A 72089-nucleotide genomic window follows, 5' to 3' on the forward strand; every position below is an offset into this window, starting at 1 on the left:
TCAGTGGTATATCAGAGCAAGGCCATAGCACCATGCACCAGGCAAAGGGCTGCCCATGGACCTCATTCAGAACGCGTCCACATCCCCAGCACCTGCTTTCTAATGTTAAAGAAAAAGGTCAGGAGACCTGATTGTAGATTTTCTACTTAATGTGTCGTTTGGGCTTTATCCACACGGGGCTTGCAAAACCAGTTTTCATAGAGGAAAAGGTATGTTTGTACTGAATATGACAGGAATACTTCAACATCATCACCCATGCTCCAACAATGTTAAGTGTCTTCACCCACACAACGCTTGCCAAACACACTTCTTCAACAGATTTATGGCTCCATCTGTGGTCCTTTCATTCAGTCACTGAAAGGAAGAAACACAGATCACCTGCAGCAACAGACTGGATTTGCCTCCAGCAGAATGGAAGATAGACAGTTCAGATGTCTGTACAGCAACATCTCCAAGTCAGTTAAGTGAAAATAGATGGATTTTTTTTTGGGGGGGGGCGGCGGCTTGCAGTTTCAGGTAAAGCATGAATGAATGAAGAAAAATATATTGAATGAATTTTACCCTTAAGGCCATGGTGTCTGGGCTTCTGTTGTACTTGCAACAAATTATGAGGGCACTTCAGTGTACATTACCATTCCCCTTCCATGTTCCTTAAAGTGCTGTAGCTAGGCTGAAAGTAGTTTGTTACAGATATTTGGTAGTACTGCCTTGCATAACTGGGGCAAGGCATCTTCTCACAGAAGAAGCAAGATGCAGAGGGTTTCTGAACCTGAGGTAGATAACCCACTCGGCTATTTTCTCTGTAAATGGTAATTGAAGCACTCAGCCTCCCAACTCTTTTTCAAGGCCACTTTACATGTTATGTATTTCTGACATGGAGAGAACTATCCATGTCATGAAAAAACAGCATTAACAGGTATCATGTTTCTACCTCACTCTGAGGTTGAAAACCAGTGAGAGATGGATCAGGATCTGGGAGATGCTCGCCATAGATTCAGTGTGCAGCTGTAGCAAATTATAAGTGAGGTAAATGGTTAGTAGTACTAATATAAGACCATCAGGAAGCCATCACATGTATGGGCTTCCTGGCTTCCTAACACATGCATCAGGAGCAAAAAAAGACCATTCACATTTTTATAGCAGCTTTGTACTTTAATTTTTTATTCAGTTGCTTGTCCCTTGGCAAGTACACAAATGGCCAAGTGTCCCTGAAAGCATGCCCTGCACATTGCTGCATTTGACACATGGTTGTGCTACAGGAGCTGAATGTGGTTCTTTCCTACCACTCATAGTCCTTCAACTCTGGAGAGAGCATACGACCTCTTCAGCCTCTGTACCACAAGCTTTGTGCTTAGCAGAGAGGTAAGCCAGAAGTTGCATGTGGTTTACGATGGGGAAAGAAGGGGGAATATAGGCATTCAGCTCCCATTGCTGGCTTGCCCTTCTTTTGTTGAGAAGTCAGTACCCTTTCAATGCTAGACTAGTACATTACTGCCCTACAATAATTTATACAGGGAAAGTGTGTTAAATAGCTAACGCTCTATATTAACCTTGGTTGGAAAAAATGCTTGAAGTGGCCCTTAGATTTTTGCCCTCGGAATCCTTGAATTATTTTCTCAGCATTACTGTGCTAGCTGCATTCAGTATTTCTGAATGTCGTTCTTATCTGAACACTAACGCCCCAATCTAGTGATTCTGTTTTGGCAGAGAAGCTGCCTCATACAGATGGAGTTCCTCTGCAAGTAGTCCTTCCATTTTGCCTCATGGGAGAAGCCAAACCCTGTTTAAAGCATCCCCCAGACCTGGAGTGAGGAGCACCTGTTTCTAAGTCCAAAACAAAACTAACTTCAGAGGCTCCTCTAGTTGTAAGAATAAGAGTATAAAAACTGCTTTCTTGCATTATCGGATGAAGGTCTATATACCACAGCATTCTCTTTCCAGATGTTTCTGGAAGCTTACAAGCAGGGCATGATGGGGAACAATTTCCCCAGGTTTTCACTAGCATTTGTTATATGAAGGCACCTTGTCTATGAACAAAGAAGCACCATTAGGTAGCACGGGTAAATGGCATTAACAGACCTATTCTCCATTAATTTCGTTCACTTAAAAAAATCTCCAGGCTAGTGAGTTATCTTTTTCTATTTTAAAATTTTAAAGATATATAGGGGCCCCAGAAATATACTTATCCCTGAATCTTATCCCTGAGTAGTTCGTTTCAACTGTCTTCATGTCAGAGATCTCTGGAATGTGTACCTTAGCACAGTCCTAGGCTATTTTCTCAATAATTACCACAAAGCAAGAAGGGTAGGTGACCATTTGGGGGAGTTTGTTTTTGATTTTTAAAGAGAAAAAATGGTCTCAGTCTGTAGGAGTGGGAGTGGATTACTTACCTGCCTGATGTTTCATGTATTGATTTTAAAGAACCTAGTAGGAAGTTTGGGGTCATTCTAGCTGACAAAGGTATCCCAGTACTCATGTTACAGTAAACATATGCATAACAAAAAGCCAAAGCCTGTTAACTTTACATATGAAATTGAGGACCAGGATCTGGATAAATGCAAGATCTGGATAAATGCAGGATTTGAATCATATGTTTAATTAAGACATGTTTAATTAAGTGCCATATCTTAGTAAGAGCCCAAGTGCTTTACAGGAGAAGGGCCCATGTTTCAGTCTCCAAATAAAAAGCTGCTTTGGGTAGAAGGGCTTGAGATCTTGGAAAGCTTCTGGAAGTCCATGTGAAAAGTTATTGAGTTAGATGGACCAACTATCTGATTCAGCATAAAAAACATCCATATGGCTTTGAGGAAACAGGTGAAGAAAACATTTTATAAAATGTCTAGAAAGAGAACAAAAAAAGTAACAGAGGATGAGGGCCTGCAAAGTTTTAGCATTCTGAAAACTTACTCTAAGTAGGCGGCTGCCTTGGTTCTCGACAGGAGATGTTAACAAATGCAAGGCAACTGAGAAGGCTTTAGGCTGCTAATTGGGCATTCACCATGGAACAGAGTTTCTGAACAGCTCTACTTAAATTTAGAGAGTGTAACTGTACATAAAATGGCTGTGTCCGAGAACAAAATGAGAACCACTTTAGGGAGGGAGGTGCAGTTATCTTGATGTTCCCACAGACATAAAAACCAAGAATAGACTACAGCTCTACAGGACTGCAAAACAGGAAGTTCCTCGAAAATGCACCTGCAGAGATTCAAGTTTCTGAACCCTAGCAGCTTAACTGTCAGATAGCCTCAGCAAAATCCTACTAAGCATGCAAATTGGTGAGAAATTGAGACAGCCATCCAAACTCCCATCCAAACCTTGGGAGTAACTGAACAAAGATGCAAGAAGACAGGAAAGATTAGTTGAGCCATTTTAAGGATTGCTCAATGAAGTTCTGGAAGGCTCACCACATGACACAGCCACAAGTTGTTATATAAAATGGGATGATGAACAGTATCACAGAAATTAGCCAAACGGCTTGTTTACCCTAGACACAGATTTTAAGAGAGCAGAACCTAGATTACAGTATGCAACAAAACTTGGACCATATTTTAGATGCTACACGACCTTCATCCTCCATCTCATTCTACCTTGGGAAGACAGGTGTAAGGTAATTTCTACTGTTGCTCCACAGCTAATAGGAGGCATTGACTTAACAAGCCTTGTCTACTTCTAATGATAAAAGTACTTCCTGTAGCTGAAGTGGTCTATGGTCATACTGCATTTGAAATACTAGCTAAGAAGAAGGCACACCCTACATCATTTCAAAAGAGTCTGAGGCTACACATTACATTTGACACGTGATCACCATGTGGACTTGCAGCCATATACCAGCTGCAAGTTCCTCCCGGGACTCAGTTATAAAATATGTGGGAGGTGATTTGGATTGAGGTAACAAGGTGTGTGGGATGAGGGGCTCCAACCTTCCACCCTCACTGCATTTTCCCAACCTGAAACAGCCCTGGGTGGTGTTATCTGCCCCACTGGGGGGCTGCATGTACAAGGAATGCTTGTGTTTGCAGCCACCCCCTACCTATAGCCATTTTGGGTTGAAAAAATGGTGTGGAGTGGAAGGTTGGAGCCACTCCTTCCCTGCACCTGGTCTCAATCCAAATTGCACCTGAGGCACTTCAGAATTGAGTTCCCATAGGGAACTAGCAACTGCCAGTCCTCATAGGGATCACGCGTTAAATGTAAAGTGTAGTTTTGGCTTCAGTGGGTTGAGATCAGTTGTACCATTCACTTGTGAGATATTCTGCTGGAAATGAAGGAACAAACAAGGCTGCTAACTTGGCTTCTCTTATTAGCATTAAAAACCATCATCATAGAAATCATACTGACAGCCTCCTAAAAGCATACTGAGAGCCTCTGTCCACACAAGGCAGACATAAAATCCTATCAGTTTACAAGGTACAGATTGAGTATGTCTAAATTTCTTCAAACAAAATAAGAGGCTCAGACCAATATAGACCACCAGAAAAGTAGTACTTATTCAAAATACTGCTTTCAACCAACGCAAATTTTACAATAGTAGGTACATACTATCCGTCTCTTCTTACCTATATGAGGGTTTATGTATAAACAACAAGGAAAGAGAGAAAGAAAGAGCGAGAGAAAGAGAGAGAGCAGGAGAAAGAGAGAAAGAGAAAGATCTGTAATCTGAACTTTTAAATTATTTTCTCCATGTTATGTCAATCTGGTTTGTGAAAGAATAGTCTTTCATCTTACAATCTGACAGAGAAGTACATTACAGCTGGCCATGCAGCACAATAATTGTTTGAGTGCTAAGTCACATGGCCAAATTGCTGTCAGTGCATGTTAAATATACCTTTAGCCATTCATCTCACAACAACCTCAACAGTCACCTGGGCAAAAGTGCTGAACCATTACGTTAAGCAGACAAATGTCCAGTTTGACTGTACTAACTGAATGTTTGTCTCCTTAACCAATAGGGAACTGCCACTCAAATTTCAAATGTGGACAAACTCCCCAATACCCCAAAAAATGTGTGTGTGTGTTAAGTGCCGCCAAATCGCTTCCGACTCATGGTGACCCAAAAAAATAGGAAACTAGCAGCTTTAGGCAGATGTTCTGTTTTGTGACATCTCCAGTTAATGCAAATGGAGCTATCCTGGAAATGGTTTCAATACATTACCAGTAAGGGTTTAGCTTTTCCTCATTGTTTGCTGTGATCATACACAAATCAATAGTTGGGGGGGGGGGGAGTGTGAGAAGATGCTAATCCTAGTAGGAGGAGAAGGAAATAGGAAGAAACAGGAGTTGCATTTTAACAGAACAAAAATGGACAGAACAATGAAAGTCAGAATATGTTAACTCCCCTTTGCAAACTACAAATATAGAGTAAAATAATTAAAATTGTTTAAAAACTTAGCAATGTTGTCCCCAGGGAAGTAGAATGCCATAGACTATAATGGAGCTATAGCAATATGCTGGGAATATGTTCCATGTTCCATCACAAATCAGTAAACTTACTGGCCCAAGAAAATTAGCAATGCATAAGCCCCATTAAAAGCAAAAGGGCAAGTTAACTGCAACTACCTTAATTCCATTTGCTTTACTACAGAGGAATTTACAGAGTGATCCTAAACAGACACACCCTTCTAAGTCCACTGAAGACAATGGGCTTAGAAACGCATAACTCTGCTCAGGATGGCACTGTCAGTGACTAGCTTTCTCCAGATGGGGTTCATCATGTATTTCAATATTGTTAGAGTTAACATAGATTGTACAACTATACCTTCAGTAAAAGTCCATTGGTTTGAGAGGAAAACATTTTTAAAAGCCATTTTATAGAATTCAGAATGGACCCCCTTGCTCTCCAAAAAATAAAAAAATGTGGCACAACTTCAGAGAAAAAAACCTCATCCAAGATCCCAACAAGAATTTAAAATGCATACCCCAAAATGAGCAAGAATTTAAAGACCAAATTATAAACTTCCTTCCTTAACATATTTAATGTGGTAGGAAAATGCACAGCTGTATTGTCAGAACTAATAATTTATTGAAAGAAATGTTCTTGTATCCCAATCAAAGATATTGAAGTATTTCAGGAAAGGCATCCAAATGCCCTTTAGAAAGGGCTAAACACGGTGTTCATCAATTTGCCCCAGGTTAGCACAACAGATCCACTGATATCCTTATTCCCTTCCAGTGAGGGGGAGGGAAAGAGGACACCTAATTCAAACTAGGTGTCTACCTCTCCCCCCAAAAATCTCTTTTGGCCAATGGAAGAGTAGGGAGAGAAGAAACACTCATGCACACCAGTTGGCATGTACGGTACTGCAGTGCAGAAACATCACACGGCCAAGGTTGTCTCCAGCAAGCAATCAGTTAAGAATAAAAAAATACAATATGGACTGAGCTTCCCAAGAAACCAGTTTGTGATACAAAATCCCACCTGAAATCCAAATAAAAGAGATAAAGATAAAGAGATCCTAGGAGTCTGGCTTTCAAGTCCATAAAACTTTTCCAACTTGGTTCTAGTAATGCTAGAGCGATGCCTTGTGGTGATAGCACTTTGTGGATTTTTTTTTTAAAGACATAACGTACAATCCATGTGGTGCGACTACAGTACAACCAATTGAAATGCCAAAATGATACAGCAGGCAGTTCCTATATGCTAACTCATTTTATAGAGCCCTGGTCACTGCCTGAAGAGCTGATGCAAACTGAAGTGAGTTCTATTGAGCTGTCGCAGTAAAAAACAAAAACAAAAAAAACTTCTAGAGCCAAGAGCCATTGTGTTTGTTTGTTTAAACCATTTGTTCCACTTGGAGTGGTCCCACACTGTCCCTCTACTCACATTCCACTGGTGAGCATGCTCAGCAGTGATAAATGATTTGATAGTTTCTTGTGAAGCTGCTGGATAGGCTTTTTGCTTCCACAATAACGCCTACTGTAACAAGCTTTACAATAAACACTGTTGCATTCTGAGTTCTTCAGAAACCTGTTTGGGTGCAGGCTGAGTTCAGAAGGATTGTCTTTCTGCTGTGCAGTCATACATGGCCCTCTGATTCTTTGTCTTCAGTCACTGTCTTCTCTAGGCCAATTTCAGAAGTTGCCAGGTGCCCCTTCTCTCCTGTGGTTTTACTGGCCTCTTCCTGTAATCAACAGTAAATATACTTTGTGGGATTAAAAGAGGGGAATAAGCAGACATTCATAAAGCACAAAAATCTGAAAACCCTTAAAACATTCAGCCCCAAAAGGATAATGTAAAAACAACAACAACTTGCTAGCATTGTTTTGAAAATTCCATTACATAGCTGTTAGTAGTAAAAGTTGGGCACAAGAGACTCAAAAACAGGAAATGCAAGTTAGCAGGAAAATTCATACAACCTCTCAACTTTCTGTATGGGAGGGACTGGAAGGATAGGAGGTGAATGTGTAAGCTTTCAAGTTATTCACTTTGAATAAAAGGGGAGCTCAGATTCTAGAAGAAGCATGTGTACTCTCAATGGTCAGATGTTTATCTGAAGCCTTCTCTCATACATAAGAGTGAACAAAACTCCACCCAGAAGAGTCAATTCTACAACTATAGCCAATAAGTTACATAATAGCTGCATTAGTTTCATTACTACTCTTGAACAACAGATGAAAGGCCATACCAAGGTTTTAGTATACTACCAAATTTCCTACACTAAACCACAAGATGAATATGTTCAGGTCTAGAGCCCCACAAACTCACAAGATGAATATGTTCAGGTCTAGAGCCCCACAAACTCAAACTTATAGGTTTTACTGTGACTGAAATATGTTTAACGTCCTTTGGATTGTATCATTTTGTGCTAAAAAGGAGACAGCTCCAATAATGCAATGCTTCTCCTAGATGCAGCCTGAACACACCACAAATTGCATTGAAAATACTTTAACACTAAAAAGCATGGGTGGGGGAGATGAGGGTGATTTGGTGATTTGGATTGAGATTATGGCCATTTATGCACGGCTGTTTCCTTCGTAGTCACCCCTCCGACTGCTTCAGGGCTTCCTTTTGATTATACATGCCTTTCCCAACCGTCAGAGGTCGCCTCACACTCCCCGTGCTAAAACAGCATCCAGAAAACACAGACAAAATGTGCAGAAACACATGGGGAGAGTGAGGCGATCTCTGAAAGTTGGGAAAGGCATGTACAATCAAAAGGAAGCCCTGAAGCAGTCCCACCGACTACGAGGGAAACAGCCCTGCATAAATGGCCTACGGCACTGGGGAAGGGATTAACCATTCCCCCCCCCCCAAGGTATTTTTGGCTCTAGGTGGAGAAAAGGCAGGCATAAAATGGGTGTTTATCTCCCCGCCCCCCCATCAGGGCTAACAGTAGTTCAGGAAATCTGATTCCCATTGAATGGATAATGGTTAATCCCCTCCAGGCCCAGAACTGCGCCCTTAGTCTAACACCCTCCCATTGATGTATTTTAAGACTGAAAAGCATATTGGGAGATCTGATCATGATCCCCAATGTCACATGTACTTTGGATGACAAGTGGTTGATCCCAAATGTTTACTACCTCAGTGAGAACCTGAATTGTAAGAACATCAGCATGCATCTATTACAAGACACATACCTGCAGAATTCCACCACTAGATTTCATCATCAACCTTGCCAGAAAGTGAAGGATGTTTTATAGAGTTCTCCAATCACTAAGTTATGGGAAACAGTCTACATAGTTTTCACATAAAAATGTAAATTATTCAACTCCTAGTTGAAAGGATCCATATTGAAACTGCTCTTTAGATTATTGTTTGATGAACATAGTAGTGATTTAAAAGGTAAAGGTAAAGGTCCCCTGTGCAAGCACCGGGTCATTCCTGACCCATGGGGTGACGTCACATCCTGACGTTTACTAGGAAGACTGTGTTTACAGGGTGGTTTGCCAGTGCCTTCCCCAGTCATTTTCCCTTTACCCCCAGCAAGCTGGGTACTCATTTCACCGACCTCGAAAGGATGGAAGGCTGAGTCAACCTTGAGCCAGCTACCTGAAACTGACCTCCGTCGGGATTGAACTCAGGTCGTGAGCAGAGCTTGGACTGCAGTAATGTAGCTTTCCACTCTGCGCTACGGGGCTCTTAGTAGTTATTACTGCAACTAAAAAGCAAGGAAAAACTGGACAGTAGAAATTTTTTAGCCAGATTTGGAAGCTCCTGATCTATTTCTACACAGATGTTTTGCTCTGCTTTGGCTTCCTTAACAGCAATATTATTTTGGAGAACATCCACATGATGTTGCTATCTATTCAGCATGCTTCTATGTTTACCCTTAAATTCAGTATGACCTTTTTTGGAAAGATCACAGTCAAAGCACCTTTGGACACTGCGTAGATGGGAAGGTTTAAATTTTTGCAGGTCAGTGACAACATCAGCACCATTCCCCTTACTATAGCCCCCATGTTTGCCACCATTCCCCCCACTGGTGGCGTTCTTCAATCTTTTTAAAAATTAGTAATTGGCAGATTGCTATAGCATAATAACATTATAAAAATTCTATTGCAACAATCAATTGCCAGCTTTCTTTTTTAAAAAGTTTTTAGCCCTTTTTCTTGTGGTTACAAAAGAAAGTATGAAGCCTGAACATTTCCCCGTATAACTTCACAACAAAAAGGGATTGAGTTATTTTAAAAAATGAAATCTGTGTATATTATTGCAATAGCTCATTATACTGTTACTGAGGCATAATTACTGGTTAAAAAGAATGCCTAAAGTATGAGAAACAACGGCCCCAGCAGGGGGCAGGGGTAAGGTAAGGAAAGATCTGAAAAAACTGCTGTGTGGACACTCCATTGCCACTGTGCATGCCTTTGCATTCTCAGCAGCAATGAGAGCTACACTGAGAATCCTCTCCCTGTGGAAGCAACTCTAGAACAGAAAAAAAACATGCAGAAACTTCTGCTCCATTGCTCAGCAAGAAAGACTTCAGTTCTGCTTCACAACAGATCCAAGAAGGTTGCAGATAAGTGGATTGATGTTAACAGTGGGTCAGGAATCACCATTCCCATGTTACATCTTATTACTCCAGACCTGTTAAAGCAAGAGGAAATGTCTTTGGGTTAGGAGTTGGGAAATCCTACCGCTGACTCTACAGGTTTCTCCCTCGTGTAAAGGACTAGGCACTCTTGGTAAAATACATTCCTTGCTTTTACAGGAAGTTTTGGCTCTGTGCTCTAGAGAATAGCATCTCCAGAAATACTAACAAAGCACTCCAATTTCATTTCATAATATAATTTCAGTAATTTAGTAGAGCTAGAGGTTGTCAGTGGGTGGAAGAAAGCTTTACTGGCATGGTGCAAACCTTTGCATCTCTCTCTGCAAATTTCTTGAACATGTTGGCATATATCTTTCGGTCACGATCATTGTGTTCCTTCGTCTTCTTCTGACACACTGTTATCTGTGACTTTGCAGCCCTGTTTTGCGGATTCACGTCTAGAACGCTTTGAAAGTCACATCTTGCCAACTCAAATTCATTCATGAGTAGTCGCGCTTCACCTCTTCTGTACAAGCCCTTTTCGTTAGCCTGGTCCAGTGCCAATGCCTGCAAACAGATGTTCCCACACTTAGCATTGCTTGAATAACACTGGCTTGGTTCTCCCCCTTTCTTTCACTCCAATTCAAAAGGAAATTTTGGACAGAAAATAGAACTTTTCACTGCAACTTTCTGAAACCAACAGCCTATGCTGGTGTGTGTATCCATTGTTTTTAATGGTAACAATGATTTTAGATGTCTACTCTACATTATGTTATAGGTACACTAAAACAGAGAACAAATTAAACCATAAATAATTATTCAGTCTTGGCTGTGTGTGTGTGTGTTAAGTGCCATCAAGTCGCTTCCAACTCATGGCTACAGCAGTATAACAGAAAGCAAAAGAGTTAACAGAGTATCCTAAACTTTCCAACTTTCATTTGAGGAAAATAAAAGGCACATTTACAAATAAGTGGCTCCCAAGAAAAAACCCTGAAAATATATGAGCAAAATATATGTGTAAGTGTGTAGCGACAGAAAGAAGAGTTAGTTTTTATACCCCGCCTTTCTCTACTTTTAAGGAGTCTCAAACTTGCTTACAATCACCTTCTCTTCCTCTCCCCACAACAGACACCTTGAGAGGTAGGTGAGGCCAAGGTGGGGCTAAGAGAGTTTGGAGAGAACTGTGACTTGCCCTAGGTCACCCAGAAGGCTTCATGTGGAAACAAACCCGGTTCACCAGGTTAGAGTCCGCTGCTCTTAACCACTACACCACGCTGGTTCTATGACTATGTGATGGGCTTTTAGTACACAGCAGTTGGTATATCCATCACAGGTGTTGGACACTATGCTACAGAACCACTTCTCCAAAACTCCATTAAAAATACAATCAAGAAAGTACATGCATCTTAAAATAAAACAAATATTTCAAACAATAAACTGTAACTAAAGAATGGAAAATACAAAGCAATTCCATGCCTATACAGGGAAGGAGGACAATGCTGATTCCCACCCTCCAGTTTAACTATTTGTTAGTGTGTCCACCCACCAAAGCCAATGCAGAGGATCAGGAGACACTTTAAAATAGAATGTAGTACACAAGACTGCAGTGGTGTGTCTGGGGAAATCAGCATCCCTCCCTGCTGTGCACATGTGGAAGTGTTTTCAGTTCATGCAGAGTGACTTTGCATCTCAGCGAGTATTCAAAGCACAAAGGAGAATTTCTAAACATGCTGTGTATTTGTTAACATCAGTAAAAGTACCCTCAGTTTAAAATATCATTTCCGACTGAAAAAACACTTAAATCTCCTACACAATGTACATCTTCTGACCATGAAATTTACATGGCATAGTGGCATTTGATCATCGTTACCCATCATAATCATGTTTTTATCATTTGAATGGTAAGGTTGCAGAATCCAGCAGAGAATTTAAAACTAACAATATGAATGTGTGTTGCATAATGGTTAGCGCCAGACAAGGCAGGGCAAGAACCATGTTCAAATTCCCAATTAGCCTCAAAACTTTACTGAGTGGCTACCATTTCTCAGCCTAATCTACCTCTCAAGATAGTTGTAAGGAAAAAGAGGGACATCGCACACATATTTCTAAACTGATCTAGTTTTCCCTATAAAAATGAATTTTGTACCCCAAACTAACTGGAAATGTATGATATAGATGAAAAGTCATCTATAGCTCCAAACAGAACATTCCAGAAAGAAATATGATACAGAGACTGAATGCAAACGGATATTATGGTTAAAGCTTCCAAACAGAGGCCCCAAAGAGTACTTACAGGCAATGTTTAGAGTATGACTCACAAACCCCAGATATTTATAGTTTCTTCTGTAAGTACATGCCTTACTTTTTACATATTTCATCTCACCAATTTAAATGTTCTCATTTTAACACTTTATCAGCTGTGCTGCGTTCAGACACTCACGTCTTGAACATATAACAGCATCCACATGCTGTTTTTCTATATTTCTGTCCAAAACCAAGAATGTGGACAATTTGAGATATATGCATAACTGTTGTTAACCAAGAGAAAATACTATACAATGTAGAAAAATTCATTCCATACTCCTCTGAGGAAACACAGAATTGCTTGCAAAAATTATCGCAAGAAGAATTTATATTGTTTTCATATGAACGTAACAGGATTTCGATAGGACAACCACACTGTTCACATGTTTTAAAAGAATATATAACTTAACCCCCCCCATAAATATGTGTTCAGTAAACTCATGCTAGCATGTCCCAGGAGTCTTGCAGCCTTAATTTTTCATAGTGTAAGAACATATACTTTCTGAAGACGAGAGGGGAACTCTAGCAAAAGCTGCTCCTACTCCAGTAATGTGCATACAAATGAACAGAGCAGGAGTCAGGCTATCTAATGAGGAATTCTGATACTCACTTCAATAATTTTTACCTCCTGTATGGGTGGAGAGAATTAAAAGATTCAGAATAGGTCTGGGAGGGAAGGCAGCATGGTATATAGCCCAATCTCATCAGATCCCAGAAGCTAAGCAGGGTTGGTACTTGGAAGAGAGACCAGCAAGGATGACTCTGCAGAGGAAGGCAGTGGCAAACCACCTCTGCTGCTCACTTGCCGTGAAAGCCCCTTGCTGGGGTCACCATAAGTCGGCTGTGACTTGATGGCTCTTTACACACAAATAGGTCTGTTCATCTGGGGCAACTATGAAAGCTTGTTCTTATTCCAAAATGCAGTCATTTTAGTAAGCATATATTTGCATGGCAATATTAATTAATTATTATTTATTTCTAAACCCATCACTTTTATTTATTGATTATTTATTAAAACATTTATATCCCCCCTTTCCTCTTGGTTCAAGTCGGATTATAATAATAGTTAAAACATGTTCAGACAAAACTAGCAAGGTATGTCTCTAATAGGTAGAACAACTCTGACCATAAGGGGGGGGGGGAAGAAAAACATAGCAGGACCAAACTACTACCAGTCCTCCCCCACTCCTAATGCCCAGATGTACCCATTTACCTTATTGCAATACTCAATAGCCTTAGCATAGTCCCGTAACTTCAAATAGCACATGGCAAGGTTGAGGAAGGCTGCCAGCAACAAGGATTCTGAAGCTTTAGATTCTCTTTCTGATAAGCCATATTCCATTTCTAGCCAGGACACAATCTTCCCATACTGAATCACTGCCTGAGGGTACTTGCCTTCCTAATAGGGAGTAAAGAAGGTCATGTCTATTAAAGATATTTTGCAAAATGTAGCACATTAGCATCTGAAGCACAGGTTACAATTTGAACAATCAATGACATCAGAAGAGGGAGGAAGAGGATTTTCAGAGAGGCTGGGCTGCAGCATGAGTGAGAGACAAAAACTGATGCAGCTTTGTAGAGCCCACACTCATAAGGAGACAAAAGATGTCTGGAGTGACAAATAGCCTGATATTGCCTCACTTTGTCATAACACCACTTCCCTGGTAAAAGCCACTCAAAACCCTTCCAACTCAACCCTTACTATACCCTCATATCTCCCTTTATCTTAACTTCCCCTTAGTTTACAAGAAATTGTAAGCATAGAAGAACACATTAAAAGGGAAGACAAGGCAAAAGACAAGTAGCATTGGGACTACTGGAAAACACTTAACATCACTTACACGTGGGTTGTTTGCCCCAGCTTAGATACTAGTGGAAAGTGGGGTTTTTTTCCTGCTTCCCCACAACTTTGTGGTACTTCCAGGTATCTCCTGGGTTTCTCCCCTCTTTCCTGTAATCTTTCCCAACCTGCTTTGTTGAAATGTTTTGGGGGAAATCATGGCAAAACTAGGGTGGCACCCATATAGACAAAGAAGTGAAGTCTGGATACTCCTGGTCCCACTCACATTGGTGCCATTTTCCCTGCCTCATTCCCCCATGGTGACCATTTCCCCTGCCACTGGAGGGCTTTTTTTTAAAAAATCAGCAATTGACACATCTTACCAGCATTATAACAATATATCTGCTAGTTGCTCTGAATTCCAATTTTTTGAAGAGTCTCTAGCCCAGGGGTGGGGAACGTCAGGCCCAGGGGCCGTATAAGGCCCATGAAATCATTTGGTCTGGCCCTTCATGGGTCCTGGCAGATCTCTAGCTCAGAAGGATCTAAGACTGGTAATCCGCCCCCTCCCGCGGACAGGAATAGCCTCTATTCAAGGCGGATGTGAGTTTGCTTTGCCGAGAAAAGGAACCTTCTTTCCCCCTTGCAGAAGAGTCATTAGCTATGGAGCTGCTAGGACCGCCTAAGAAACTGTGTTAACCCTTTCCCACCCGGGCTGTGGAGAAACATATTCCCTCTGTACTACAAGAGGGCTGGGGGGCAAAGTGGAGACAATGGAGGGGTTAAAGGGGGCAGGGCCAGAATGTGTGGGGGTGAGTTCTTAGCCAGTATGTCCTCATTTCATCCATGCAGGCGGAGGCAGCAGGAGCCGGCTGTAGAATCTGGCCCCAACCATGCGGAGCAGGAGCAACTCTAGCATGCAGCTGGATGGCTATGCCCAGCTGGTGCAACAGACCATCCCGTATCACCAGGTGGGCGAGTGCGCCATCGGTTGGATGCCTGCTTGCACGGGGGGGAGGGGGGGTCATCTGGGGCAGCTGCCTGTTTGGGGCTTGGTACCCACTCTCCCTTCTGGTTCTTTTCCCTCTAAGACCTGCAAAAGACGCTTAGGGCGGGAAAGTGCCGGATCGGAGCTTTACTGGACTGGGCTCCTTCACCTATGAGCCACAAGTGGCTTGTCGCTCAATCTGTCTTGTGTTTGCTGCCCTGCCTGAATCTCTTGGGCTCAGCCGGGGATGTCAGAGCTCAAAAGCGAGTTGCTCTACGTGGCAGACACTCAGAGCCATCTCCGGTCGTGCCTCTTGGCTAAATGTTTGACCAAATATAGCAGGGTAATTTTTAAGTTGATAATTTTGTATGGCCCATGAATGATGTTATAAATATCCAAATGGCCCTTGGCAGAAAAAAGGTTCCCCACCCCTGCTCTAGCCCCTTTCATTGCAGAGATATAAGGGGGAAAGTATATCTCCACAAAGAGAAGAGATACAGATTTACTTTTTAAAGATCAAAGATGGGAATTCAGAGATGGACATATTATATTGTTATAATGCTACAGTGATACATCAATTGCTAATTTTAAAAAATGAAGCCCGCCAGTGGCGTGGTGTTGGCGGCAGCCCTGGGCACTGGCGCAGGGGAAATGTTGGGAAACTTGCCATGTAGCAGCTCCATTGCCACTGCACTCTATTGGCAGTGGCAGCAACAATAGAGAAACCACATCCTCATGTGGTAAATATCTTAAGCATTATGCCTCTGAAAAGGTCATTTATAGCAATTAACAGAAATAACACTCATTAGAAGTCACATTTGCTGATATTACTGTATCTAGATATCTGCACACAGACCTTAAAGTACACAGTTCCTTTCTCTTTAACAATGGCAGCCTGCTCAAGTTTCTCTTTGGTGTCCATCTCCCAAGATTCTTTGGCCTGCAGGCAAACATTAAGAAATAATGAAATAATGATAGCAAGAATACAGAAAAAGAAAACAACATCAACCTTCACTACAATGGGAAGCAAGAAGAAGCATTATTGTCCCTAATCTGTCAAACTTTATCTGGTTTTACAGATTAAAGAAAGGCAGACTATGGCATAAAACACTAACTCAGGACCCAAAGCACTGAAATTAATCTTGATATTCTGCCTCCCTTCCCAAAATTTGTTACAGCTCTGCTTAAAACTTCCTTGAGAGCTCAGTCCTTAGGAGGACTGATAGAGACGCATTCAAGAAAGGGTGAGAAACCTCTGCAAATCTTTTTGAGGTTAGAAAGGGTGGAGCAGAAACCAATCAGCACAGCCTTCCTCCTACAAACATTCCCCAGGATAGAGACTGGCACCACTGCTCCACCTTATGTACATCTTGTTCCTTCACTGTACTGTACAGACATAGGCACATTCTCCGGCACCCCAAAGAGGGCACAGCTTGTTCAGCAATTTTGCCCTGCCCTCCTTTCAGTAGTGTTTGGCAGGACACGAACTTTTTTGTCTGCGGCCCAGAAAAAAACACACACACAAAGGGAACAACGCTAGGAACAAGTCTTGGACCCCACCCAAAACAATAAAACAAACTAACACACAAGAACACTGTGATCTTAGTTGATGTATCTGTTTTACCAAGCTTTGTCACAAACATGCCAGAGTGCCCTCCCCCTCCCCATGTTTCCTTTATAGGAGTGATCCTTTGGGTAAGTGTCAAATATGCGCATGTGTGTTTACTATTAAAAGAAATTCCATTTTCACCTTTTCAAAGCTTTTCAGTGTAACTTCATATACAAGTTCAGTATTTGGCTCTATGCCAAATTTACGTTTTCCTGCTTCACCAAATCCATACCTGAAACAAAGCATGAGAACAGAAATGGCACCGGATGAGGCATTTCATTCAGCATTTTGAATATTCACATATGTGGAGAGAAAGGTGGCTAGCTACACACCAGGCTCTGGAGACAACAGATGTTACCTAGGAAACCAGCAGCCAACTAACTCATCTGTGGCGACACATACATTCTACACACTATATTGTACTCAGGATTACTCCCTTTTGTGTTCAGATAGGATGTGACTATACACTTTACATCTTATTTAATGCTAATACCTTATTCAGTATATCATGCAGTTATTGTTCATTAATGGGATTTTTGCAAGTTTTTGGGGACCTCCAACAATCACACTAAGCATTACACATCAAAAGCTTTGAAAAACATTAAAATCAATTATGTTTGAAATGGTTGCCTAAACTCATTTTTTCTTCCCTATACTATAGACGTGTCAAGTTCAGTTATCTTTTCTATAAGGAAAAGGAAACAACGAAAGCCAGGCAAAACTCCCAACCCTAAAGTATAATTTGACACTATTTTTGTGAAATCTGAGTTAAGAGAGAGAAGTCAGATGCATAATGAGCTTCTTTTTCCATATATAAATTACTTCAGCTGAAAGAGGGTTATAAAGAAGCTAACCAAAAAACAAACTGACCACTTTTTCAACAAGATATGATAGCAGCAAAATCTGTTTATCTGTGAATGTAACTCACGGTGCTCCGATGTGCAGGATACAGTGTTCTCCCCTTTGCATCTTCTCCAGAGCTTTGTCAATTCCAATGGGAATGTCATGGTCTTCTCCTTCTCCAACAATAAATGCTACATCTCTGCAATCAAACATTCTACCACCACAGACTCCTTTCAGATGGACTGTAGAGAAGAGAAAAAATATATACTTTGAAGCACCAATCAAATATTTTGACAGGTATTAAAAGAGTGTATGATCAAAATTCAATTTTGCTAGCATTCTTAGGAACCAAAACTAGCTTAGTGCATGAGTCCTACAACACCTAAAAACATATAAGGTCACAATCCTGTTGGCAAGGCAACAGCATGTGAGCAATTTTATCCATGTCAATAGTAACACAGGGCATGGTTAGTCCATTTGTCTTCAAGGGGGAGCTGTAACATATACTTGCTACTGTTCAGAGCTCACTGAACGTTTCTCTTGTTTTTCTCCTTCCCTGCCACTTGCTGTGCTTCTTCCTGGGCCAAACAAGATGAGACAGCATCCATTGGTCTGACCTGTAGATGCTGCTGTCAAGCTAAGGGAGTTTGGATGTGATGCCATAGAGTCCACTCTATGAAGCTGTTAGTTCCTCCAGGGAAACTGATTTCTGTGGTCTGGAGATAATTTGTAATTCCAGAACAACAGCAGGAGATCTCCAGCTAGTACCTGGAGGTTGGCAGCCCTACTACCCACCCAGAATGCTATCTAATACCAGCTGTTGACCAAATGCTCTGCTCTGGTTTCTGGCAGCTCATTCCTGAACTTTGCAGCAGCCAGAGACTGAAAGGCTTAAAAAAGCCTTTACAACTTTTTTTCTGTGAAAATGGGGCATTTTGCCCCATTGAAAACAGCAAGGCTCCACCAGCAAAAACCTGGCGCAGCAACGCTGTTAAGGAGGGGGGTGTTCCTGGCCTGGAAGGGGTCAGGAAACTGCCTACTGGCAGCTGCACCTCCTGGACGCCCAGGGAACGACCTCTGGGACACCAGCACGGGGATTTGCGCCAGTGGGATGCCAGCGGGAAGCCATGCCAGTGTCCTAGGTCCATGCTGCTGTGGCAGCGCAAGGAGGCCAGCATGAGCGCCTGTGTGCTGGCGTCCCTGCCTCTTGCAGTGGCGCAAGTGGCCCGGGAGCCAGCGCAAACAGTCCGGACACCAGCGCAGCCACTTGTGCTCTTCCTGAGCTCTTTTCAGCCAAGAGCTCAGGAATGGGCTGTTACTGAAAGTTGGTTTCAATATAATCTTGCATTCTCCCTTCAAAAGAAATACTCTGTATGATTTAACAAGAAAAATGCCAATAAATGTTTTTCTGTTTATACTCCTATCACTCAGAGCTGTTCCACTGGAATTCTCTCCCTCAGAGTTATTTCTAAACTCCTCACTGAGGGCAAAATCTTCTTAGAAGTCTACAATTCTCTTGTTTTTACATAGGCTGCAGACTAGTGTGTTCCTCCACAACATTTTTGTCTGAATTTTTGGTGCTGAGCTACTCACATACTCATACAATCACCTATGTTTACACAGCAAGATATGAGTCCAGTAGCACTTTAGAGACCAACGAGAATTTTGGGGTATAAGCTTTCGAAAGTCAAAGCTGATGAAGGGAACTTTGATTCTTGGAAGCTTATCCCCCAAAATTCTTGTTAGTCTCTAAGGTGCTACTGGACTTGTATCTAGCTGTTCTACTGCAGGCTAATACGGGGCTGCCCTCTGGAACTATGTTTACACAGATGAGGAATAAATGACTCATAGGCAACATGAAATTGTTGCTACTTGGTGAGTTCATGACTGAAATCAGCTGTTAAGTCATTGAATATGGTTTAATGTTTGTAATTACATTTTATTCTAAATAAACTTTGAACAATCTACATATATACAACTCATAAAATTATATATAGCAAAGGGGGCTAACGTATTTTTACATATAACACTTCAGATGAGCTTTGGCTTAAAATCAGTCTGCAACATTAATACAAAATATATATGGTCTATAACGTACATTTAATTTTTCTCCTGTGGTGTATCCCAAATTTGTGCTCTATCATTTTCATGGGCCCACCCCCAAACAACTGCTGGCACAGGCTAGCATTGTCACAGAGAAAAAAGGAAGACCAATTTAAAACGTAAGAGCTCCTAAAGTCATTGCTCATATAATACACTAAAAGCTAAATGGAGAGCACAGCCTGGTTCATACCTGAAGCAGCCCCCATGCAAATACCTCTAATAGTATGCTGCCTGACCTGTTTCTATAAACTAGCATCTCTATGGAGGCAATATCTCTTACTGCTCTAATTTATGGAATCCGAGCAATGTGAACAAAAACTGTCACAATTTTGGGAATTCAAAGGGCTGTGGATACACTACCCATGTGGAAAGGCCATTTATGGAAACAGAGCATCTACACAATGCAGCTGGATCATCAACCAGAAGCTCTGTATTTTTCCAGATGTTATCATGCTGAAGTTATCACCTGTAAGAAGGGTGGCTACATTTTCAGAAAATGGGGGAAAAAACCATTCCTTGATTAAACAATGATCCTGGGCCTCTCAGTAGGGGCAGCAAAATAGGTGAAAATTTCTGTATACTTGGTAAATTTCCCCATGTTTGCAGAAAAGCCTTAGCTTTTAAATTAAAAGAATGCTGTGAAAAGCAAACACAGTTCAATGCATGAGCAACAGACCATCAAGGTTAGTTACACGTCAGTTTTTTTAAAAAACCTAAACGCCACAGAAGTCTGGACTGGCTTTTTCAAATCCCTGACATCTTTCAATACCCTGAAAGGTGGTGTGTGTGTGGGGGGTGGGTGGGGGAGATTTGGGTGAAAAATGCCTACCATGAAATACACCCATGCTAGAACTGCAGTAAGAACTGGGCCCACCCTCCAGCTGCAATTTACCACTGAAAGTACTTGGAATATGATCATGGATGTTTCATCTGGTTTGGCATTTTAGAATCTCTAGAGTTACTTCAAAAAAGGGGAAGAATTATGCTCCTCTTTATCACCTTGTACTTGGAACACTGACTGTGCTGGAGGCACTAAGAGATTAACAATGTTAAATGTATCTTTTCAGAACCATTTGTTCCCAATAGTTGGAAAAACAGTCTTTTACACAGCAAAAAAGTCTCTGAACCAAGAGTAATACTCCTATAAATTGTAGACAGCACAACTTGTCATTACACACATCCACAGGAAATGTTCTTTCTTTTCTTTCAGCTCTCTGTTGAAGATAAGGACATCAACTGAAAAAATCAATTCAGCTTGGACAGTCTTTAAAGAAACGTCTCTTATCATCCCTAACTTACAGGCTTCTCACACCCAAGCCAACACTGACAGAGCAATCCGGGGGGGTGGGAGGTAGCTGCACCGTGGCTGAGGATGGCACAGCCACAGTGCAGCTGAGCCGCTTCCTAAGCGGCTTGCTGGTCTGCAGCCAGCAACCCAACAAGGATGCTTCCTCAACCCTCATTGAATTGCTGTATGTAGCTCCATGGGCTGCACCTACGTTTTTGCCGGGGTAAGTTTGCGCTGGCAAATGTGGACGTTCCCATGCCAAAAGGTCTCTGAGAGCTCAGCTGACTAATTCCAGCCCCACCCCCAGGCATGCCCTCTCTGGTGCCAGCGCAAGCCCCTGCACCAGAGGTGCACTGGTGTGCATAGCCGCCACAGATGCACCAGTACCTATCTGTGGTGCTGCCGCACCGCTCCCTGGTGCCAGCATAAGTGCCCCAGCACCACTGTAAAGGCCCCTTACACCAGCGCAAGTGGCATTTATGCCGGCACCAGGGTCACGCCGCTTCCTCAGCACTTTTGCCCCCCTTGTGGATTGTGCTGTGAATGTCCAAGTACAAAAGCAATGTCCTATACAATTTAAAAAAAACTAGAATGCCAGTGAGAGGCTTCTATATGCAGGGACTTTGTACAGAGGAACATTCAATCATGTGACCCCCTTCCAGCAGTCCCAAGTGACATAGGTCAGACACAGCGTTAAGACCTTAGGAAGAACTAGGCAGTCAGGTGATGCTCCATTATTTACCTGTACAAAACTAATCTGCAAATTCCAGAACACTGTTTCTATGAATTGGATCCACACTGCAAGACATTGCTGTTTCAAAATTGATAATTAAAAGACACAAGCCACTACACGAGGAAGCCATAACCTATTGCCACTTGTTGAATTCTTACATTTTTCTTAAGATAGTTTCAGGTGGGTAGCCATGCTAGTCTGTGGTACTAAAACAAAATTAGAATCCAGTAGCACCTTAAAAACCAACAAAATTTTCCACAGTATAAGCCATGAGTAAGAAAAATAGTTCTTCGATATGAACTGTGTAGATATAGCACAAGAAAAAAACTTTGCCATTTTGATTATCAAATTGTAGTTAAATGCTATATAAAACAGATCAGTTGGATAAAGTTACACTTGGATTATATAGTGAAAAACCTCAGCCAAGCTAGGGAACATCACTTCAACTGCTGAGCTGACTTATTGTTCTCTCACTGCCTCGAGCAATTTTGTTTTGAAGAGCACAGAACACTGTGTTCTGAATGTGGCTGGCACATGAACTCTGTGCACTGACAGCAATTTGTAGCTTGATTAAAACAGCAGAGAGGCTGTAGCACTATGTGGAATGCAAATATTCAACTGCAGCCTGCATTTTAGGAAGCAGAGATGTGAATTATGCCCTAACACTCAAGTGAATAACGCTGTCTGCAAGAACCTAGCCCAGAGACTTTAGTAGTGCTACATGACCATTTTCTCTTATTCTAATTATAGCAGTAATGTCAAAAATTGTAATAGCTTCTAGTTAATACTGGGTTTTGCTAGAACTCAGTAGAAACATGATCAGTTAAAGCACAGTGGCTGGGATTTTACCACCTGCTGCATTTCAAAATACAACTGTAATTATTCTTCTGGTGTTCTACCAGTCTGCTGTATTCGTATTAAATCATCAGCACATTTCTGCTTCACTGTGGCTGACATGAGATATGAAATGGAACTCTCAAATCCACAGGCTATTATCTTCTGACAACATGGGACACTGGTAGCAACTACATTTATTTTCCTCAGAGGATCCAGCTATACTACCTCTTGATTTCAAAAACATGTAATTATATTTGATAACAAATGTTAAGACCAGCACAAAAGTGACATGCCCACGTATGTCTCATTGATACGAATGGCGCTAAACAGCCTTAGAGAAAAGCAGAGTGAAAATATTTTAAACACATTAGAAGTAAAATTCTAAGTAGAGTTACTCCAATCTAAGCCTACTGAAATCAATTGGCTTAGTACCCAGTAATTTTGTACAGGATTGCAATGTAAATTAATTCTTTTGGATTGTAGCATTCAGGGCTTTATTGCCACAATTCTTACTCACTAAAGAGCTGCTCTCAGAAAGGAAATAAACTACAGCAGAAATATTAATGTAATGGCTAAACAAGAAGTGGATATTCTAAATAAGATCTATATAAAAATCCAGTCGATTAAGGCTACAACCCTATGTGTATGTCCTTGCAAGGAACGCCCAATGATTTCAATGGAACTTCCAAGCAATGGTGCACTGGATAATTTACCATTTTCTGTATTCGTATCAGCAGAAATGTGTCCATTATTTCCAAAAGCGGAGGAGAGGGAGAAGTATGTGTGTATGGGAGGGGAGGTGATGGGTAGGAAGGGTTAAGAATTTCTTCTGTGCCTACTGATCCTCTCCTCCCAACGTGCACCTTCAGCATTTTAGATGGTTGTTGCGTGCTAGAATTCCCCAAACCTGATCCCAGCAGCCTGTTCTTGAGCAGACATCCAAGCCTGGCCCTTAAATAATAAAAAACCTACATATGGCATCTTTAACCTCCTCTCATCCATGAATTGCCCTTTTTTTGAAATCCCCACCCCAACCCAACATGTTATACATTTCTTAGCAGTTATACATTTCTTAGCAGATGAGACTATCTACTGTTTTTACAACAGGTTACTATGGCAAAATGACCAGCCAAGATAAATCTGAATAAGAATAATAGTTGAACTTGTTAACTTCAAGACATGTTTTTGTACTTGATATAAACCCATTGACCATCAGCTATGTCCTGTATACATTTGCTATTTAAGAAATGGAAGTTATCAGTGAGGTAAGGAGGAAAGAGAACTCATTTTATTCTCAAATGTAGAGCCACCCAGAAGGTTTATGGGGTATGAAGTTGGTGTGATGTTGGAGTCATGTGTGTATGCACAAAGCAGAGGAACCACATGTGAGAATTTCTTACATGTGGATGAATTCTTGAATGAAGCGCCTTCTTGCCACAGTCCAGAAAATGGTCTCATAATTGATGAAGCAAGAAAACTGACATTACACACATGAATACACATATCAAGATCAGTACTGTCTACTCAGACCAGCAGCAGCTGTCCAGGGTCTCAGGCAGTGGTCTTTTGCATCACTTACTACCTGATCCTTCTAGCTGGAGATTCTGGGGATTGAACTTGGGACCTTCTGCATGCAAAGCATCCTCTACCACCACCTCCCTGCATTTATTGGTAGAGTAGAAATAATATAAGTTATGGGATACTTGACAAAAGATTCAACTCATCATCCTAAGCCTCTGCTCTCAGCTTCAAAAGGAACAAAAGCAACCAGAGCAAATGGACCAGAGCAGCAACAGACAGAACAAAAACTGAGGAAAGAAGTGGCCGGCTGCTCAAGCTGTTGGGGAAGGGACTCTACCAGTCAGGTTCTTTATGGATTTAAAGTACTGGCTGGAGATTAAAAGGCAACCAACACAAAAAGGGTTAAAGGAACGTAAAAGAGACTGGAGTGGGAAAGTTGGCTGTAGGAATCCAGGCATATGAACAGCAAAATCAAAACCAATTTGGTTATTTGGGGATGAATAAGAAAGTACAGGTTTTAGAATTAAAGTACCATAACTGCAAGGGCAGCTGATACGGTTAAACAACATGGCTTTACTGCAGGAATTGACAAGCTTTGTTGGCATCTCATAATTGTACAAGGCTAGATGTGCCAGCATTAAGTTTGAAGCTGATTCTCCCACTATAGCCACCCATACTTTACCCAGAAAGAAAAAAGCTTCCATGCCCATCAGCTGTTGAACTGCTGTCCCTCATGCAAACTAGTACTCACTTTGTACCGCAGCTCCTTCATTGGGGTTGGAGTATCCTTCACCTTTCTTTTTAATTCTGCGGATGATGCCTCCATCCTCAAATAAATCTTCTCCTTTGAAATCAAGCAGCTCAATCTTTTAAAAAGTAAATAAGGAGTAAGAACCTCAAAGAAGTGATAAATCACATTTAATCTGCCATATGTAAAACAAATGCCATTTATGCTTGGTAATTAGCAGCGCGTTCCAGGCTGAAGTGCCCCACATATTTTTTTGAGTTTTGCACACTGAACCGTCATTCAGGAAGTGACTGCAAAGTCGGTGCATACCTACTTCGCATTACGTAAGAGCCCCTTTAATGCGCCCTTTTGTGTTTGCTCCACCCCCACACCTAACGGCAGTTGGCTAATGGAAGGAACAAAGGAGCAGGTGAGTAGGGTGTGTGTGAAATTTCTCCTTTTGCGTCGGGACTATGAATAAGCATTTTAAAGGTTGCATTTTTAAAAAGAGCTTTGAGCGAGCATCAAAATTGACCCTGCATAAATGGCCATAAAAAGGCCCAACAAGAAACACACAATGGATTCAAGGGCTGATCCACATAACCATGATTCTAATCTGTACATGTAAGGTTCACCAACAGGGCAAACAGTGGTTCGCTGGAGGCGTGTTTCAGGTTAGGAAAATAGTGCAGGAGGGGGGCTTTAAATTTCTTCTCCCTGCGTACCGCAGTCCCAATCCAATGTTGGCCCACATGCCTGGGAATCAAGTTCCCAGCATAGAATTCCTGGCACAGGTCTGATCCAAAGACCCTACATTGGCCACGTTTCTGCCATGTGGACGTTATATATGAGGACCGATTCACATGTTACATGGTAAGCTCATCAGATAATTACTCTGCACTGCTGTACTCTTTTGGCTGGAAACTATACAGTTTCCAGTGATTCCTAGAGAGGCATGACATCACTTCCGGGGTTTTCCCATGTGCCCAGTTTCCTACTATTGAGAGCACTGCTGTGGTTGGCAATTACTAGTTCCTGGTTAATAGCCATATTTACTTAAGTTATAGCAAAATGTTGCAGTCTCCCATAGGAAAGGGGTGGGAGTGATAACATAGTGGCTTACGTATGACATCCTGTCCTTGTCTCCATCAAGCATCAGCTCACCGGATGTACCGCTGCTAGGCCCCACTTCCATTCCCACACTTTACGGAGGGCAGGAGCAGCATGGCCAGGCAAGCAAATATATCCTTCCCCCATGGTTGTGCTAGTGTTAGAGGCCCCTTATTATATGACGCTTCTATATAATCACTTCTAGGTGTGCTACTAATTTCTAAAGTTAGCAACTCAATGTTAAATTTTTCCCTTCTCCCTTGGTCAATGGTAGCTCCCAAATAAAATAAAAAATTCCTTTGAGGTAACCAAAACCCTCAACCAGCTCTGGTAACATATTAAAGGTGCAATTTATGCCAGAATCAATCAGATTTCCCTACCCCACCCCACCAATGCAACTTTGCCTGGCTTATATAATTAGCTTCCGCATCTGTCGAGACTGAATAAGTAAATTTGACATTTACAGGAATGTTATAGCTGAATAAAAACCACATACTAATTTTAACATGTGAAACTTTTTATGCAGGACATTTTTGCTGGTCACTCTTGCAATAACTTTGAAGAATAAATGTTTTTTTTTCTTCACTTACTGGATTGTTTACTCATGCTATCACTAATGTCTGACATTCATCCCCAAAGGCTTAAAAGCTAACAACAAATTGCTAGCAATATTTCCCATTCAATCACCCCATTCCTGAGAGGGTGGTGGTTAGGCAGCACCTGGGGACAGCACTGCCGCTGAAGCCAAAAACCTGCCCTTTTCCTCCAAGCTCCATGGAACTGCTCCATTTTCGGTGGCATAAACTGGAGTACTGGCAGAGGGGGCGTTCCTGGCCCAGAAGTGCATATGAAGCTGCCTAAAGGCAGCTCCACCCCTGGGAATGCCCCCCTGGACACCGGTGCTGGGATATGCTGGGAAAACTCCGGCACGGAGTCTGCATTGTCGTCCGAGAACCACACTGCCGCATCACTCCCCAGGGCTGGCATAAGTCGTCCTACACCAGTGTCCATGCCAGTTTGCACGGTGCAAATGGCATGGAGACCAGCGTAGGGGTCACACTGGATTCTGTGCGGTTTCATCCTAGGTTTTGTTTCATTGATACTTTAATGTAGATACTCATAATAGTATTCTGCACATTCATAGAATGGAAAATCCAACAAAGAATGCCGTTTCGATGATAAAATCAACTAGCTACTGTATTGCTAGTTCAATTTCTTCAATCTGGATGAAAGGTCAAGAATGTATTATACATTGTGCTGTTTTATTTCCTAAGGACAATGGGAGGTGGGAGATGAAAAGGTTTTCAAAAGCTAAGCCTACATTATAAATATTCCCCGCTGCCAACCTTAACACACCTTGATGACTATGGACAGAATCTAAGCTCAGCAGATTCCAAGGGAGGTAGCTATGTTAACCTGTAATTACACTTTGTTTTTCTGGAAAAAAATGTTGTGGTGACAAAGACCATCTTCAAAAAAACATAATACAAGAGTACAATCAAGAAAAACAACTGCAGTGGGCCTGGTAACAACGTTTGTCAAAGGACACAGTGAAAGATTAGGCTTCACCACTATTCTCTTTCCCCAGTACATTCAAAACTACCCTCATGTTCACTTTCCCAGATACCCCCTAGACAATATTGAATAGATGTTAAAAGGCTGGTTTCACTATAGGGGCATATGCTGACAGGAAAAAGGGTATTAAATTATCTCCATGGTTGGCTAGTGATTAAACTGATGAAAGGAGAGATGGATGACTAACATCATATCACATGGAATGGGGAAGATAGTCGAATAGCCTATTCTCAAGTCTGCTTCAATTTCTGGCTGCCAGTGCCCAATTTCAAAGATTATCAACTGGCAATGAAGCAGCTGGATGCATATTGTTCCAGGATTTGGCTCTTATCCAGAGGATAAGATTTGAGTTTGATATTGATATGGGGGGGGGGGGAGACAGAGAAAGAGCGTCTATAGTTTTATTAGTCACTAAATTTGCAGTATAATCCTAAACAGTTACATCTGTAACTTTATTTAGGACTGCACTGTTATTCAGTTTACATACACACTTACCTCAAAGAACAGTGTTGCATTGGAGGGTATTTTGGGGACACTGCCAGCAGAACCATATGCATATTCTGGTTTACACAGTAAGTGGCAAATTTCTCCCTTTTTCATGGTGGCAATCCCAATATCCCATGCCTTGATGACCTGGCCTAATAAAAAGGAATAAAAAGAAATCTATTTAAGGAGGCTTAGCAAAACAAGACAAATAGACAACTTTGCTTCTTTTTAAAGCCATACATTAATATTTTATGATTTTTCAAATATGTATATTACAATGTTAAAATAACTAAACCGTTATGCAAAACAAATCCTAATTAAGCTATTTGTCTCAATTTCTTCAGCATCAGACAATTGCTCAAGCAAGCTATGAATTATTTTTTGCTGGCCCTGTTATACGCGGCCCTATTATAAGTGGCCCTGTTTTGCTGGCCCTGTTATAATTTTCAGCAAGTAATGTGTGCATAAAATGTTTATCAATTAGGAACTGTAGCAAGCCTATAGATTAAATAAAAGCAAAGTATCCAGTCAGAAGCAACAAGGGAAGAACACACATCAGTTACAAATATGGCCACATGAGTGGTAAGAATAATTTGATGGCGCTATGGATCTGCAGTTATTCACCTGGAACAATAAACCATTTGATTTCCGTGGTTTCAGAAAGCACAGCAAAACTTATAAAATCAATCTATATTCTTCTCAGCAGTTAAATGTTTGCCAAAATTAAAACATCTCACTGCTGCTGGAATACCTTCTTGAAGAAGCATTCTCAGTCAGGATGTACCTACAGAAAATTCCTCTCTCTCTTCTGCATCATTTTTTGTATGAATTCAAGTACAAGAGAGAAACAAGCACTGAAAACCTCTAGATGTTATAGGCCAAAATAATCCTCACTCTAAGGGTTTTGTGAAGTATCCGTGGAAAACAAATTCAAAAATGCATGTGCTATTTCATGTCTATAGCAGCAGGTCTTTCTTTCCTCAGCTGAATACAAACCCTTTAATAAAAACTCTTTGTGCTTATATTGATATTTACTTTGCTTTATTATAGTCTCAGATATCAAAAGGAGAAATGGAAGGATTTCAATTTTCTCAAAGAAATTGTGTTCACAGAACACTAAAGTGCAAGTCAAACAAACATTTTGTAGACAGAATGGGTATATCTGTTGACATCAGTTTTGTATTTTTTCCCTTTCTTCTGGTAAACACATCTCTAATTATTTGGATTAATAAAGGATGTAGGGGGTTAAAGAACTGTTTTCTCTCACAGGTTTCTTTCAGTTTTATATATAATAGTTATACAATTCTTGTCTCAAAAATGGATGGCAGTTTTCTCCACAGGAGATGTTTAAAAAATTCAACCATTTTTTTCTACAGCCTCCAATGGAAAAGCATGAAAATGAAGACATAACACAACACTCAGAACAACAACAAAAAACTTTTATCCAGAGCCAAATCACATGATCAGCAGCTTCATGTGATTCATCTATTTCTTGACAGTACTACTTCAAAAGGGGGGGCAATGGAAGATAAAGGTATTAATATAACACCTGCCATCTGAAGTAGCCCACCTCAATAGATGTACCATATTTAGCTGCTGATGGTTTAAGCTTGGAACACAACTGAAGTCAACCCCAGATTAGCCTGAAGATGGCTGTTGGATATTTGGTGGCCAAAACCAGGTTGTCCCACCCAAATACCATCTTATTCCAAGTTTACAAAGCACAGACTATACACAGCTTTCTGTACCAGTCCTGGTGATCAGCTGGAGGCCAATTTTGATGGAATTACACTAAGCCTGGTTTATGCATGGAAACAGAAGGGGGCGAGCAAACAAACAAACATGCATGCGTGCACACACGTACACTTAGAAAAAATAGGATATCTTCTTTTCAGAGTGCCTATGCAAATATACAAACATTAGAGGACACATTCATTTTGTGTGCAAATATTCTGGATAGTGCTTAAGCAGCAATTCATGCCCATTTTTAGCAGGAGCTGCTGAGGGCAAGTTTACACTAGAAATCTAAATCTAAGCTGCTGTTTAACTAGTACAACTACCACTGTGTCCCTCAAGGAAACAAAGGGAATTGCAGATTTCTGAAGGTGCTCAGAATGCTGTAGCCTCCTGAAAGAAGTATAATTTTCAGGACTCTCACAAGGCAGATGGGGAGGCATAGAAGTTTCAATTTAATGTATATTCAAGACTACAACTGATGTATATTGAGATAGGCCTCAACATTTCACAACAGTAAAATGAGGCAATGAAACAAAGTGACTGATCTACACAGCAGTGGCAAATCCAGATATTTGCCATCTCTCAGCCCTCTGTTTGCTCTTGGTCACACAACGAAATATAAATATGCTGTCATTTAGTTGACAAGAACCCAGTTTATATCCCTAAGGCTCTCTCTTTACCTTTCTTCACCTTTTCCACTCTTTACCTTTGCCCAGGCTGAAGATAAATGGTTCATTCCTGTCACGGCTGGAATCAAACTTTTTCCCATTGGCTAGCTTCCCTTTGTAGTGGACATAAACCTTGTCTCCGATCATAGGAGATTCATCTTTATTCCCTGGTCTCTTCACAATCTAGAAGATTTAAAAAAAATCAAACTGATACGAGTTCAAACACTTCTCACGATCATTTACAAGGGTTCTCCCACACTAAACGTGTACCACATTCTGTATTCACGGCGGCAATGAAGGCTACGCAGGGAATCATCACCAAGTGGTAGCAGCCTAACTGAATGAGCAGCCATATGGGCTACTTCAATACATAGCCTGTTGTAAAATATTTCAGATTTACTGCACATTGAGGGCTTTTTTTGTCATGTTAGTCTACCACAGCCTAAGGGCCAAGCTAGATGTTATGGTGGCCATGGCTCTGACCCATGGCTGCCAACACAATTTGACCATTTAAAAATGCTGTGAGGGCCCAACCCCAACCGGGCCCATTGTGCAGCATAACCAGGGGATCTTGTTCTCCCCCCCCACACACACATTTTCAAATGCTGAAATAGCTGTGGGAGGATTGGTTCAACACTACAAAAGGCACCTGGAGGGAGAGATAGTGTGGTCCTGTTGTGCCACCCTCACAGCATTTTTAAATTCTTCTCTAAAATGGTGATGGCAGCCATCCATCAGATCTGTGGCCACCATAACATCTAGTTTGGCTCTACCTGTAATGAAAACAAAGGAGACTTTTTCAAAAGTGCTACTGTTTCAATAGTTACCAGATATGTTTCACCGTTTATTGAACCTGTCTAGGAACATTTAGATTAACTTCTCCCACAGTGTTACCTTCAGAACTCCTCGATCTTTGCTTGGTGTGATATCCTCGCCTTGTTCAGCAAGAGTTGCCGTCTGGACCTCTCCTTCCTTCTTTGTAGCCTCATCAGTTGTCATGGTCTCATTTCACAGGCACAGCCCTTGGCAAACAACAGATGAATGATATCTTTTCCTACCAACGTTCTAAGCAGACTTACTTATTATACTTGCTGATGTCTCAGCACAGAATGACTGACCCAATATGAAAGGGAAAATAAAGACTATTGATCATAGGGAACTGGAACTCTTTATGTGGGAATACCTGGTCATGCTAGCAAAATGAGCCAATGCGTACACATTAGCACAGGGGTGGGGAACCTTTTTCCTGCCAAGGGCCATTTGCACATTTATGACATCATTCAGGGGCCATACCAGGTGTAGATCTCCCGGTGAGTCCGCAAAAGCCCCCCCCCGAAGTCCGATCGGCTCCTGCATGCACGCTCTGCCGCCGGGAGCCGCCAGCCTCTTTCCCCCTCCCTCTCGCTGCTCAACAGCCAACAGTCAGCGAGAGGAGGTCCAAAGGGCGCCGCAGCGCCGCTGTAAGCCAGGAACACCCTCTGGGAGGGCCACCCTGCGCCCCCCCCCTCAGTAGCAGAGCTCCGGAGGGCCACAAAAAATGTCCTTGGGGGCCGCATACGCCCCCCGGGCCTGAGGTTCCCCACCCCTGCATTAGCATATGAGAGACAGAGAAATTTACTGCTGTACACTGAATTCGATTTTAAAATATTTTTCCTTATATATGTAACACAACAAAAGAATTGTAGCCTTTTATGCATGGTCTGTTTGTGCTGGATCTGCTGCTAACTGCACAATATTTCCATTCGAATTCTCAAAACACTATGCACAGGGGTTTTTCCCACTGAAGAAATTCCAGGAGTACCTTGTGATCAATTATGCAACCCCAGTGAAAATGCGGAGCTTCTGAACCACGTGAGTCTCTCCCCCCTGAAACTGCTACTTTGTAATTGGCTTTAGTGTGTTTTTAAAAAATACGTCACCAGCCCTAGCCAACCCCACAGCAGGATTCTGTCATTTGATCTTAACTGAGTGGCCATTTTACAGCAAAAGCAGAGAAGGGTGTAGACACACACACACACCCGGCAAACAATTTGTTTCTGTTAGCTCAATGCAGGGGTCAACGCACTAGTATCATACCATCAGTAATCTAGCACTCACAAACGGTTCAATCTAAAACTGACCTACACTAGCTGTGAAACTGACTAAATAAGCAGCTCAGGCTTTCTCTTTGGTCCTCTTCCTCCTCGGCCTTCCCCCTCCTGGTTTCTCAGGGCTGGTGGGAGGATCAGGCAGCCTTCCTCCCACCCCCCCATATTTCCTCCTGGCCCCACAGCTCCTGTGCTGCAAGGATTGGACACCTGTCTCTCTCTCCCCATGCATTTCCTCCTGGCCCCGTCGCTCCAGTGTGTAGGAAACACGGGGGCGGGGGGGATGACGGCTGCCAGATCCTTGCAGCAAAGGAGCCACAGGGCCAGGAGGAAAGGTCATTCTCCCTGCAGCCGGAACCACTAAATGTAGGGGCAAGTGTGATGGGGGGGTCAAAAACACTCCCTGTGAAACCGACTAAAAGGATGGGGGGGGGGGAAATCAGCCCAGCTCTGTTGGATCCCTGAGGTTAGAAAACATTAACTGTGAAATTAACCAGAGAAGGCGTGTGAGGGGAGAACGGGAAATCAGAGAATGGGCATGGGGGACAAACTCAAAGCAAAACTATGCACAGGGTTGGCTTTTGATCTGGGATCAAGGCAGACTTTAAATTCATGGCAAAATAGCATCCTGAAACCGCGGGACATGTTTCAGGGAGCAGCGAAGGGACTTCTGAAGATTGGAAAAATCATGCATATTCCAACGAAGTCCCGAAGTAGGCCAGTGGGTTATCTCGAAGCTAACCCATGCATAAATGGCCAAACTTTGTTGATATAAGAGAGCAGCAAGTAACAGAACCACAGGGTGGGATCCTGCCAATAAATTCTGCTGACAGAAGGGGGGCGATTTTTGCCAGTTCCACCTTCTTATGACAGACCTTTGATTCCCCCCCCCCAATAATGTTCCTATGAGTTGTATTTTGGGGGCATTTTGGGAGGCAGTGGGAGGGGGAGACAGAGAAGATGTGCTCCACTGACGGAAATCTTTCTATCACCTATGAGTTTGTGTGGGATTCAAACCAGCAAACACATTCAAAGTTAAACACAGATGACATTCATGTTTTTCTCAGTCATAATATACAGGCCATTTCCACACAGGGGCTTTTTTCTTTCTTCTTTTGCCCTGAGTTCAATGATGTTAAGGAGGAGGTTTTTTCCTGCTCCCTCCCAGCATCATGGTGCATTTGTGCACCTCTCAGGGTTCCCCCAGCTTTCCCCAAACCTGGAATATGGATTAAAATCAATAAAATATCTAAGCTAACTGTACTTCCACAAGCTTCATGAAAATAGCCTTAAGTTTTTTAAAAATAGTTTCTTAGCAATATGTAATCAGGAAGTGTATGTCACAAATTTAGAAAGCAACATTTTACACTGTATCCAAGTAGTTATGACTGTGAAACTTTCCCACAATTTTTGAAAAGAACACATCTAGCAGAAATATACACAAGTATTATGTATCAACTGAAAGGGTAGGTAATTTTTTTAAGGGACAGATACTACCCTTATTTTACATTGTATTTTTTCAAGGATTATTGGAAGTTTTCCACATTACTTTTTTTCAAAGCAGTAATGGACCCTACTTGGTTTAATACACAAAGGAAGAGGAATAATAAAATATAGTAAGCTTGTGCACCTTTGGGCTAACAAATGTCACAAGTCTCACAAGGCAACCAAGATGTGCTTCCCCATGGTGCAAGTATACCACTTTTAACATGATGACCCTGTGTAGCAGCCCTTCTCTATATGAGGGGCATACAGTCCTCATATGAGACACTGAATGTATTAAAACAATACAGTATGCTTCCCTTGCCTCTGCAAGTCTAAGGGCAACTGCCAGATGGAGCAGGTGGGGCAAGGAGACAGGAAACAAGTTACCTGTGATCACTCCTTTGCTGGCTTATTGTTCTTGCCATGGTGTTCTTCCTGTGAGAGAGGGGGTACAACCTCCCAGTGGTCCTTGGGGGTCTGGTCAGTGACAGAGGACTGAGTGTCCTTCTTCTCCCTGTATAGTGCTACCACGGAAAGTGTTTTCCAGGGCTGCAACATTTAGACTGCCTCCCCCTGATAACCAGACTATTCTGTACTGAAGGGGAGGGATGGACTGCAGGGTTAGGAAGTCCCACATTCAAATAAATGTGATACCTCATGACTCACTCATTGCAGTAAGTGGGGAAAGAAGGCATGTGCACATACCCCTAAGACTCTTAAGAGGTAGACAATTCATCTTGTTCAGTATTGTATGTATGCCTGAGATGCTTCATCACTATCTGAAATTTGATGTCATGATATGCTGCCTTTTCTTCAAAATAGTGATGCTGTGGTTTGTACTCGTGATATTGCTCTCCTTTGGCTATGCTATAGCTTCTCTTCCCCACCATCTATTCTGCCACTGCACAACTGCCCACTATGGGCCATGCAGGATTCCTGCAAGTTTCAGGAAGCAAAAGAATGGAAAAGATGGATGACAGAAGCAGGACAAGTCACTACTGCATGCTCTTTCAGAGCTGCTAGGCTTTTCAAGAAACAGAAAGTTTCACTGGTTTGCAGTCTGACAGCCCTAGCAGCAGTACTAAGTTGAATACTTTTGTTTTATCTAAAACGAAGCTGTGACAATTAACTTATGCAGCCCAGGCACACATTCACAGAGCTTTTTAAAATGACATAGAGAAGGGGTATCTATTCACTCGTTTTACTGTTCCCCATTGCTACGGATAATCAGAAACCGATTTTGAAATGCTCCATCACATTGTGGTTTAAACATCTGGAGGCCACTAAAGATTTAAAACATAGCTACAAATAAACAACATAAATTGAAAAAGAAATTAGACTTGCTTAACTGAGCAGCACATAGACAAGGTGGGGAGACCAAAAACTACCATATTTTAGAAAGCAACACTGGAATGTCTGACCAAAGTACTATGTCTGATCATTAACCAGAAAGACACACAAATACTTAGGCACAATGTGGTATACTGAACTGTCTACCCGTCTCATTTCTAACCCACCTAGGGAAAAATGAATTCAGAAATTGCTCAAGAGCAGAATGTAACATTTTAATTCTTGCATGTCTGTTGTTTCACAAACATAACCTAACACATTAGCACAAGCAACTAAAAATATTGGCTCTCATTTAAAGTTTTTATCTCTCCAGATTGAGATGGCTAGTAATCAAAGCATCCATCTGTGCTAATGTGATCAGAATCCAGCATATCCATGCATAACTGAGCAGAGTTTTGAAAATGATAGACACAAATTATTAAAAACAGGAACAAAATCTATGTTTTATTTTTATTAGGACCAACTAAATGGGCACAAAACATTGTGCAAGCTTACCAGAGCTCTCAATCAAGCTGGATGTTATTAAAATTTAAAAGATAGAAGGGTAGAAGGCAGAATTCTCGGGCCATGATCTTAAGGTCTGGTCTTACCGGCATCCTTTGTGAGATGCCAAAAGGCTGTTAGCTTCTTCATTTGTTACTGAAGTATAGAGTTACAACGTGGTCTCTGGGAGGCTGCATTTACTAGAAGTCCTTGATTCTTTGTTCTCTCACTAAAATGCAGAAATACCCTAGTCCATCCAAAAGTAATATCAAATATCAAACAAGAATTACAGTTATTTTGCAGGCTGAGAACCATAGGAAGTACTTAGAGTTTCTATATTAACAGTGTTTAATTTAAGGTGTTGCACAAGGTAATAGAGTCTATGCAAGCCAAATTAGGTGGCATTACATTGTGATTCTCGCATCTGGCATTTGATCTATCCAGAGATCATGCTGTAACTCTACACCTCAGCAACAAAGTGAAGAAGCTATCTGCCTACTGGTGTCTCACAAGGGATGCCTATAAGATCAGACCTTAAGATCAAAGCCTGAGAATTCTACCTTCTATCTTTTCAATTTTTTTAACATCCAGCCTGATGAAGCGGTCCAGTGGGCTTGAAAGCTTGCACACTGTTTGTGCCAATTTGGTAAGCTGCAGTACTACAGTCCAAGCTCTGCTCACGACCTGAGTTCGATCCCAATGGAAGTTGGTTTCAGGTAGTCGGCTCAAGGTTGACTCAGCCTTCCATCCTTCCGAGGTTGGTAAAATGAGTACCCAGCTTGCTGGGGGTAAAGGGAAGATGACTGGAGAAGGCACTGGCAACCCATCCCGTAAACAAAGTCTGCCTAGTAAACGTTGGGATGTGATGTCACCCCAAGAGTCAGGAATGACCCGGTGCTTGCACAAGGGACTACCTTTACTTTTTTGTTTTTAATAAAGGTATAAAACATATTTGTTCCTGGTTTTGGATTTTGCATGAACCCATATGGGTGTACATCTTTTTCTACTACAAATTATTAAAACTGTTTTAAGTAATAATGTACCTAAAAAAACACCTGTCACTGAAAGGTGGAATCCATTTTAGCTATATTTTGCAATTATCCCCCCACTGCCCAGGGCTGTGACACTAAACACACGTGACCAGTGTGTAAAGAGACCATGATTCCCCCCCCCCCATCCCTGCCAAGCACTCACATTGTTCAATGAAGATGCTTTTGTCAGAGTACACACTGCACTAGGTATGGGGGATACCCTTAAGATCTGCAGAATTTTAAAAAGATTCTGCTGTCCAAAAAGCTTTTCTTGGCCACCCTCCTGATTGGTTTACAGGCAGCAGCTGAAAACAATTTTATTTCAAAGAGCTTTTTAAGAGAGTCTGGTTTTAAGCTGGAGAGTGTTATTTTTCTCAATAAAAAACTTGTCATTATTTTTATATTATATATGCATTTTATTGCTTGCTTTGTTTCACTTTTGGATTTTATTGTAAGCCACAGAGAACTTCGTAATGGAGCATTATAGAAGTTAAACAAACATAAAAAGCAAACAAATGTAGCATGTGACATCAGGGAAAGAAAGTAACCAACAGAAAATAGTTTGCAATGTACACTTAAGGTCCTGATGCCACTTTTTCACCCAATCTGACACAGCAACAACTCCATGACATACTGTCTACATGTCATCCTACACTCTCTGCTATGTCTGCAAGCCATAACCTCCCTGAATCCATGTGTGATATATTTCTTATACACAGATAGTCTAAGGCAGGGGTCGGCAAACTCATTAGTCAAAAGAGCCAAATATCAACGGTACAACGATTGAGATTTCTTTTGAGAGCCAAATTTCTTAAACTTAAACTATATAGGTAGGTACACTGTTTATTAACTTAAACTTTAATTAAAGTTTTAGTTCTTAATTACACTATAGGTACACTGAATAAAACTTGATATCATACTTAATAGTGATCTTATTTATTGATAAAAATTAAATTGTAAGTCCCTGCCATTTTCCCCTTCCCGTCTGTGGAGTCCTCATCTGGAGGCCTGGTCTACCGCCATAAAAGCCTATTGGTAGACCTGGCCTCTGGCTGAGTCCCATTGGGAGGCCAGGTCTACCCATTGGCTTTCTTGGCAGTAGACCTGGCCTCCGGAGGCCCATAGAAGCCAACTGGTAGACTTGACCTCTGAAGGGGGACTTTTTCCCCTCCTCGGAGTCCAGGTCTACCACCAAGAAAGCCAGTGGGTAAACATGGCCTCCCAATGGGACTCAGCCGGAGGCCAGGTCTACCAAAGGAAGCCCGCCCTGCCCAACAGCTGATAGGCAAGCGGGGGGGGGGCAGGAACCGCCAAGCCGCCCGCCCAACAATCGCGCGTTGGAGGGAAGGCTTTAGCCTCCCAACCATTGAGGGCAAGGGAAAGGGGGACCTGGCCATTCTCCACGGCGGGTGGGGGGGAGAGACAGCGCGCCCGCTCGCCTGCTCTCTCTCGCTCTCTCAGGCACGCCGGCTCCGCAGCCCGGCTGCCGGCGCGAGAGCAGGGGCTCCGAACCAAGTTCGGAGAGCCACACTCAACAGGCCAAAGAGCTACATGCGGCTCGGGAGCAGCAGTTTGCAGACCCCTGGTCTAGGGACAATGTCTTCCTGACTCTTTAATCTGTAGAAACATAAACATAAGCACTGACTTCAGACACATACTGTATTGACACTTTTTTGCTCCAGAGAAATTATCTCTATACAGGAAAAACTCACAATACTAAACAGTTCTCAAGAGCTTTAACTTCTGTAAAAAAGAGATTTTACTTTCATTTTTGTTGTTTTCAATTAAATCATTAATTTATTAATCAAACTTATTATTCATGTTCCCTAGAATTTGTCATCAGATGTGATGTTTAAAGGGGGGGCACATCTTTCAAGCCATGCTATTAAGGCGTCTGTCTACATCCTGTGTAAGGTTGCTTAGCTGACTTCAACAGGCAGAAAGTGTTACTAGCTGATATCAGAATGCACCCCTGGCATAATAGGAAGAAGCAAACACAAAAAAGCATCCACTCGTATATAACAACATGTAGTTGATCAAACATCTCTCATGTGCCAAATGGAATGGACAATTCCCTTAAAAGCTTGAGAATAAAAGATAGTAGTCACATAATAATATACTACAACAGCTGTAAAATAAACATCACTTATTTGTGTTTAATCCACAGACGCATGCCATTTCCAAGATTTTAGATTTAAAAGCCAATCTTGGAATTTTCTGCATAAGGTTCTAAAACTAACAGCAGTTTGTTCCTCAAACATTATCCTCAATCTAAGACATCCTCCATGCAAAAATCAGAAAAAAATGGAGGTATAACATCATAAGATGTCAACAAACTGAAACAATATCTGGAGAGAATATATGAGAACCATTATCAGCTACTAAAAATAATCTCAACATTACATGAAATATGATCAAGTGAATCTCTGTTGAAATTGTGTTGTGAATGAAAGGATTTTCTTCTTACCATACAAGAAGAAAGGTTGTCTTACTCTGGAAAAGCACAATAAGTTTAATCAGAATTCTACTTAACAATTTATGACTTGTCTGGGCAATAACTGTAGTTGTTCATAGAAGGAAAATTGCCAACAGATGGTATGGGATTTCACAGAAAACTGTCATCGGGAATGTAGACTATAAAACAAAGCATAAGATGGCCAATCATAATTTACTCAAAAGGAAAAATGATCAGAAGTAACAGAGGCAGCTTAATTTCAAAATGCAGAAAATGTAACAGAGGTTGTTTGCTGTATCTTGAAAATGTAGCCAAAAAAAAACAAATCAGTGGGTTATAGATCAAACCAAGCCTGAACTGACCCTAGAAGCTAAAATGACTAAACTGAGGCTGTCGCATTTTGGTCATGTCATGAGACGACAAGAGTCACTGGAAAAGACAGTCATGCTAGGAAAAGTAGAGGGCAGCAGGAAAAGAGGAAGACCCAACAAGAGATGGATTGACTCAATAAAGGAAGCCACAGCCTTCAATTTGCAAGATCTGAGCAAGGCTGTCAAAGATAGGACATTTTGGAGGACTTTCATTCATAGGGTCGCCATGAGTCGGAAGCAACTTGATGGCACTTAACACACACACACACACACACACACACACACACACACACACACACACACACATGTAACTACAGAATTTTCTCATCCTGAATATTTTCCGATAGCAATCCATCAGATTCAGAAATACAGGAATATAGTATATCCTGTAGTCCTGCTAAGTAGTTTATTATTAAAACAACAAATAAGGTTGCCTAACTCCATACGCCATCTGGAAATCTCCCAGAATCACAGCTGATCACCAGGCTACAGATACAAGTCCTTCTGGAAAAAGTTGATGCTTTTAAGGGTGGACTGTATGGCTTCCCCCAGGCTCCACACCCAAATCTTCAGGAATTTTCCAACCTGAAGTTGGAAGCCTTAACTACAAAAGACTACAAAAATACTTAAAGTCACTTGAGACTGGAAGTTTTCTTTAGAGATCTGTTGTTGTTTTTTAATTATTTCCTTCTAGTCCAAATAACAGCAAGAAAGCAAAATATAAAAATTCTAGAGCAATACTAGCCAAACACATTTTGAAAAACCACATAACTGAAACAAGGAAAGACCAGTTAAACTGCAAAACAGATGGTTTAGGAAATCCAAGATACACTATTCTGAAAACACATCCTACATTTTCCCCCAAATTAACAAAATTGTAGTTTTCTGAATTGTAACAGCACAAATTAATACCGGTAATCTACCTGTCTGGGAACTATGGAAGGAGGCCAGGGCACAAAGACAATTTAAGCCTACCAAACAGCTGGGGCATACCCTGTGGGACTTTGCTGAGTAGTCCGCAAGTTGTTGGGGGGGGGGGGAACAGCAAAAACTTCATAGCCAAAAACCTCATAGCATCAAGGCACATTGTGTTCAATAAAAAAAAGAGTTCAAGTATTGAAAGCAGGGTAAAGGGAGTGGAGAGCTGAATGAATATTTCTAATTGAAACGGAAGGTAATTTTAAGCAAAACACTACACCAAGGTAAGCTCAAAAGAATAAACACATATAGTCATTACCAAGAAGGCACATTGTGTTCTTCCAGGAACAACTTCAAAATTAGAAACACACTAAAGCTGCTTCATACTTCAGTCTCAGACATTAATTGCCACAAATATTAAGTTTATGGTCTTAACTTTTAACATTTTGAATTCCATCAGTAACACATTTGTAGCTGTACAACAACAAAAAGTGCTTATCTTTACCTTTAAAATTTGCTATTCTATTTTGGAAATTGTTTTATGAGGCATTTAAAACAAAAGAAACCCTCTAGCTCCAATTAGGATGTTTCTTTTTGATAAGAAAAAGGTGGGAATTGCCTCTAGTTCTTTTTAAAGTGATCCTACTTATGTACTAATTTGGGTGTTATTAAAAAAAACAAGAATGCATTGATCTGAAAAACAGCAATGCAAGAGAGCTCTTTTAATTAAGATTGAACTTCATTAATTAAAGGTTTGTTGCTAAATTCACAGTGTGACTCATGGCTCTGTACAAACCTCACCTCTTGTACACAAGTATTTCAGACAGAAGTTATAACAATGACAGTAGCATAATCCCAATGCTATACTGTTTCTGGAAAACATATACAAACAAGAAACACTCTAATTAGTTGTAATGGCTGCAGCTACTGTGGTGCTTAGAAGAGTATTTCCATGACCAAATGAGTTCAAGATAATATCTAATGTTAAGAACAAGCACAATATACACAAAAATCACTGGTATATACCGTACTAGTTCAGATAATTCTATATGTGTGGTCACAAAACTACTTATTCTGCTATAACAGAAGAGCATCTACAAACACTATCTGTGATTATCCTATGATACACACAGGCTATCAGGCATACTATATCAGGTGAAAATTTAATTCCATTGACTCTTCTGAAAGCACACAACATACATGGTTAATAAAATAGAATTTCTATTACTATTTTCATATGTTTGGGAATATGAAGGAATAGGACAGGCTGTATTCAGGATTATTACAACATTTATGTAAGCAGACACTCCAAGATCCGTGTTTTATTATTTCACCTACAGGGAACAAAAAATCACTCAACAGCACCAACTACAAATTTTCAACTTGTTTTTCAAGTTATTAAGAGTGATGGCCGATAAAAGACAGTTCTACATAATATTCTTGTTGACAAGTTGGTAAAATGTGGTTTGGATCTTATTACTCTATAACTGGTTGACAGATTGCACCCAAGAGTACTTGTTAATGGTTTGTCATCCTCTTGGAGAGGAGTGACAAGTGGAGTGCCTCAGAGATCTGTCCTGGGACTTGTGTTGTTCAACATCTTTATAAATGATTTGGATGAAGGAATAGAGGAGATGCTTATTAAATTTGTAGATGATACTAAATTGAGAAGAGTAGCAAATATGGCAGAAGAGCCAGGGTACAGGGTGATCCTGACAGGCTGGGAAACGGGGTTAAAACTAATAAACTGAATTTCGACATAGATAAATGTAAAGTTCTGCATTTAGGTAGGAAAAATCAAATGCATAGTTATAGGCTGGGGTAGACTTGTCTTGACAGTAGTATGTGCGAAAAGGATCTAGGGGACTAGGTAGATCACACAATTAACATAAGTCAGCAGTGTGATGCAGCAGCGCCTCAGCTATGTTGTCCCCGGTTGCTGCAAGGCTCAGGAATGAGCTGTACGTATCTTCCAGGTTTATTTACACAATCAAAAAGTCTTTGTTTTTTTTAAAAAATTCTGCGTTTCTTCTACTTCTAACATATGCAATTGATTCCTCAGTTGTTTTAATTCCTTCAGTCTTTTCTTACTGTTTGTAGTTTTATGGTCTTGTTCTAACATCTTCATTTTGTCTGTTTTCTTTCTTTCATTCATTTTTCATTTTATTCTTTCTTTCATTTTTTATTTTATTCAATTTATACCCCACCCTTTCCCATCCCAAGTTGGGCTCAGGGCAGCTTCCAACAATTACATACCATACAATATACATTAAAACATAATTTAAAATGCAAATTTACTATACATACAGTACAGATTAAAAATGGCCATCTAATTTATGCCTACTGCCAAAATAGTGAGGTGAGGAAGCCCATCAAGGTTTTCAGCAGGGGCCAAAAAATAATGAAAGGAGGAATGAGGGAAGATGAAAGGAGAAGGGAAATTGAACTATGGAATTGTCACTGCCTCAACCATATGCCTGGCAGAACATCTCTGTCTTACAGGCCCTGCGGAACTTAGTTAAGTCCCACAGGGACCCTGTCTTATTAGACAGAGAGTTCCATCAGACTGGGGCCAGTGCCAGAAAGGTCCTGGCCCTGGTTGAGAACAGCCAGAGAGGCCAGGGACCACCAATAAGTTTCTTCCTGAAGAGCGTAGGGGGTATATCAGGCGAGGCATTCTTGCTGATACAAAGATACCAGACCATTCAGGACTTTGAAGGTAAGCACCAAAACCTTGAACTTGATCCTCCTCTCCCTTCCTCTACGTTCTTTGTATGTGATATAGATTCTAAATTTTAGCTATGGGGGCAGATAAGAAAGAGGGATGAAAACACCACATTGGAAATCACATTGTTTTATTGAAGTTAATCGCATATGTAGCCTTAGAGATGATGAGTCCAAGATATTTAAGTTGTCACACATTCATCATAGACACTATCCACTAGATCCATGCAATAGTCACATCAAGATGTATAAACCTCTATTGTAGCAGTGCTATCACACCACAGCTAGTTGCAACTTCTTTCAGTGCTGCATGAAGTGCTACAGAAATCTGCACAACCAGAAACTACAGCCTAGGGTTGCCAACCTCCAAGTGGTAGCTGGATATCTCCTGCTATAACAACTGATCTCCAGGTAAGAGATCAGTTCACCTGGAGCAAATGGTTACGTTGGAAGGAGGACACTATAGCATTATACCTCAGTGAAGTTCCTCCCCTCCCAAAATCCCATCCTCCCCAGGCTCCCCCCAAAATCTCCAGGTTTTCCAAACTCAGAGCTGGCACCCCTACTACAGCCTGTTGTTGGATCCATTCCTAGGATGCAGAACTACCAGCTAGTAAATACTTAAACTTACAAATTAAAGCACACAGGATTTCTCCCCTTACAAATCTACTAATGAGTAGGTACTTCAAAGTGATAAGGTCAAGTCCTTCTAGCCAGTGTCCTGTCCCCAAGAAAGTGGAACACATTTCTCAGGAGGTACGTTCAGACTCTACATCAAACATGGCAGGGAAGCAACTCCTTCATTAAAGTACTTAAAACTTTACTGCAATAAAACTGAGAACTGGAGCACCACTAGACTCCCCCTGAGCTGTAAAATGTTGGAGGCATAGTAGACAAAACTGTACCAGAAACGTACAAGTCTTATCACTAAACAGGTTGTTGGAAGCTGTCAGGAGCAGGCCATGAGGATGGTATGCGGTAGTGCTGATGTGCTGCTTCCAGGTGCTGATGTGCTATTCTGTCCAAGGCCAGTCTATGCCCCGTGTTTAGTCTTCATAGATTCCATAGTGTGGGAATCGCCAAGTGCTCCTTCCTGCCTGTTGGAGGGAGGGCGTTGCCTGGGTAACCAGTTATCTCCTTTTGCTCTCCCATATATGTGCCTTGCCTTGCCTTTGACCTTTACTAGTATCCTTTTGAATATGGCTTCTGAAACCTGTCAATTCTTTCCAATAAAACTGCTTTCGTGGATTTGCTGTCTGCTGAAGTCTGTTTATGGGTTTGCCACAGGACTAGAGCTTACATTAGGATACTAGTCTTATCCTTACTCGCTAACCTTGGCTGAAGCCCTGGAGGGTTTGCCTGGACACCCGTCTCCTCGGCTTGGAGCGCAAGACAAGCTCCCCGAGGACCCCAACCTTCTGCGTGCCGTCTTGGAGGAGGCGCAGCAGACTTATGCGGAGTCCACCCGGCTGGTTGGGTTGGTGATTGATCAGTGGCGTTGCCTGGCAGCGGCGACCCCCTGGAGGACTCAGGACGCTGATCTACATGCCCACAATGACCTGTTGGGACTGGATACTTTGCTGGAGGAGGCCCGGTTGGCACAAGTACTTTGCTCTCCTAACTCGGTTATTGGCTGAGCTTGCGCTCCGCGGGGCGGAACAGGAGTCAGCGGCCCCAATCCAGGGGCCCGAGTTCCATTTCCCAATGGCGGGGGCTCAGGGGGGAGACGTCCCGCAAACTGTTCCAGATCCCACCCTATGCCGCTGGGAGGCACAGAACGCTGCTGCCCGGACAGTCCTGGTTCTTATGGACTTCACGCCGACCACGGCGACGGCAGCCGACGTCGAGAAGGTACTAACTCCTGAATTTGGTCCTTCCTCTGAGGATCTTACTCAGCAGATCCAACCGCTGTTGGGCCAGCACAAGGAAATCCAAATGCTCTTGGAGCAAGCGGCCGAACCAATTGTGACGGCTGCCGCGGTTGCCAAACTTGAGGCGGACCGAGCGCTCACTGACCGGAGGTGGGCGGAGGAGCAACTGTTGGTGGATGCGGCCACCGCTTGGGCACGGGCGACGGCAGGAACTGGAGCGCGGTCGAAAGTTAGCGGGGGACTGGACTGGTCTTTCCCCTCGTTTTCTCCGGGAAGTAGCGCACAGGCAATGGCTCACCTTTGCTCCTGATGTGCAAGAATATTTGGAGGACGACTTGTATGCAGAGGAGGGCGACTGGAATATGAACTACTGAGTCAGCCAAGCCCGACGGACTGGGGGGGCTGAGGAGGAGATCCATGCCTTGAGGTTTCAAAACCGAGAGCTGTTGGTTCGTATGGCCCGTATGGCTCCTGGGCAGCCGGCCCCGGGACACCCCATCCCTGGACAACAACCGGCACCACCACTAGTGGGACCGGTCCAGTCTGTGGTCCCAGTCGTGTAGGAAGCAACCCCATTTGCGAGTGACTTTTGATGGCTCCGCGGACGCGTTATCCTGTTTCCTGCACCAAGTGGACAGCTACATGAGAGAACAAGGGCATAACTTTCCCACGGAAGATAGCCGAGTGAGATTTGTTTCCTCGCTTTTGGCTGGAAAGGTGGCAGAATGGATGGTCCTCCAGTTTGATACCCAGGCCCGCTCCATACTGTCGCTTAATGAGTTCATGCGAACGTTAAAGAGACGTTTCGAGGATCCGTTTCAAGGGGAGAAGGCCAAAGCTGCCCTCCTGCAACTCTGTCAAGGATCCTCCTCAGTCCAAGAGTTTGCGGATGAGTTCCAAAGACTCGCTAATAAGATTGGACTGAAGCTACCCGGGTGCATTACTTCAGAGCAGCGTTGCATCCTGAGATTCTAAACTGGGCATACATGCAGCGGGACCCAACCACCTTGGAAGAGTGGATTCTACTGGTGGAGGAAGTGGAAAGCAGCCGCCAGTTTATTTCTCTTGCCCGGCGGCAGGCCAGGGAAGGGTATAGCCAGAAAAACCCTCCCAAACCTGCCACTCCTCAGGCCCCGCGGAGACTGGCTCTACCTCCGCAAGACCGAGCGTTGCGGTTTCAAAGGGGAGCCTGCCTCGTTTGCGGAGCCATGGGTTACTTTGCTGCCACCTGTCTGTCACGTCCGGGACTGCCGAGCCCCACTCCCCAGCCAGAGGGGACTCCTCGCGGGAGAAGACACATTCAAGGGAGAGGTACCGCAGCCGAGTGGAGCATCGCTCCAAGACGAAAAGCACCCCTAGCTCTGCACGCCGGAGAAGTGACGACGGACCCTTCGCCAGCGGGCCCGTCGGGGTCCAGGATAACAATTACTACTCCTGGGGGGAGTAGCTCCACTTCTTCAGAAGAGGGTGACCACTGGAACTCCCCAGCCCTTAATTTGGAGTCTCCCCTCGAACAGCCAAAAAACGGACTGGGTCTGCGGTAGAGGGAGCGATACCGCAGACCTCCGCAGGAGTTCCTGCGAAACCCGAGGCTCCCTTCATGGTGAGTGAAGTAGAAGAGACTGTGTATGTAGATGTGGTATTACAACATTATAGAAAAGGTCCTCAATTACAAGTTAAAGCTTTAATAGACTCTGGATGTGCCAGCTCGTTAATGAACGAAACCACCTTTAAGGCGCTCCAACTGAAGTCAGTCCCTTTGCCGGCACCTGTTCAATTTGCCCAAATGGATGGCAGTGATCTCAGGGGGGGCCCAGTAGACCGTCACACTGACGGAGTGGCAATGGGAATTGGCCACCATTGGGAACAAGTCAACTTTACTATTGTGCCCAATGTTCGATACGCTGCGGTGTTAGGAGCAAATTGGCTCAAAGGACAGTCCCTCCATAGACTGGGAAGCTGAGACTTTAACGTTCAATAGCCCGCTATGTGAGTTACACTGATATGAAGTGGCCGTTAAGACCGTAATCAAACCAACTCCTGCCCTGGCCTCGGACACCTCCAGTCTGACCCAATTGCCACCCGAATATCAGGACTTTGCGGATGTATTTAATGTGTAGGAGTGTGATGTGTTACCCCCCCCCCCACCGCCGGACGGACTGTGCTATTGAGGTGGTGGGGGATGGAAAACTGCCAAAGAGTAAGATTTACCCAATGAGCCCTACAGAACGGACGGTGCTCCACGAGTTCTTAGACAAGAACTTAGCTCGCGGTTTCATCCGACCCTCCACTGTGCCCTATTCGGCACCAGCTTTCTTCGTGCGTAAGAAAACAGGAGATTTGTGTTTGTGTATTGACTTTCGAAAACTCAATGCTGTTACTCAAACGAATGCCTATCCCATCCCCCTCATTTCTGATCTCTTGGGACAATTGAAGGAGAGACACATTTTCACCAAATAGGACTTAGTCGAAGCTTATTACAGAGTCAGAATCCGGGAGGGGGATGAATCTCTGACAGCCTTTTCCAGTTGCTTTGGGATGTTCGAATTTATGGTGATGCCTTTTGGATTAAAAGGGGCCCCGGGGGATCTTCATGCAACTCATTAATGAGATTCTCCATGATCTGCTGTTCAAAGGAGTGGTGGTTTATTTAGATGACATTCTCATTTACTCTAAAACCATGAATGAGCATGTTGCCTTGGTCAGAGAGGTGTTGCAACGTCTCAGAGACAACCAGCTCTATGCTAAAGTGTCTAAGTGCGAGTTCTATAAGAAGCAATTGACTTTCCTAGTATATATTATCTCGCACCAGGGACTGACTATGGATCCTGAAAAGGTGCAAGTGGTGCTCAGTTGGGAACCACCCTTTACTCGTAAACAAGTCCAAAGATTTCTCGGGTTCGCAAATTTTTACAGGGCGTTCCTCCCACATTTTGCTCAGATTGCGCTGCTCATCACGAACCTCCTTAAGACTAAGGGAAAGGGGACTACAGCCACCTTACCCAACGCTTGGGTGGATTGGACCCCCCCAGTGTCAAGCCGCCTTCGATAGTCTTAAGCAGCTTTTTACATCCGAGCCTGTTTTGCAGCACCCAGACGGCAATCAACCATTCATAGTGCACGTAGACGCTTCCGATGTAGCGATGGGGGGTGCGCTCCTGCAGCGGGGGGAGGATGGGCACCTGCATCCGTGCACTTATTTCTCTAAAAAGTTCACTCACTCTGAACTCAATTGGGCCATTTGGGAAAAGGAAGCCACCACTGTAAAGCATGCCCTGACAGTGTGGAGGCAGTTTTTAGAAGGTTCCAAGGTGCCTTTTGAAGTGTGGTCCGATCACAAAAACCTAGAAGCTTTAACCAGGGCTCGCAAACTGTCCGCGAAACAAGTGCGTTGGGCGGGCTTCTTTGCCCAGTTTCGATTCGTCCTGAAACATGTACCAGGGAAGCAAAATCTACTGGCTGATGCTTTATCTAGACTTCCCCAATATCCCACCAAAGTTGATCGGCCACAGAGTCACTCTTCACCCCTGCCCAACGAGGTCTATTGCCCACTTTGGCTGTGCAAACTCATTCTCAGACCCAACCCCCACCACCACCGCATTCGGTGGGAGGGGAAGCCCCACGCCCAGCTGAGCCGGCAGTGCCGCCCACCTCACTTCCTCCTCCGCCTGTGTGACTTTCAGCCACGATTCCCAAGGTGCGGGGACCCGAGCAGCCGCTCCCTGCGCCTGGGTCGGCTCCGTCCCCGGTTAAGCTGCCCGCCAGCACAACTCTGGAGGGGGTGAAAGGACTAACTGCTTCCTTTAAGGAGACTCTTCTTCGCAGTTATGAAACAGAACTTTCCTCACAGACCCTTCCGGCTAGTCTAATTAAACGCGGAGAGTTTTGGTACAAGGATTCTAAATTGTATGTTCCGGAAGTGTTGCGGGGGGAGGTTTTGGGTTTGGTTCATGGCGCCAAGACCGCCCGACATTTCGGATTTCTCAAGACATTGCATTTGCTAAGGAGACAGTTTTGGTGGGTGGGCATGCGGTCAGATGTGGACTCCTTCATCCGCAGCTGCCCCATATGTGCAGCGGCCAAACGACCCCAGGGCAAGCCGCTCGGACTTTTACAATCGTTAGAGACCCCCTCTAAACCATGGAAAGTAACTGCTATGGACTTCATGATGGACCTACCCCCTAGTGGGGGAAAGACAGTTCTTTGGGTGATTACTGATCTGTTTTCGAAACAGGTGCATCTTGTACCCTGCGCAGGTATCCCTTCCACCCGAAATTGGCCCGCCTCTTTGTGTCACATGTCTTTCGTCTCCATTCCTTTCCGTGCAAAATAGTGACGGACAGGGGTTCAAATTTCGTGGCCAAATTTTGGAAGGCTTTTCTCAAATTGGTCAGAGTGGAACAAGGACTGTCTAGTGCCTTCCATCCCCAAACGGATGGTCAAACTGAACGGGTGAATGTGGTGTTGGAATTCTATTTGCGCTGTTATGTTAATTACCATCAAGATTATTGGGTAGTCCTTTTGCCGAATATGCTTATAATAATGCGGTTCACCACTCTACAGGGTTCAGCCCTTTCCAGATTGTCCATGGTAAAGAGTTTAGCCCCACTGGTGACTTCCGGTGCTGATGCTGGGCTGAGTGCCACGTCCTCCCAGGGGCTCCTGGGGGGAATTCAAGTTTGCGTGTAATTTGGGGTGATTTACCGCACCCCAATCCAGCCCTTGCAAGTGGGCTGGGAAGCAGGAACTCCCTGCAGCCATTCATGTGGTTTGATCTCCTGAATACTCCGAGGGAGCTTTATTAAGTCCCCTGGAGATTCAGACGTTGATCCCGTGGGCACGAAGGGATTGAAATCGCCAGAGCGCAACTTCGGCATTAGACTCTACCCTCCAGCACCTTATAAACATCATAAGGACTACATTAAGATTAGAACCTCACCTCCAGACGCCCAAGTGAGTAGATAAGAATCTTTCGTTCTTCACTGGCGTTATCGAATAACAGGGGGTAGAAGAAAACATTCCTGGTAACCGTGTTCCTCCCTTAATTGAACTGGATGATTTTGCTGCATGAGATCCATCAGACAAAGCAGCAGGAGCCTTATCAAACTGATCAGCTCAAACTAAAACAACGAGCTTGAATGATTGACTTAAGATCTGCCAATCCGACGCGTCCTTAAAGGGAGAGAGAAACCTTTGAGAATTTGTCCGGTGTAAAAAAGGTCCTCCAGCCACGTTTTACAACAAAGAGGATATCTTGGACCGGAAGACTCTGTGCTTCATTCAATATCCCTCTCTATTGTTCTGCAAGCAAATCAACAGGAAGCAGGTCGTAGGACCGGTAATTCGTCTTACTCGTGTTACACTAAAATCATTCCTGAAGGTAACAACCATAGAGAAGAGACGATAGAAGGTCCGCGATGAGGTAATTCCTGGAATACTTCCTGGTTCTGCCGATCTAGAGCGTCTGGTAAAACTCGTTGGTATTTTCAACTTAAAAAAGTTATTTTAAGCCTAAATACTTATTTTTTCAACCTGAAAAAAATATTAAGCTGGTCAATGAAATATTCTTTATTAACTACATGCAATGGACTCCTGCTAGACGACCATCAATTTCTTAACTAAGTTACTTATGTAAATGTCTGGAACCTCTCCCTGATCTGGCTTAATTCATAGCCCTGCCTTTACGAAATTAAAGGAAACTTTACAGAATTTAACCATGGAAAAAAAAGTGCAGGACATGCTTGCTAAACATTCTGAGGCGACAATTAAACAATTAAAACAGATATCAACACAGATGGCTCAACTGATTTCAATGATGACGACTCTTGACCAATCATCACAGATATGTAATCAGAAGTTGGATCTGGTTACAGAAGACATAAAAGATATGAAGGTTCAAATGATGGCTACCAATACAGACATGCAAGTAATGGATTCTTCTGTCAAAAAAGTTATGGAAGAATACAAGGATACAAAGAAGAAGACAGAGGTCCAAGAAGGTAACCAGCTTGTGACAATGAGAACAGACATGCAAGAAATGGACTTTTCATCTAAAAAAGTTATGGAAGGACGTGTGGATATAAGGAAGAAGAGAGCAGGTCAAGGAAAACAGATTGAAGCCATGACGGAGATGAAGGCCAGAAAGAATTATTTTTGGTTACGCAACCTGCCTGAGGAAATGAGAGAGAATAAAGAGATCCTGTTCCCATACCTGACTGACTTATTTCAGTTGCAGAAGGATACTAGACCATGGTTAAAGGACTGATTTAAATATGATTTCTGGATTGGAAGGCTTTGACAGTGTGGATGGGCTATTTACGGTGTAGTGGAATTAAGATTTAGACATCATTTTGGGATTATGTAAACAAGTCCTCCTTATATAGACTACCAATGTGATATAAATGTATATTGGAATTATCAATATTAATGTGATTATCATTTCAAGGAAAATGCTGGAATGTAGTAAGGATATTGGTTTTTTCTCTTCCTTTTTTCTAAGGGGTGGACTTGTGATATGGATTTGGGATATGATTTACAATGAAATAAGATTGATTAAACAGAAAAATATCCCTAAAATATTGGAGATGATGTTACTTAGCATGATTAAATTTATGTTATAATGGCTGCAAGATCATCTTATGCAGCCAAATGGAAAGGGACAAATGTTTCAGAATAAAGGGATTAAATCATTTAAATGTTAGAACTGGTGGAGTTGGAGAAATTAGGGAAAAATGGGAGGCTTGGATGAATCATTGTGACAATGTATAAGATCTGGGAAAAATGGAAGGTTACTTTTTACTCTGATCCAGAATGTAAAATTATATATAACATGAAACTTTAGAATGAGATTAATATTAGGATCAGAATATGTTAATGAAGGATAGTAACACTTTATTAAGAGGTAGATGGAGGTGATGGGGAAGTGGATTTATTTTTTATGTTTATTGGAAATTAAGACAACAATTGATGTAATTGTGATTTTGACATTATTTTTACATTGTTGTTAAAATTATGAAGAATTTATAATTTTAAAAAACCAATAAAATTTATTTTAAAAAAAAAGAGTTTAGCCCCACTGGTCATATTGATGTTTCTGGGGAGGGGAAGGGGGAGCTGATGTGGCCAGGTGGGTACATACTATTCAAACAACCTGGCCATGGTTGGTTAAAAATCTGGAGCGAGCCAAACGGAGGTACAAGACTCAAGCTGACAAACATCGCTCCCCGGTATGGAATGCAAAGTGGGGAATCTCGTCTATCTGTCCACCAAGAACCTGCGATCCACCCACCCATGCGATAAACTCAGTGCCAAGTATGTGGGTCCATTCCCCATTTCCCAGATTATTAACCCAGTGACTGTGGAACTCTCCTTGCCCAAGTCGCTACGAAGAATTCATCCTGTGTTCCATGTCAGTCTTTTAAAACCGTATGTTCCTTCCCAAAAATGGCATCCTGAGCCACAACCAGAAGTGCCTAAAATGGTGGGGGGGGGAGGAGCATTTTGAAGTAGCTAAAATACTGGATTCTCGCATTCGCTACGGTACCCTTCAATACCTGGTCCGCAGGAAACATTTTGGTCCCGCCCAGGATGAATGGGTATTCGCCTGTGATGTCTCCGCCCCCCGCTTGGTACAAGAATTCCATTCCGCCTACCCTCACAAACCCACGGTGGGAGGGTGAAGGGGGGTCTTTAGGGGGGCAGAATGTCAGGAGCAGGCCATGAGGATGGTATGCGGTAGTGCTGGTGTGCTGCTTCCAGGTGCTGTTGTGCTATTCTGTCCAAGGCCAGTCTATGCCCAGTGTTTAGTCTTCATAGATTCCCATAGTGCGGGAATCGCCAAGTGCTCCTTCCTGCCTGTTGGAGGGGGGGGGGGTTTGCCTGGTTAACCGGTTATCTCCTTTTGCTCTCCCATATATGTGCCTTGCTTTGCCTTTGACCCTTACTAGTATGCTTTTGAATATGGCTTCTGAAACCTGTTGATTCTTCCCAATAAAACTGCTTTCGTGGATTTGCTGTCTGCTGAAGTCTGTTTATAGGTTTGCCGCAGGACTAGAGCTTACAGAAGCCTAGCACAGGGGTGGGGAACCTCAGGCCCGTGGGCCGTATGCGGCCCCCGAGGACATTTTTTGTGGCCCTCAGGAGCTCCGGGAACCCTGCCGTGGAGGCGGGGCGCAGGGTGGCCCTCCCTGAGGGTGTTCCTGGGGCCACGGCTTACAGCGCCCTTGTAGCGCCCTTTGGACCTCCTCTCACCGACTGTCGGTTGTTGGTCGGCGAGAGGGGAGGGGGAGGGGGAGGGACGCTTCCCCCAAGGCTGCCCCCTACAGCTGTGGCGTGCAGGAACGCTACGGCACATTGTAAGCCCCTCTCGCTGCCTGTTGACTGTTGAGCAGTAGGGGGGGAAGAGGCCGGCGGCTCCCGGCGGCAGAGCATGCATGCGGGAGCTGATTTGGCGGGGGGGAGGGCTTTTATGGACTCTGGGGGGGGAGTGCATGGAGACTGGGGCCCGGTTGCTTGGTGCTCTGTGCACCGCCGGGTGTGTGTGTGGGGGCGGGGGAGGTGGAGTGGCTGGGGCCCGGTCGCTCAGGCCGGCATGCGCGGGTGTGTGTGTGGGGGGGGGAGGCTTTTCTCTCTTTTCTTCCTCTTTTTCTGTCACTCTTTCTCCTTTCTCTCCCTCTCTTCCTCCCTCTTTTTCTGTCTCTTTCTTTGTCTACCTCCGTCCTTTTTTTTCTTTCCCTCCGTCCTTTCCTTTCTTTCTCCCCCTCTCTCCATTTCTTTCTCCCTCCCTCCCTTTTCCTCTTTCTCTGATTTCCTTCCTCCCTTGCCAATCGACTGTGGGCTGCGCCCCCCTGGCGCCTCGTTTTCTGGGGCCCACCGTGGGCTGCACTCCCACCTGGGAAGGGGGGAGGGGGGCGCCCTGCAGGCCTTCTCTGGCTGGCCTCCCCTGGGGTTGCCAACCTCCAGGTGGTGGCTGGAGACCTGGCAACCCTAGCCTCTCCCCCCCACTGGGAGATCTACACCTGGTGTGGCCCCCGAAAGATGTTATAAATGTGCGAATGGCCCTTGGCAGGAAAAAGGTTCCCCACCCCTGGCCTAGCATATCAGTGAAAACAGCAGTTGTTTAAATTTACGTTTCTCCTCCCCTAAGTAAATACCATACATTTGAAATAAAATCCCCTATTTAAAATTAAACTCAAACTCCAGCAAAACTAGTCTTTTTATGCTTCTAATCAAGTACAGAACATTGCTACTCACTTAGGGTTGCCAAATTCAGATTGGGAAATTCCTGTAGATTTGGGGGTGGAGTTTGGGGAGGGAGCTCGGCTGGGATATATTGCAAAGGAGTCCACCCTCCAAAACTGCCATTTTTTCCAGGGGTACCAATCTCTGTAGTGCGGATATCAGCTGTAATTTCAGTAGAACTCCATCTGGAGGTTGGCAACCCCATCTACAGCCTAAATAAGCGGAGGTAAAGAGGAAGCAATTTGGCAGCTGAGTTTGCTACAGTTTCTTGCTGTGCAAGGAAGAGGCTAAAGAAGAACTCAAATGGAACTCAAGAACTACAGTTGTTTCAGATTGTTATCTTGATCAACAAACAGAAGGATAACACAATATAATCCAATTAATCTTTTGCTGCCTGCTCTCAAAACTGAATGAGAGGTATAGATTTTTCCTTAAATTGAGTTTATCATTCACAATATTAATTATACCAATAGTAATCTCTGCTTGTATACTTCTACAACTTTTGGTCTTTGGCACTGTAACTTAATAGAAAGCATGTCATTTATGGCTTTCTTTACACTCATTTTTCCTAGTTTCCCAAAAAGATCAACAGGATTCATTAACAATTTAGAATTTAAAATTATCCTAGCTCCCCCAAGTGGCAGTAAGTACTGCTCAAAAACTTCTGATATGAGACCCATTATAATGTGAAACTTCAGCAATGCAAGTTGCTGCTTATTTCAGTTTTTAATCTCACCATGAATACAATGTGGCAAATATGTATCAATTATCCCTAAAGTAACATGACTTTCTGCTCATCGTGGAGTTGCTTAAGAAATAACTTCACCTTCCATATTTTAGTACTATTATGAAACACAATGGTTTGAATGTCTCAAGAACTGAAAAATAGCTTCAGTATTAATTTGCTCCACATGACTAAAATACCTGACACCCTATGGCTGCAATCCTATGTATACTTGGGAAGACGTTTCATTTAACTCTGTTGCAATTACTTCCAAGTTAACTATAGACAAACAAGATGTAGTCATCTCCTGCCCTTCAATCCATACAGAAATCCAATTTTTAAACCAAATAATTTTCTTCCCCTAAATCACAGAAATCCACATCCTATGTTGTAATTGCATTCTACAAATTCAATGTGGCCAAGGAAAGAAAAACAATCAACAAGTTTCTACTCAAGAATCTAGACTCTAGGTTTTCCCCACCCCAGATTCTAGGAGCTTTGATGCTCAAATGGTTGGGTATGTTATCTTGCTGGTCAAGCCAGTTAATAAACCAAACTAGCATACTTAGTTGACTCTCCTCAGCCCTCCTCTTTTCCAATCCCATGCCTTACCTCTCTCCCTCACACCAACAACCTCCTTCCATCTCCTCTTTTTTTCTCTTAGGGACATCTCACATGCAACCTCCCACAGGCAGACACTGTTTCTGGACTAGCCATGGGAAGATACATCTAGCTTAATGGGGTGACTTCTGCTAGGAATCACTGCATTGCTTATTCCCTAATTTGCCTGATTACATTTATGAGATTTACTAGGACAGTACTCAGTCTTCACGAATTTCATTGCATTGTCTTTGCAGCTGTGCTCTTTCCTTGCCCTTTCTGTCTACTTGTCCAATAAATATCAAATTTAGTTCAGTTCTCTCTTTGTCATCTCCACAATTTCTCCTGAAATATTACCCCCAGGATTGTATCAATGTATTTACAGGCTTGAGAACCCTTGCCTAGTGGTTGGGAGGTGCACATGTAAAGGCAACAGATGTGGAGACCCCCTTTGTCCCTTAGTAAAAAATATGCATCAGAACTCAATAGTGGGTCACAATTCTCTTACATGGAGGTCATGAGCCTGGTGGGAGGAGGATGACAGGGTGAGATGGGAAAGGGGTTTGATGCTCTTCAGTTTAAAAAATGACAGCTATTAGAGGGAGAGCAAAAAGATTTATAACATTATGCATAGTATGAAGAATGTGAAGAGATAACATGTACCCTTTTAGTATTGTGGGGCAATTTAGGCACAGCCAATTAAGTAAATAGGTAATAGATTCAGGACAGTCCGAAGAAAAGCACTGATTTGGACAACAATAATTAATTTTTGAAATGTATTGCCATTGGATGTTGTAAAGACTGCTTTTTAAAGGGATTAGACAAATTCAAGGATCATGGCCAATAGATCCATCAGTGGCTATGATGTGTAAATGTAAAAAAGCTGTATCTCTCTGAATACCAGTTGCCTGGAGGGCACCAACAGGGAGAGGCTTTGGCCTCTGTATCCCTTTCTGTGGATCTTCTGGGGCACCTGAGGAAAGCAGGATGCTGGTTTAAATTCAGTAGGCACATGTTCCAATGTAGTGGCTATTATTAAGTTCTATGGAAGAAAGCCCTCTATTTGCGGTCACCTCTGTTGCCTTAATCACAACAGCTTAATCTGGCCCTTGTCCTCAGCACTGGGTAACTCTTCCTACTGTTTGTTTGGCACACTGAAAAACATTTGGTTGGTAATCAATAACTAATGCACACAAGTTAGGCAAAGTGCCGGTATTTACAGGCCTATAACTGCATGAAAATACTCATTTTCCATCTTTTTTGATACATACTTTAAAATCTTAACATTACTTAACAAAGACAAGAAAATAACAGGTCTATAGAGCCTTGAAGTAAGGGAAAGTTGCACTCCACCTTGGTGTTTACTGTTCCAAAATAAAATAGAACAATCCATTTCTCAAAAAACCTATCACCATGTGTTCTTGTGCATTGCTAACTACTTCTACAGTTTGCCATTTACTCAAGAGCAATTCTCCAAATCCTATCTCTCTCATTGCCATAGGGCACATACACAAATAACTTCACAGAAATGCAGTAAATGTAGAGGTTGGAATGGCACCACATTTCAGAACTGGGATGTAGTTTATAAACTTACTCTTTCACTATAAAAATCTACACCAGCTTCAAAAGGAACAACACACATATCCTCCAAAATTCATCTAGGCTCATAATCAGCTTGCCTAGGTATCAAGCTGTCTCTAGTATTCTCAAGTAACCGTTTCCCCTACTCCTAAAAGGTAAGAATCAGGAAACCAGCAGCCAAGAGAAGCTGGGGCACAACACCAGTCTACAGTTTTCCAAATGAGAAGTGAAAGCTCAAATATTCTATTGAAGTTAGTCCATGGATAGTGATTAACTATCAACAAATTAGGTAGCTGATTGCCAAACTGTCTGAATTTCAATCACACATCCTATTAATTGAATTTGAATTGTGATCATAGCATAATGAAGCTCTAGTCACATTTCTTAACTGTCACTTAATGTACCTGATCCAGTGTTCACAAAACATTCTTTAAGTAGGCCTACCAACACAACTTTGTTCAGGACCCATTCAATGCTTCCCACCTGTGGTCCAGAAGTGAAATTTATAGTTAAGAATATCTACCAATGTTAATGATCCCTGTATGCATTATGATGTATCTTGCCACAGACAGAGCATGGTCACTGTTGCCCCACCTGCTGCCTTCACCTTTGGATAAGGTTGGGATGAAAAAAGCTCCCTACTGCAGAACTGTGATCCTCTCTTTTCACACAGGATCTCCACCTGAGGGTGGAGATAAAAGGTTTCCATGGACTCCTGCACAGTTAAAGGTTCAGCATCACATTACTCTCACTTCCTCTGCATGTAACCAAAGAAGAGGTAACTGCCAGCTAAAGAATTTTTTATTGATGCAGGTCTCCCATGAAATGGCAGTTTTCTTTCTTTTCAAAGGTCCATTCAAACTGAAAGGGTCACCCTTGCCACCAGCTTCCTATATCCTTATGACATGTAGCAAATGGGAGAAAGGTCAGCAGTTACAACAGTCTCCAGCTCATTCTCAGCTGGAGAAATGGTACAAGTTGAACTGGTAAGATATGCACTTGGGAGCCTCCAGACTAGCTGCATCACAAGGCTGCCGTGGTCCCTTATGCCTTACTTTCAGATTCAAAGAAGCTGCTAATAGCCATAGTCACCAAGAGAAAACAATACGAAACAGAGTGAGAAAAGTAGTAGCGCTCTCCTTCCTTTCTCCTCTGCCCAGAGGTATAATGAAACAATTCTTCTCCACACAGCTATGATGAGTGACTCAGAAGTGTAACAGAGCTCAATAGAGCTTACTTCCAAGTAAGAATGCATAGGATGCAGCCAATCCTACACACACTTACTTGGAAGTAAATTCCATTGAAAACTCAGTGACACTTCCTTCCTAGCTTAATATCGCTCCCTCTCTTGACACATTCCCCTTTCCCAATAACAAGTTCACTTCATTTGACAGCATGACTTCAAGACTTCAATTACAACCATAACAAAAAAAATTCTGGAAACTGTGGAAATCGAGGCAAGTAGGCCAAAGAGCTCAAGCTCTAGAATGGTGAGCTGAAAAAAACTGGCTAAGGTGGTTAGGTTTTACACACTAATTATAATTTAACAGCCAAACAGTGACTTGTTCTTAAAACTATCCCCAACAAGAAACTCATCCAATTGTAGAGGGCTGTTCCCAGAAAACACTGTTGGCAGTGATCCATTCACAAGAATTCCATGATCCACTGGTAGGTCCAGATCAATTATCTGGAAAAATATAACATCGACTAAGAAATAGTCCAGTAAAACTAGTGCAGTAAAACTAGGCTTCATATGCATACCTAACGATGCGACATTAACAAAAGCAAACCCTCATTCATATTTCAAGAGGGCAGAGTAGATGACAGTAGGATTTTACCAATATTAACAAATGCATGAATCAGTATTTAAGCTTTTCCCTCCATGACTCACTCACAGGCAGGGTTTATGTAACATAGCAATTAAAACCCACTTTGTTACATAAAAGAAAACTGATGTTCAATAGCAGTACCATTCAATTTAGGCCCGTTAATCTATTAACATGTTTTGGGGTGATTTATTATTGAGGTGACATAGCTGAAGCCCTGAAGAGCTGTTGTTTAGGAGCTTACTCTGTATAAAGTACAAAGCCATGTATAAAGTCAATAATCATGTTAGTGAAATCCAGATGATTTATAAAGTGTTATCTCCATGTAACAGGGAGTAAATCTGTGACTTCCAAAAGGTATTCCATAACAGAGGGCTATTTGTTTGCTTTTCTGTTCACTTGTTATCATTCCGTCACCCAATTTATCTTTATATGTTTACTTATCCATTCAAATTTATATTCTGATTATTGAATGCATTTGGGGCAGTTTCCACTTTCAACACAAATACAGAAACTTCACTGAAAACCAGTAACAAATCTACAACCCTCTACCAACTTAACCTTAACTCCCAAAAGCTAATGCTCTCAAATGAGACCGAGGCCTTGATGAAATTCCAGATGGAAGCACCGCATAACTATAAGGCAGCCACTGATGATGGCTTTCTACCCACTTGACAACTCTTAGCATGACATATAAATGGTATTGTTAAAAGGAGATTCCTAGCCAATCGGAGAGGTTACCATGGGACACCGAGTAGTCCATTTCTTTGCCATGTTGCTATATTTATATTAAATTAATGCAATGTGCTCTACATGGGGCTGCCCTTGAAAAGTGTTTGGAAACAACTTACACAATTGGTGCAGAATAGGGGTGTGCATTCCAAAATTTCCAAGCTGAAAATATACATAAAACATGGTTTGGGGTTAACTTTCTGGAATGGTAACATAATTCCAGGATAGTTAGGCATTACAAAAAACACCCCGTGTTTGGGTGCTTACTGTCAGCTGCAGCCATCTTGTTTTTCTTTGATTCTCCAAATTTCCCAGGCAGTGACATTTCCCCCTTCCAACCAGATCCTTGCAAGAGATCAGGAGGGGAGTACTCCTAGCCAATCACCTTTGGAGACAAGCTCCAGAGATGGAATTTCTGTGGAGGAGTCTGAGCTGATCTCTGAGTGCTCAGACTACTCCACGTACAGCTCCAAATTTATGTAAATAATTTCCCACTTGGTTTTTTTAGCATTAGGGGAAAGGCTGGGGAGCTCCCTCCTCCACCTGTACAACCCCTTATCAGCAAAATCAGCTTCTATGGTTTTTAAAACAATGTTCTTGGGGCTGACATGTGACTGATCAAAGCAGTGAACCCAGAGGCAACTTGTAAACAAACATAACATGTAGCTAAACCCTCAGACACCCCAAACCCAAGTCCTCCAGGAACTTTTTAAATAGCAGTAGTACTAATTACCCCTACAGTGGACACCCAGTGTGAAGACCCAGTGTCTCACAGCAACTGGATGATTGATTCACCACAAGCAGTCTCAAACTCACATACTCTATTTTTTCAGAAAAACTAACCTATTTTCAAAGATTGAAAGGACAGGATGGCGGGAGGGAAGTTTTCTTCAAAGGAAGCCTTCTTTACTTTGTGAAAGGAAACAGTGGACCACAAGGATGGATGGCAAATGCACAGTGGTTGTTGAAAAGAAAATATATTGTCCATCAGTCACTGTAAGTTTATGTCAAAACATGGGTGCAGAAAGTATGCTTTTAAAATGCCAGTGGCTGACAACCTCCATACAACTCAATGCAGAGAAGCGCATATGTCAAAAATCACCTGCTTCTGGGGTCTGTAAAATTAAACCCCTTTGTCTATTCTGTTTGAAAGGTACAGGTCTTTAGATTAGAGGGACTGTGTTCTATGAAGATGTGGTGCCATTATCTTTAAAAATTGTGACCCCGGACCCTCAAATTGGTTTCTCATTGAAAATAATGGCTCCAAAATTCCAGAACCCCAAAAACACTTAGATTTGAATCAGGTAGTAATGTCCTACCTGAAAACCAGCAATCATGGTAATGATCCCCCCCCCCCATCCTGGATCTGAAATTATAACAAAAATTTTGTGCCACACAACCTAGCGCAGAATGGAGTGAGTCATAGGGACCATATCACTCCAGTCTTTGCCCACCTACGCTGGCTCCCAGTCTGTTTCAAGGCACAATTCAAGGTTGACCTTTAAAGCCCTATAGGGTTTGGGGCCAACATACCTGAAGGACTGCCTTATGAGCCTACCCAGCCACAATGGCCATCTTTCAAGACCCTGCTTCAGTTGCCCCTGCCTTCTGAGATTAGCTGGTGGCAACCCAGGAGAGGGCCTTCTGGATCATGGCATCAAAACTTTAAAACTCTTTCCCTTTCTGTTGTCACCTTGTCAACAGGCGAAGACTTGTATGTTTTGTTCAGAGTTCCCTCCTTCCTGCCCAATGTTTTAATTTTTTCTTAATGTTTTTGTACATGTTTTCGCTCTTGTTTGATTCTAATGTGTTTTTTTTTTTGGTTCTAATGGATTTTATTATTTATGCTTTAATTTGTTAGCCATCTTGGTGGCCCTTGTGAGGGCAGACCAGCAGAGTATAAATATTGTTAAATAAAATATTATTTCTGAAATATTACTGCATTGCACAATTAATTCATTTTATATTATATATTATTTTTATATTTTATATTATTTTATCTCTGCAAGAAGATCCATCCTTACTTTTTAGGAATCTCGTCCCAACTGCATTTTAGCTTTTGTGCAATTGTCCCTGAAGACCTGATTCAAAGATGACATCCAGTTCATACCTTCAGTTAGTGCGGTTATGACAAGATTGTCCTGCTGCAGGAGCTAGTCATATTGCTTTGCTCTCCTTAAAGAATAAAACCATAGTATACATAGGTTCTAGCAGTGGAAACTCCGTTAAAATGTGTTAAAATAAATGGTACAGTTGTTCAGTGTCAAGCATTTTTCAGTTGTGTTGGTTTGTATGGAGAAGTTAGGCACACTGAAAAAAGTATGCAAACTAAAAAGTTAAAAGCCACAAAATCAGGGAGACTTGTGCTCTCATCAACATTCATATCACAGGCAGTATCAAGGTTCAAGATATAAGGGTATAGCTAACCTGTATAGTATAGTGGAACCTATCATTCATGCATGGCAATCAATACTTAACACCTATTCCTTGTCCATTTCACATCATGGAACGAACATTCTGGAATGCTGCTGCAGCAACTATCCAATCAGGAAGTTTCAGTAGAATTCATATTTTAAAATCCTACCTTTCTAGAGTGGCTCTATGACCTCTAACAATAGCCATTATACTTGTGCAACCACATTCCATACTACAATTGCAATAATTATGTTATCTGGGTTGAGAACTGCATTCTGCAGTACATTGTATTTTACTTTAAAAGCTCAGAAAATACCACATCCCCAAACAGCTATTTTGAAAATTTCTGGATCTTTTGCAACAAATCATTAACAAATGCACTTTTCTTGCACCAAATTGTCCTGCTCTCTGCGGGCAGGCCTCCTCTGTAGTACTGCCCTCAGGCCTGGATAGCGAGGCTCGGACATTGATGGGAGCTGGAACTGGAGACAAGGAGCTGGAACAGGCTTACACCTAGTAGAATGATTCATCCAGCAAGTTTCCCCTCCCAGCCCTAGGCTTAAACAGGCTGAGGGGACAGCAGCTCCAGCTGCTATGGAAGCAACACTTGGGGCTCATCTTGTCCAGGCTTAATTGGGGCAAGAATCCTGCAAAGGATTTCCTCCACCATGATCTGGCTCAGGAGGAGGAGCACGGGCTGCAAGCCTGCCACTGCATCTTTTTGGGCTATCTCAGCACAAGCCCACTGCCTCTACCACTCCTGATGGGTGGAGGTGGATTCTAGTGGGTTTGTGAACTGGGTCCTAGACTGGCACTTAGTTACCCAGGACCTTGGAGGACAGAGGGAAGCTCTGATAGAGGAGCTCCAACTGCAGGCAGGAATGGTGCTCCAACCACTTAATCCTCTTAGTTTCCCTCTTCCACACTTTCCCTCACCTGCGATTTTCAAATACATTTTGACATCATCTTCTAAATGTACATATGGGAAGTCTACCAGTATGAAACACTTTGTCCATCTAACATCCCTACAGCTTTATCGTTCTTTTATGCTATGTGTAAGAATGGCTCTCAAAACTCTTCCTGTCCCACCTTTTTGCTGTTTCAGTATATATGAATGTACAGATTTGTATACCTGCTTTTTTCTAATGTCACTTTTAAAGTCAAAACTAGTCATTCATACCCAACAATTAAACAGGAAGATGCTGTCAAGGAATGAATCCTAGCTGCTCCATTTTACTCTGATAGGGTGAACAGAATCAAACAGAGTATGGATAAAGCCACCTGCTAGTGTTAAGTGGGCTCTTTCTGTGTCAATTTTGTATTAAAATATATGCTTTGGCCATGTTTTCAGGATTGCTTCAACATCCATGAGATCTAGAAAATGGCTTTTAAACAATTCTGGAATCATTTCCATTTCATTATCATTACCCCCAATAATCCCCATGCATCCTATTGTATTACAATATTTGATCCTGATTCAAAATAAACATCCTTCTATTCAGGTCTGGAAAAATATTTCAGATTCCTGAATGCCTGCATCAAATTTTTATAAACCTGAATAATTTTAAAGCACCAGCTTTGTAAAGAGTGGGAAAAGATTTGAAATTCTGAAAAATCAGCATAAAATGTCTAGTTACCAGAATGATCAAGTGCCTAAAAGTTTTCCAGGTTTGTCCTCAGCAGATTGCTTTTAATAAGGGCAAAGTAAAACCATGTTTTCACTTAAATTGGGGGGAAGGGTCTTGTATGTCAGGAAATGAGTTTAAAATGTTAGAAGTGCTATTCCCCAGACAAAATTGATTACATTACTTGTACCTCAACTCTAAACACATTTATGAGGAAATAAATCCAAATAATTTCAACTGAATATGTTTTGTAGGGAACTGGATTATGAGGGGCAATCTTTACATGAGAAAAGAATCAAAAGGAGAAGAAAGCCAAAAAATGGCAGCTGTGAAGGGTGATGAAACTGGAAGCTTGTATGAGTGTATGTTGTTGTTTAAATGTGTACTGGTTAAGTGTACTTTATTTCATAAGCCACTTGGAGTCTTTGAGTATGGAAGAAAAGCAGGATAAAAATATTGAAATAAGTAAGACAGATACAAAAATCTTACCTGAACAGAAGAGCTATAGATAGAAGAAGTGTAGCTAAACCATTTAGGTGCATATGTATGACCACTGCCTCCTGTGTTGCAGCCATGTGCAGGAGAGGGAATGCTCCCAAGACTAAACGAGATAAGCCTAGCCATCCAGCAGCTGGGCATCAGGGTTCAGTAGCTCTGCTAGCACTTTTAAGACTTCTTTTGGTTATTTTGTGGCAACACAGCACAACGTTTTCACATCCAACTAACTGCCCTTAAGACAGCTGCGAATCAACCTGCTTTGGGTGCTGCTCTATCTACATCAACACACACAGCAATTTGCTTTAGTGTAATGAAGCAGTCCCAAATCCTAGGGACAGCAGACTGCAGACTGTTTACGATGTGTCAGGATATGCCTTCACCTCTGAGCCATTATTACTTGGAAAGGTCAGCTCGGAGTAGCACTGATTCCCCTTTCATTATGATGGGTAGCCGTGTTAGTATGTCACTAGCAGTAGAAAAGAGCAAGAGTCCAGTAGCACCTTAAAGACTAACAAAACTTCTGGCAGGGTATGAGCTTCCGTGACTCACAGCTCACTTCTTTGATCTGAAGAAGTGAGCTGTGGCTCACGAAAACTCGTACCTTGCCAGAAATTTTGTTAGCCTTTAAGGTGCTACTGGACTCTTGCTCCTTTCGTTATGGTTACTAAAAGGCTGCTAAGACAGACTGGCATCCTCCCTGGTGGCTCAGTACTGCAACATAGGAGGCATAATAGAGCTGATGGCTGCTGCTGAGTTCCCAGCGCGACAAGCCACTGCTTTGGAGAACCTACTGTTCTGGCCTTGCATTCATCTCAGATCCCTTAAGCAAGATCAATCCCATGACCTTTCATGCCAACACACTTACTCAGAAGGTTTAGCTGTTAAGAGGGTATATGACTAACACAAATAAAATCATAACTGAGTTGCTAAATACAATAAAAGATCAATTGTTCAACTTTCCACAGAATTCTTGAACTATAAGGCACCCAATGACATTATCATAAAATAAGTTTAAAAATCAAACACAATAAAATTAATTCTATATAACACCCTGTTCATTTGTGGAACTTTCTATTGCTCAAAGTTACAATGCCCGTAACTATATCAGAACTTCAAAGAGGGTCAGGCAATTTCAAAGATAAACTGTTGCTGTACTTATCAAGCAAATTAAAGCACCTATCCATACATCTAAAGGCTCCCCAATATATTAAGGCCACATTATAGAGAACCGTGCAACTATGTGTAATATTCATTCTATTGGTCCTTTTTCTTTTGAAATGCAACCTCAGGAAGGGGATGATTTGCAACAGAAAAGTTATAGTGGGAGTGGGCATGCTTAATTATTTCCCCACCGATTTTTGTTTGAAATTCCCCATGACCAACCTGTTTTTAACCAGTGAAAATATCCAGAGATTACTGACAAGTAACCTCACCCCACCCAAGTCCGTGGTAAAAATCACAGTAAAACTCTGAAATGCATTCTTATGATCCTGCATCTACTACAACTTTCTGCAGCATGCAAATCAGACCACAGTCAGGGGAAGGTACAGAATAAGATCTAATACTGTTCTTGCACTAAAGCTTTACATTTATTGCTGATTTCCTAACCAATGGATGTTAATAATAAAGTAATTGATGAGATAAATAATTCAATTTTCTAATATGCTAAGCATCTATGAAACTTATTATACAGTGCTTTGTGTTTAACACCATTAATTTTACTCTTTGGGCATCATCTCTGAAAAGATGCTTCAAAGCTGTATTTATAAGGGAAGTTCTAGCTCAGGTTAAAAGATACTGTACACAGTATTTTTCTGTTTTACATAGCACTTACAATCATTTTGGAAATAATGTTGTCAATCTGAGAGCAAAAATATACCAGTTTTAGAGGGAAAAGGAATTCAGTTGTGGAAAGCTTACTTATTATGCTGCACCAGCCACAAGCTATCACAGGCAACTGGTTTGCTTTCATACTTCAAGCACAATCCACTGAGAAGTTCACCTGTGCAGGCCCCATAAAAAGATGTAAACAGCATAAAAGGACAAATTTGCTTGAATTCCATCTCTTTACCTAATACTATATTCTTGCTAGTAATGGGTGTGGGGCTGGAGCAGGAAAACTTTCCAGTGGAGTAAACATTTTGTCTTTTTAGGCACTATGACATTTATGCCATTTCTGGGTGGGATATTACTGGAGACTTGAGAATGGAGCCTAGGGAGGATGGGGTTTGGGGAGGGGAGGAACCTCCGTGGGGTATAATGGCATAGAGTCCGCCCTCCAAAGCAGCCATTTTGTCCAGGGGAACTGATCTCTGTTGGCTGAAGATCAGTTGTAATTCCAGGAGCTCACCAGACTCCACCTGGAGGTTGGCAACTCTACATTTCAATAACTGTTTTTGCTATGTGCATAATTTTGGAAACATTACTTTCCCCCCCTCTCTGCTGGAGATAATGAACATCTTCTCAATATAGTTTCAGCAGACCAAGAGGCTTCTGTACTATTTTGGTGAATAATTATTTTATATGGATAAGAAAGATGTTAAATGGTCACGAAAGTCAGCACTAAAATAAAAGTGAAGTGATGTTATATGGTCACGAAAGTCAGCACTAAAATAAAAGGGAAGGTTTCTCTGTAAATAAAAGGGAGTATGTCCTATAATATGTACATTAAAGCCAAGGGTATATATCGCCCACTGAAATAAAAATTATCTGTCCACACAAGCTTCTACCAACTTTTCAAAGCCTCTGAGATTAAGAATCACTTAAGTTTCAGCCGCAATTCAAAAGATGCAAAGTCAGAAGCTTTGTAGACTACTCAGACCCTCAAACCACAAAATATGTTGAGACAGCAGGTCCGCCCAAGAAAAACATCAACAATACTTTAGCAAGGAGTAGCTTGAGATTAAAAAAAAAGAAAGAAAAAGAAATGCTCACTCTCACTCTCTCCATCAATTATTTCCTGAAATTTTTATTTCATGAGGGCTGGTTGCCTAGCTCCAAATCAGCAGTCTCCCAAGTCTTAGATAGTATGAAAAAAAGGAAGTAACATGAGATCTTAAATTCCTTCTCCCCCCCCCCCATCTCTCTCCACTTCCTCCTTACATAATGAAGAAGAGACACCAACGGGGAAAAGACTAAAAAAAACACTACCTTCCCGCTGTAGCCAAGGGGAACTGTATTTTGTGCTTTATAAATGCCCTTGCTTTAATAAACACACACACAAACCAGGCTGGAAGCGCAAGGTGTGTCAACATCAGAGCCAGTGATTGCTGGACGGTGGGTGGGTGGGTGGGTGGCGGGGGAGAAACCTTCCTCACTCTCTTTCCAATTCATCCACTGACCCCTCCCCCCCCCCATTTCATGTAAACAGCTACACGTTTGAAATAATTTGCCCAACGGACTGTGGGAAGCGTGTCTTCGGGGGAAGCGGACCCCCTGTCCTAAGAAGACCTGCAAACGCACACGACGTGTGCTCAGAAACCTCTCAACGCCGAGCCGGCGCTGGCTGGAAACGTGTGGGGGGGGGGAGGGAGGGGGCTGTTCTCTGAGGGAGGGAAAAGTAAGCGAGCGAGCGGCGGCCGTTGGCAGGATGGGTCCACAGCGGTGGCGGGGAGTGGGCTGCCCAGAAGACTCCCCTGGCAGGAAGGCGAGCGGAAGGGGCCTCCCCTGAGGGGCCGGCGGGGGTCGCAGGGAGGAGGAAATAAAAGGGGCCACGAGGGGAGCCGAAGCGTCGCTGTAAGACGGAGCAGGGAGCGAGTCCGCCCGTTTCTCTCCGCAAGAAGCGTCTCCCCTCCCCCCGCAGCGAGAAAGCGCGCCTCTTTCTCCTCAACAAAGCCGCGACGCCCTCTAGGCGAAGCCAGGTACCTGCCCCCTCGCAACGCCCGCAGCCTTCCTTCTCCTGCTCGCGCCGCGTTGCCCCGGCCGGGAATGACACGAGCTACCGGTGTTGGCCGCGAGTCCCCTCCGCTAAGCCCCGCCCCCCTCGCCGCCTACTGGCCCGCGAGCGTGCCCGTCTGCGGCAACGGCGCCCAGGGCGCTTTCTCATTGGCCGCTTCACCTCCCGGGTGTCAGCCTAGGCTCCCTCCCCGTCTACAACCAACGGTCTAAAGGGGAGTCCGGAGCCGCCAGTTCCCGTCCTCCCTGCGAGAAAAGAGGGGGGGGGGATGTGGTCGGGTCGCGTGCAGCCCGGCTCCGGCTCGATGCGTCCCCGATCTTCTGAACTCTCGGCTGAAGTCCTCCTCGGAGAGTCAGAGCAACCTCTGGGGCTGCCCGGCCGGGGCACCGTGCATTATTCAGAGTTGTGCAGTCGCATCTCCACGGCGCACAACCTGGTTTTGTATACACAAACGTGTTTTTTTTTTTATTTAGTGCGTCAGTATCCCATGCCGGCCCTACTGGTTGACTATTTGCTGCTTTTCTATCCGACAGGGGACGCTCGGACTAATAAGCGCACTGATTTCGTTCCATTCAAACTCGAGTTGAAGAAGGCAGGTGCGGGGCCGGATGCGCCAGATGCGTTCGGCCCCGGTTGTGGGGCGCGCCGCTGGACTAGAAGGAGCGCCGGTCTGGCCCCGTAGAGCCCTCGCGTTCGTATCTCTGCCGCGGTACTGAACGTGACAAAAGCGCAGCTTGGCGTTGGGTGTCCTGGCTAGGCCCGCGGCAGGGGATGCTCTCCGCGGACATTTCGTCCACACCTTCGTTGTGATAAGGGGGCAGGAGTTTTCCTCCTTCCTCCGCCTAGAAACATTTCCAGGATAGGGCTGCAAAAACTGGGGAGCGTTATGTTTGGAACACTTTCCCACAGTTTCTCCCGGTTTGATGATCTGCTCCCTCTGCTGTTGGTGGATCATTAGAGAGACGGGGCAAGAACTTTAAACGTGTGTTTGTGTGTGTGTGTGTGTTAAGTGCCGTCAAGTCGCTTCCGACTCATGGCGACCCTTTGAATCAAAGTCCTCCAAAATGTCCTATCTTTGACAGCCTTGCTCAGATCTTGCAAATTGATGGCGGTGGCTTCCTTGATGGAGTCCATCCATCTCCTGTTTTTTCCCGCTGCCTTCCACGTTTCCGAGCATGACTGTCTTTCCCAGTGACCCTTGCCTTCTCATAATGTGACCAAAGTGCGACAGCCTCAGTTTAGTCACTTTAGCTTCTAGGGTCAGTTCAGGCTTCATTTATATATATAAAATGACATAAACAAACAAACAAACGCAACAAGTGTAAAATTCAGCCACGCATACACAATGCTCTGGGACTCGCGCTGGTTCGTGCCAATGTTTAACCGATGCTGCTCTGAGCGTGTGGCCAAAAGCAGCGTGAACCGGTTTCCGAGCTGTGCACCGTTACTAGCACAGGTAGATGTCCGCGTTTGTGTCGTCAATAGCAGACCGGGCTGCTAGACCCAGCGCTGGAAGTGGATTCGACCAGCCCCGCCGCTGTTGCGGTTGCGGAGCCTGGATCCTTTCCTGGCCAACACGCCGGAGTCGAGAGACCGCTTCGGTCGCCCGGCGCCGTCGGACGGATGTTTACGAGCAGGCGGCTTCTCCAAACAGTAGTCGGCGGCGGGCGGCGAGTGGCTCGCGTGCGTCTCCTGCTGTGGGTAAGCCAGCGGACGGTGCGAAGAGGCTGCGATGCGGGAGACGGAAGAAAGGCGCCTGGCCGGAGGCTACCGCGCGAAAGTGGCTGCGCTCAGAGATCCGCATAAAATTGGGACAGAAGGAGAAGCGTTGGTTTTCATGTGCCGACTTTCTCTACCACTCAAGGCAGAATCACACCGGCTTACAGTCGCCTTCCCTTCCCCTCCCCACAACAGACCCCCTGTGAGGTAGGTGGGGCCGAGAGAGCTCTAAGACAGCTGTGACTAGCCCAAGGTCACCCAGCTGGCCTTATGTGCAGGAGTGGGGAAACCAACCCGGTCCACCAGATTAGCCTCCGCCGCTCATGTGGAGGAGCGGGGAATCAAGCCCGGCTCTCCAGATCTGACTCCACCGCTCCAGACCACGGCTCTTAACCACGACACCACGCCGGCTCTCCATGCTGGCTCCGACAGCGGAGTGGGATACGGAAGACCATGCGGCAAGCTGGCTTTTGAGGATCGGGCTCCTAAGGCAGCGTGGGGCCGTTGTAGGCGAGGAATTAAAGACGGGACCCCCCCCCCAGGAAGGCGTTAAGTCCGCGTGTGTATCCCCACCCCCGGGGCCATCATCCAAAGTCGGCGCGCTGTCCTCGGCTCACCCGCGTGAGTGCGTGCTTAATTGCGCTTGCACATCTGGTATGTCACTTAGCAGGAAAGAACAAGGGGGCCGGGATGGAGTTAAATGCTCGCCCGGCGCTTATTTTCCTTGGTTCTCCGGGCTGAATATTAGATTGGCAGCGTTATCTGGACACAGAATTCTTTCCTGGTTTGTTTCCCTTCGCGTTCTTCTTCTTACACGTCGCTAGAAAAAAAGAAACCCTCGAAAGTGAAATGGCAGAGAGCGGCAAGGAAACCTCTCTCGGAGTGCTATCCGTCAGGCTGCAGTCACTTTCGCAGCGGGGCTGGGGCTGTCACCCAGTCCAAGAGATCTCTGTGGATGACCACCGGAGTTCGTTAACTAAAACAGTTGCTTTGGGGTGATGAATGTGTTACAGCAGAAAATATCTTAGGAGAAGCATTCCATCCTGTTTGAGAGAGGAGACAGAATGCACCTTCTTAGAAGATAACATTATCTGTACTTTTATTTCCTGAGCTACCCTCTCCCCCTGGCCATCATAGAAAAGGCATCCTCTGGAAGAGGAGAAGTAAAGTAGCTGGAGGGTGGTTGTAAGAGGGATATAACTCAGGAACCCACAGCAGGTTCTGTGCTCAGATGGCACCCTTCACCTGCATATTGTTTTGTTTACCAAAACTACCCAAACATTTAAAGGTTTTTTTTTTTTTAAACCTGGTGCTCATTTATCAGGGTCATCTTTTTAATCAATTGAAAGGTTGAATGAATTAAAGTAAGGTGTGAATCTAACCAATTAATCTAACTGATCGACTAAACAATGTAGCCTTGTTAAACGCATTTATTCTGTTCACTATTACACAGCATTTCTTCACCTATGAACTTTGACAATGAAATAAATCTTGTCTGTTCACACAGTCAACTGAAGTTCAAACTATGTATTGTGTGGATCTAATTTCAAATGTTTTCTCACAGCTGACTCTCAGATTGGTTACTGGCAATCTAATTTTCCACTCCTAATATCAATGTATTGGCTGAGTATATTTCATTTAAAAATGTCTTGCTCCTGTTTGTACCCTGTAGAAACAAATATGCACAACTGATCCAAGAAAGACTCGTCAGGCGCTTTTCATAATGTGTGTGTGGGAAAAAAAAATCAAAGTCCCATATGTGGTGGAATAATTGTACTATTGGTTTGTCAGAATCGAACTTGTAACTTTATCCACATGCTTGCATCATGACAACACTGCTGAAACTCAGCTTGTAAGGTAGACACTAAACTCTGCATGAATCCACTCAAACCACATTCCAAGCGCATGAGTTTGGATGTGACAGTGCTTCTCACTGTTTTTCAGTGTCACTGAGTTTATGCAACTATCTTCTCTCACTATCAGGTGACCGGGGTAGGGGGGTTTAGGCTGTACCAAGGACAGTGAATATTCCACAATACCACAACTGTACCATCCAGAGTTGGGATTGTCATTCAGCATCCCCAAGTCTTAAAGTTAATGGGGGTTTTTTTTTTTACAAGCAAGTTTCTAGCCCTTGTATCTAAAATGTGGATTTTGCAAGTATTCAGTGGGTACCCAG

General features: G+C 43.0%; 1 protein-coding gene across 1 annotated transcript; it reads right to left on the bottom strand.

The window, feature by feature from the left end:
- Positions 1-6763: 6763 nt before the first annotated feature.
- On the bottom strand, positions 6764-31328 carry FKBP5 (FKBP prolyl isomerase 5). Its single transcript, XM_056844033.1, has 10 exons — positions 31175-31328; positions 30319-30463; positions 27885-28027; positions 24729-24843; positions 17581-17737; positions 16794-16884; positions 15900-15983; positions 13489-13674; positions 10299-10538; positions 6764-7118 (listed from the first exon to the last, which is right to left on the bottom strand). Exons 1-10 carry the CDS (start codon positions 31277-31279, stop codon positions 7014-7016), a joined length of 1371 nt encoding a protein of 456 aa, XP_056700011.1. The 5' UTR covers positions 31280-31328; the 3' UTR covers positions 6764-7013.
- Positions 31329-72089: the final 40761 nt, after the last annotated feature.

This window comes from Euleptes europaea, chromosome 2 (assembly GCF_029931775.1).
Source record: "Euleptes europaea isolate rEulEur1 chromosome 2, rEulEur1.hap1, whole genome shotgun sequence".
NCBI classification, from domain to species: Eukaryota; Metazoa; Chordata; class Lepidosauria; order Squamata; family Sphaerodactylidae; genus Euleptes; species Euleptes europaea.

Bases quoted from the DNA above. Each gene is read 5' to 3' on its own strand.
- FKBP5 (XM_056844033.1), bottom strand. From the start codon at position 31,279: ATGACAACTGATGAGGCTACAAAGAAGGAAGGAGAGGTCCAGACGGCA. The intron at 10,539-13,488 runs GTAAATGGGTAC...ATCTGTTTGCAG, and splicing joins CTATTGAGTATTGCAATAAG to GCATTGGCACTGGACCAGGC. The intron at 7,119-10,298 runs GTTTGCACCATG...TGTTGATTACAG, and splicing joins TTGCAGAGAGAGATGCAAAG to GAAGAGGCCAGTAAAACCAC.